The sequence below is a fragment of the Melanotaenia boesemani genome, chromosome 1 (genome assembly GCF_017639745.1).
Source record: "Melanotaenia boesemani isolate fMelBoe1 chromosome 1, fMelBoe1.pri, whole genome shotgun sequence".
In the NCBI taxonomy this organism is placed as follows: Eukaryota; Metazoa; Chordata; class Actinopteri; order Atheriniformes; family Melanotaeniidae; genus Melanotaenia; species Melanotaenia boesemani.
This window is the reverse complement of record NC_055682.1, coordinates 13354717-13426460: the sequence shown is the minus strand read 5'-3', so window position 1 is coordinate 13426460 and position 71744 is coordinate 13354717. Positions and strand designations below refer to the sequence as shown.

At 39.4% G+C, this 71744-nt stretch overlaps 3 protein-coding genes across 5 annotated transcripts; 1 reads left to right on the top strand and 2 right to left on the bottom strand.

Annotated features, from left to right (window-relative positions):
* Positions 1-7855: 7855 nt before the first annotated feature.
* On the bottom strand, positions 7856-11791 carry LOC121638095 (aromatase). The gene is made up of 9 exons (XM_041982561.1): positions 11596-11791; positions 11361-11511; positions 11120-11274; positions 10865-11029; positions 10640-10754; positions 10235-10346; positions 9982-10144; positions 8542-8783; positions 7856-8218 (listed from the first exon to the last, which is right to left on the bottom strand). Exons 1-9 carry the CDS (start codon positions 11789-11791, stop codon positions 7964-7966), a joined length of 1554 nt encoding a protein of 517 aa, XP_041838495.1. The 3' UTR covers positions 7856-7963.
* A 5081-nt stretch (positions 11792-16872) lies between these two features.
* Positions 16873-22265, top strand: gldn (gliomedin). Its single transcript, XM_041982493.1, has 10 exons — positions 16873-17590; positions 18306-18357; positions 18440-18457; positions 18577-18675; positions 19188-19289; positions 19441-19557; positions 19773-19856; positions 19944-20069; positions 20159-20309; positions 20412-22265. Exons 1-10 carry the CDS (start codon positions 17063-17065, stop codon positions 20875-20877), a joined length of 1743 nt encoding a protein of 580 aa, XP_041838427.1. The 5' UTR covers positions 16873-17062; the 3' UTR covers positions 20878-22265.
* A 186-nt stretch (positions 22266-22451) lies between these two features.
* Positions 22452-65323, bottom strand: dmxl2 (Dmx-like 2). 3 transcript variants are annotated; one of them, XM_041981966.1, is made up of 56 exons: positions 64970-65323; positions 58117-58242; positions 56599-56670; positions 56397-56475; positions 56051-56195; positions 55455-55521; positions 55165-55337; positions 53355-53535; positions 53066-53246; positions 52713-52931; positions 52350-52621; positions 50992-51261; positions 50544-50773; positions 49913-50115; positions 49221-49342; positions 48642-48731; positions 48413-48521; positions 48181-48300; positions 47832-48059; positions 47335-47621; positions 46568-46740; positions 45834-46482; positions 45312-45641; positions 45099-45218; positions 44657-44792; positions 42555-42665; positions 42252-42421; positions 41092-41189; positions 40808-40973; positions 40136-40400; positions 39836-40038; positions 39297-39689; positions 38727-38909; positions 38325-38621; positions 38048-38239; positions 37436-37512; positions 37178-37308; positions 36434-36679; positions 35941-36123; positions 35556-35639; positions 33564-33751; positions 33302-33435; positions 33126-33211; positions 32817-33018; positions 31283-31400; positions 30156-30221; positions 29179-29265; positions 28812-28933; positions 28563-28701; positions 27135-27195; positions 26855-26982; positions 26688-26765; positions 26497-26588; positions 26355-26407; positions 26031-26248; positions 22452-24147 (listed from the first exon to the last, which is right to left on the bottom strand). In XM_041981966.1, exons 1-56 carry the CDS (start codon positions 65054-65056, stop codon positions 23938-23940), a joined length of 9450 nt encoding a protein of 3149 aa, XP_041837900.1. In that variant the 5' UTR covers positions 65057-65323; the 3' UTR covers positions 22452-23937. The 3 variants fall into 3 exon arrangements, with proteins under 3 accessions (XP_041837900.1, XP_041837885.1, XP_041837893.1); XM_041981951.1 differs by lacking the exons at positions 35556-35639; positions 35941-36123 and having other exon boundaries at positions 64970-65322; XM_041981959.1 differs by lacking the exons at positions 30156-30221; positions 35556-35639; positions 35941-36123 and having other exon boundaries at positions 64970-65322.
* Positions 65324-71744: the final 6421 nt, after the last annotated feature.

The following is a 71744-nucleotide window of genomic DNA, read 5'->3' as shown; positions in this document are numbered from 1 at the left end:
TAGCTTTTAGTAAACTTTAATACACACGTGTGTCACATCAAGGGAAAAGTTCAAATATAACATTATTTTATGAAAAGTTTGATATTTCAACAAGATATTCTCTAATTATCACTGCCCATAAACTTATATTGTTATCTCTTAACATAATTTAATATTTTTACACAAAATGCTTCATGCTGTAGTTTCTTTGGTGTCTTCACCAGTATTTTTTCAGACTGGAGACTTTTATAATGTGGTAGGAATTATTCAGTTCAGCTTTATTTTTATAGCAACAGTTAATCTCAGCAGTCATCTCAAGGTACTTTTACAGGAACAATGTAAATCCAATTCTGCGTAGTACAGTTATAATTCAATGAAAACTAATTTATTATATGGTCAACACTAGTCCAGTATGTAGTGGAGAGGAATAACCTCCCTTTGAAAAGGAAGAAAAACCTCCAGCAGAAGCACCAGAGTCAGGAAGGGCAGTTATCTGCTCAGGTTGGTTGGGGGTGGAGAGGACAGGAAAGAGGGGTCAACAGCACCATAATTCTAAGCAAAAGGTAGCTGCTGAAAAAGTAAAAGAGTAACACAAGTTAAAATCTTATTTGAGTAGTAATGTCTTATATTTATGCATGGAGGAAAAAAAGAGTAAAAGGGAAGAGGAGGGAAGAGCTCAGTGTATCATAGGACAACACTCAGCAGCCTGAACCTACTGTAATATAACTAAAAGGATGGCTTAGGCTTACCTAAGCCAGCCCTAACTATAAGATTTATCAAAAAGTAAAGTTTTAAGCCTAATGTTAAAGGTAGAGATGGTGTCTGTTTCCTAAACCCAAACTGGGAGCTGATGTTTTACAAGAGAGGGGTCTGACAACTGAAAGCTTCCCATAGTACTTAGAAACTCTAGGAAGCAAAAGTCAAGAAATTACAATAGCACTATCATATATCTTTAATCTGAAAGATTTAGAGTCTAATGCCTGAACCTTATCTAAGAGCGACCAAAATGGTTCATTGAAAAACAAAAAAAAAAAATTGTAGAAAGAATTTGTGTTAGGGTCTGAACAAACATCTGCTACCGCACTTTGTTAGAGCTTTGCTATCACAAGGCGACGTGTCATAGCAGACAACAGCTACTCCGTAATGAAAGTTTATATATTATTATAGCATTAAGATATGTTTTGACAACAATATTTTTTCAGGCTGTATGGGATGCACATGTGTCTTTCTTTCCATATGTATTATCTTAATGGGTACAATAAAGTGGCTCAAATGGTAGAGTGTGTTGTCCAATAATTGGAAGGTTGGCGGTTTTAGTCATATTCTCCCATAGTCTTCTGTTGTTGTGTCCCAGGGCAATATACTTCACCTTCCTTGCGTCCAGTGTTGGCATCGCTGGTGAATGAATGTGGATGAATGTTTGGTGGTGGTCGGAGAGGCGGTAGACAAGGATTGGCTGCCATGTTTCCGCCTGTCTGGCCCAGGGCAGCTGTGGCTACACATGTAGCTTACCATCACCAAGTATGAATGAGGAGTGAATAGGTATAATTTAAAGCACTTTGGGTCCCTTGAAAAGAGCTATAAAAAAGTATTACTGTAACTTTTTTGACAGAATGCAAAAGTTGTGCCCATAGCTTTACAGTGTTATACATCTGTGCTTTCCATGAGCTCCACATCTTTCAACTTTTTAGTTTCTGTTGTACTTCAACAGTCAGTAGTTTTTTTTAAGGACCTGATAAAGCTAGTTTATGACATGGATTATCAAGGTTTTCAGCATGTTTCACCCTGTGCAATTTAGGAAAGACATTACATTAAACACATAGAATACTAACATTCTAAGATATATTACTGTAAATGATCTCATTAAGATAAACATGATTATATATTGCTGACATAACAGTGTGTAAAATGATTCCAGGATGGATTTTAGTTTTAATGAATTTTTTGTTAGATGAAGGCTGTGTGGTGTGTAGAGGCAGGTGGGTGTGCAGTCGGTGGTCCGACAACAGTTGCAGGCGTTACCATCGTCCCAGGTGTGGAGCTCACTGTTGCTCAGCAGGAACACCGGGCACCAGATGGCATTGGCCTTCCTTCCCAGTGCCCAAGGCTCACTTATCTTTGACACTGTGTGCAATTGTTGCAAGACTGACTGCCATGATGACTTCCTTCTGCAATAATGCAGAGGCAAAATAAAAAAAGAGATATGCCAGTAATAACAACAAGCTGAGCTTCTTTGATCCTCCCAATAAAGCTGTATTTTTCTTTGACCTGATGAGAAACGGAGAGTGAGTGTGTGGGCTGTGTGGGCATGAATAGAAGCACAGAGCTATTTTCCCTGAGACAGAGAGCATAATATTAGTCTACAGCACCTTTGTTTGAAAGAGTGTCAGCCTGTTACAAAAACCAAAAATATGAAACTGAAACAGAACTAATATTGCTGAGAAATAGACAGTTCACTCAGTCCATTTCTTTAGTCAATGCAACCACTATCAGCAACACCTTAGAAGTTACTGATAACTGTGTCCTTGCTGGGGGGGTCAAAGCAACTACAGTACTTTTAAAAGAGGGAGTCCCGTCTATTTACACTATGTAAAAATGTGCCCTTACTATTTAGAAATCTGGCAAGTAAATAAAAACAGTGATATCATCCAACTGGATTTTACAGGTCAAGTGAAGCAAATTAGTTGATTTGCAGGGAATCTTGTTAAACATATTAAACAACATTTTATGAAAACATGTTAAAAGACAGAATAGCTTGTTTTACTGAAATGTGGCGTTGGGCTGTTAGATTCCGTTAGGTAGAGACTCTGCACAAAATCAATCCACTGAATGTACGATGACCTAGTCACTGCTCCAGCTTTGCTTCTGTAACTGCTTACGTAGCCCTCCAACTTCAGACCCAATTAAATTACAGAACAGAAAAGAGATCAAAGAGAGTTGAGGATTACCATCAACATCCGGCTCATTTTGAACTTGGTAATATACAATTTTCACTAGAGATACCTGGAAGTTATCATGCGCTGCTGTAAATTTTTTTTAATCATAGTAGGATATATATATATATATATATATATATATATATATATATATATATATATATATATATATATATATATATATATATATATATTAGCTTAATCTAGTTTATATACACTAGCTTAATCTAGTTAATCTAGTTTGTTAATCTAAGCAATCTGATCCAAGCAGGGTAAATTTGAACTGGATGTGTTACTGAAACTTTCTCATGTGATAGATTTTATCTTTAGATCATGTGAGGAGACCAAATGAGCAAGTAATTGATCTTTTATGTAGTGTCATTATTTTTGAATTATGCAAGTTTTTCTGTTTGTTACCTGAATAAAAACACTACTATTACTATGATAATATTATAATATAGTAGACTTCTAGAGTATTAACTCTCTAGCTTTTTGCAGTCTAGCTTTTTTGACTCAAACCCAACTGTGGTTTCACAGAGCTCTGTGTTGATTACCTGCTGTCAAAACCTCCAGACTGGCTTGTTTTGAAAGCAAGCAGATAAGGGGGACTGAAATAATAATAATAGGAACAAGCAGAAGCGCTTCCTGCAATGATGAGTGCCATCGCTCTCTTCTGATGTTCAATGGGAAACAAATGAGCTGACTTTGCAAAGTAAGCTGCATGAAAGAGCTGTGAAGTGAAAGTTTGCCTTTGATCCACTGGCACAGAGCCTTCCAGACTGGGCTCCTTCAGACATGACGGCCTCATGAGAGAGATCTTCTATATGGGATCTGGTTGATTTATTTTTATTTTTTTTTAACTTTTCTTGTGACTATTAAAAGACCTGGCATATGCAGTGAAAGGTATGCACACTATGAGGCAGAGAAACACGCAAAAAAAAAAAAAAAAAGAGGCAAATGTCTTCCATCATCATGGAAAACAGTGTCATTGCAAACTGTGGGAGGTGTAATCCACACTGACACTGTTCCACAATGTAGAGAGATGAGTACTTTGCCAGTTTTCCCTTTCTGGTAGATGTTTCTATGACAACCAATGGTCTCTTAATGATGCACTAATCCAGCAGGGGACTTAAAGAGACACAGTATGGCCACTGGCATTTGAGAATTTTAGCACCACATAACATGCAAGTGTGTATGCATATGTGTGTGTGGTAAAAAAAAAATATTTAATCAATCAGATTGTCAATCAGGACAGTATAACTTTTTGCTGCAGGGCTCTTATGTTGGGTTATTTTAAAAAGCTGTCTGGCATCCTGCCTCTATAAATCTGTCATGCTAAAGTCAAATTAGATGAATGGAGATGGGAAATATTCAACATGTGAGTGACAAAAACTACAAATGAAGAAAAATGGAAGCCCTTAAAAAAAAAAAAAAAAATAGAAAAAGGAGACAAGAAGGTAGGAACCATAACCACATTTATATTATAAAACCTTATAAGAATTCCAAGTAAAATATAGTTTTGTGCAACTGATGTTTTTAGTGAGAAAACTTACTTTAAAGCACATATGATGACACAGTGTGTTAAGTTTTTATGCTACTAGCATGCTCATCTGTGAACTTTAAAGCTGGAAGTATGTTTCAATTCCTCCTTAAAAGTTTTTCCCAAATGACTTTATACACAAAAGCTTGCACGGCTATTTCTGTCAACACGTGACCCTAAACCCGATCTAAATTATTAAGAGACTGAAAAAAATAAAACATAGATGCACACACATACAGTTAAAGTCACCTTTAATTGTGGATTGATGACTTCAGAGGTCATTGACTTAATTAACTTAATGTAATTGGTACTATCATTCTAAATATAACTTTCTCCTCTTTTCTTTCTTCGTTTTCTTTTATTAGACAATTTAAATCTGTTTCATTTAAAATGTGCCATATCAATGAGCGTAAACTGATCCCGCAATATAAACCAAATCTGATCCTTAGCCTCAGCTTAGATATAACTTCATCTTGAAATTTTATGATCCACATCATGGGGATGTTTTTTGTCTTATTGCGGAAGACAAGTCCCTGTTGCGTGACTGTGCCAACAGATTTGTGTCGCCACAACATGAGTAATATCTTCCCACACATGCACACACACATGCACTACAGCCCCCAGTTATACACACAAATTGAATGTAAGCCCAGATCTATTCAGCAGATGCCTGGCATCCCTTAGTTAGGAGCCACATATTTTCTATTATTTTTCTCTGTGAAGATGATCGGGAAACTTTTCAGCCTTAATATCTTTTGTGTAAAGGAATTTCAGCTCCTTGGTTGATCATTAAGTCATCATAGTCTGGCACTTTGGACCAGAATTAAGGAGTCTCAGCTCAGTCTCACAGGGCACTTATCTGTTTAAATTACCCTCTGTTAGAGAGAGAGGATAGGTTAGATAGATATATAGATATATAGACAGACAGACAAACAGACAGACAGACAGACAGACAGACAGACAGACAGACAAACAGATAGATAGATAGATAGATAGATAGATAGATAGATAGATAGATAGATAGATAGATAGATAGATAGATAGATAGATAGATAGATAGATAGATAGATAGCTAGATAGATAGATAGATAGATAGATAGATAGATAGATAGATAGATAGATAGACAGATAGATAGATAGATAATACTGATGATGACTGACGGTGACAGTGTTAAGGCCCTTAAATGAGGACGTGATAATTACAGTCTCCTTCACCCTGAAGCTAGTCCTGTACCCGACAGTAAGTGTTAACACGCTTGTCAGCTGTTATTGGGAAATAGCACGTCAACTACTACAAATATGCTATTAATTTACTTCTTAAATCACCACCTCATGCTTGTCTTTAATGTGGGCTGTTCAGACTTCAGTCATTCTCTACTTAATGATTCCATTCATTTTGAAGCACAAATATACTACCAAACTAACTAACTATAAACTAGCTGCTTGGCAGATAAGCAAATAGCAGGAACTCATCAGTGGACTCAAACGTCAAGAGTGAACAAGTTGAAAATACACAATTTGTGTATTTTAAACGGGCTGCTTCTTCATCAGTAGCTCATATCAACAAACTATTTTATTAATTCATGGGTGTATCTGATAAATAGACAGTAACTTCATCGACTAGTCTATTTCTCAGAGTGGGCGATGAATTTGCTGTTAATTAATTAAATAATTTAATTAAGTCATTAATAATAATGGATTATTAATGACTTGATTCTTCCTAACAGAGGTGATGGAGCTTTTTAAAGGATGAATGTTTCCCTGGTTAAGCTTCAAGATAAAGCTAACAAAGTGCCTTCAGAGCTGCTGCAATGCTTGTGAGGTTTTTACATCCTCAAGGAGATCCAAGGTCAATCAGAATTCATTTGGTTTCAAGGCACCTAAAAAGAGTGCTTATTTGCACACAAACAATGAAAAAAAAAAAAAACAAAACAAACAAAAAAACAAACAAAAAACAAAACAAAAAGAGAAAACACATTCACAATACCAATTTCTGCACACGAGCAGAGATAACACTTACAGAGCAGGAACAGTCTCACTGCAGACACAGTTTTAAACAGTCTGTACAGTTGTTGCTGAAGTGGTGAAAGCACGCCAAGCACTTGTGTCTCAGTTTAATCAGCACAAGCAGGTCCCAGGTGGCTTTGTGTCAGTAGAACTGAGACTGAGCAGTTTTGTTCTGGATGTTTCACTGTCTCGCATCTCAGATGGCTGACATCTCTGGACAAATGCACTGCACAACCAAAACATGCATAGTAACCCTGTTTGATCTCATTTTTATTTAAAACTCCCATATTTTATATACTCATTTTTCAAAAGTATTACCAATGAATCATATTTGTAAGAGGAGGCTCTGCAATTCTTTTACACTACCCATTAAGTGATTGAGGTGTTTTTGAGAGTGGAAATAACAGATTCTGGCATCTGTGTGTGAAGTGTGTTTTGTTTTTGCCAGATGGAGGAGCAACTAATCAGGTTGGTTACTTTATTTAGGTTGTGCTGAAGAATAACACTGCAACCTTGTGTTATGTGCTGTAGTGCCCTCTCCTGACCAATATTTGCAAATACAAAAAACTCCTTTATATGTGGATTTTAGTTGTTTGAGTTGACTAAAGGTTTTACTAGATTAACACCTTTTTTTAAATTGTTTTTGTTTAATTTGTTCTCGGTTGTATCCTATTACACTGATTTGATCCAAGTGTTATGCACTTTTATTAATTTGCATCCTCTTACAAAGATTTTATTTGACTTTTCTGTTTTCTTTTCATTTATTCTTTTTTTTTTTTTTTTTAATAAAAAGCCCAGCTTCATCTCCTTAAGTATGTCTGTCCACATTGATTGTCCATATTACAACACGTTAACCTTTTAAAGCCCAACCCTCGAGATAATAGGTAGATTTTCTTTTAAATCTGAGGCCCCTTTCAATATATATATATATATATATGTATATATATATTAATTTCAATAATTTGAATATATCTGTGGTTTATTACATTGTGATAAAATCTGAATTATTGTAGTGCAAAAGGTATCCACTAGGGGACAGAAGGCAAGTATCAGATTGTATACATCAAGGTTCTGAGCTAAATCTTTACCATGAGGTGATATCATAGGTATAAAACTGAATGCATCAAAATATGGTACGCACAGTATTAAATGGTCAAGTTGACTTGACTTATTCCTAATAGACAATTTCTCTATTAACAAGACTTTGTTCAAATGATATAAAGAAACGGGTGGTTTTCAAAGTTTGGAAAACACACACCATTCAGCTTAAATATTTTTCAAAACTAGAGAAGAAAGAAACAACCCATAATTTTGTCATAATAATTTACATTTACTTTGTCAAGAGTATGTAGAAACTTTCATTTTACATAATGCACAAGTCAATAGAAACAGGCTTAATGTACAACAAAACTAAACGATACGGCTTTGTACAAACATTAGATCATATAAATGAAATAATGAAGAGAATATGTATATAATCTGTTTAAAAGCATAAGTACTGCTAAGTTTGCCAGCATCCTCTCTGTCTGGGTAAGAATGTCATGCTGAGGTGTTCAGAGTCTGGATGATGCTCTACAGGCTGCTGGGAAAGGTTGTTGGTCTGTGGGAGGCAGTCCAGGGTCAAGCCCTCATGGGGGCAGACAGAGTACTGCGAGAGCAGCGTCACCAAAATGGATTTCATCATCACCATGGCGATGTGCTTGCCTACGCAGGCGCGAGGGCCTGAACCAAACGGCTGGAAATAACGGCGAGGAGCCTGGAAGGGGGTGGCAGCATGCAGAGGGAGTGCAGAAGAAAGAGGTAGTTAGATTGCCTGAAAAACACATTTTTTACCATCTAAAAGAAGTATAATGCACTCAAATTTATTACATTAGCACAATTTAAGTGTGTCTCTAGATTCAAAGAGTGCAGCTGGTTCAAAGAGGGACATTTTGGAGCCAAGAAACACCCACTTAAAACCAAAGAGGAAAGCAAAAATTATTAAGCCTATATATTTGTAACCTTGTCCAAAATTGCTCACACTTCACTTACTTAGAAAAATAGACCTTTTACTACGTTTTCATGCTTTTAACTACTCACATTTTTCTGGAAGTTCTCCAGACTAAATTCGTTGGCTTTGTGGAAAAACTCTGTCCGGTGCATGCGACCAGTGTTCAGTATGATATTTGTGCCCTTCGGTACCCTGTAGCCATCTATGATGTCATCAGAAAGGGCTCGACGCATGGTGAAGTCCACCACTGGGTGGAAGCGCAGGCATTCATTGATGAAGCTCTCCAGTACCTGCAACTTTTGAAGGTCCTCGTTCTGAAGCTGCCTCTCACCTGCAGGGAGATAACACTCTGTTTTCTGCTGTCACTTTGTTTGAGGCATCAAATAAAATGCTAAATCAATGATTCTGAAATAAATCTTATATCCTAGAAAATGGTAAGCTTTGTTGTTTTTGTTTTGGTAAACAGAATGCTCTCTTTCCTTAACAAACTGCAGTAAACAGCAGTGACAAAATATTACCACCTGTCATAGTAATTGCAGAACACTTCTGAAATTATTTCCATACATGTTGCTTTAATACCACTACCTTATAAACCGGAAAGGTATGACAGATTTCTACTATTTTTACTTACATGTCATGCTGCTGACACAGTATACCGAAAATGCAGCTTCAATGTGCAGCAAATAGAGTACGGAAGCGTAGAGCTGTCACCCTTACTATGGATCTAGTTATACTGTAAAAACGTGACCCATATCACATTATAATAAATTTTATTGTAAGGACATTAAATAAAAAGTACCTCCTGTATGCAGGTGATGTGACTTAGAAATATTGGAGTAAGATAAATTTTATGGAAAGCAAAAATATTTCAGTTCTTTTTTATCAAGAATGAATTCTTCTATTTTGATTTATCATTGTACACACAGCAAGTGGCACATATAAGTTGTGGTGTGTGTGTCTGCGTGTGTTGCTCTTTGTTAACATGTACCAGTGGTTACGCCTTTGGCCTAGTTGTCTTCTGAAAACTAAAATATGGAATTATGTAGTGCTGTCTGGTTTAAGGGTGCAATGTCTATAGCGAGTGGAAGGTGCCACGGTGTCCTCCATGCTTCACCATTGTTCAATCCCACCTGGTCTCAGCCTAGTTTGAAGTACAACTTTGTCCCATTTGGTAAGTGAGACATTTCTCTGATCTATTGCATGCACAGTTTACTCATTCAAAGACGAATATGGTTTATATTCCACATTTTCATCACAAAATGTATCACTGTATAACATAAGTTTCACATTTTCACTATCATGTTATAACGTGATAAGGTCTCCTTTTTCAGAGTTGTATTTATTAACAGAAATTTATTAACATTTAAAATGCAGGAATAAGGTCTTTTGTTTTCATTTGAGTGACATCTACGCTTCCATAGGTGATAGCTGCCTTGGCTTCATCTTAAATGCAAGACATGCAACATTGGCAGACACAACTTGACCTCGTCTGTGTTTGACCAGTGTTTTGAATTCACCAAGCTGCTTACCTACGACAGTGTCTATTTCCTGTAGCAGCTGAAGCTCCACGTGCGGATTTTGTTTAAGGAGTAGCAGCATGAAGAAGAGGCTAATGGACAGAGTGTCGGGTGCTGCGATCACCATCTCCAGCACGGACTGCCTCACGTTCTCAGCAGAAAGCTCGCCATGGCTCTGAAAACACACAAAGACACATCAACACACTGCCTGGTTTTACACTGCTGGAGAATAAAGGTTAAGACATCCTGGCATTACAAGACTTACCTGTGCAAATATGAGCTCTGCTGTGAAGTTGATGCTGTCCAGCTTATCTGCCTGCTCCATATCTCTCCTTTTCTGTTCTACAAGACTTCCTATGGCATCTTGCAGCTCCTGGCTATAAGGCAGAGATAAGTAACACCTCTTCTTCTTACTCTTGCCATTTTATGTTAATTGATTTACATCTTTTATTTATTGATTGATTTTAAAAGGATTTGTGTTTTCACAGACTTTGGGATGATTATATGTATCTTTGTTTTTTTTGTATTTTCCTTTTCTCTTTACTGGGACCTCTTGGAAAAATAAAGATAAAATAAATAAAAAAAATTATACAAACAAAAAGGAAAGGATCCCTTAAAAGAAAGCTTATAAGGAAGCATAACATCAAAGCAAAATGATGGATTCACTCACGCTGCTGTCTTGTGCCTCTGGTGGATCCAGCCAAACTTGAAGTAGATGTCAGGTTTGATCAGCACCGTCTGCCATGTATCAAAATACTTCTGAATCTTCTGCAGCAGCTCTTTCTCTGCTCACAGTATATATAAAAAACCCAATACAGCAGTCAGATTAATTTACAGTGTTTATGGATCCCTCACTTGAGTTTAGAAAATCTTTATTTACAATGTGCATATTCACCATTAACGGGCACACCCAGGAAGAGTCTGTTAGAGATGTCGACCACCGTGCAGCGCAGCAAACTGAGGACGTCTACATGAACCAAACTGTCCAGGCTGTCCAGGTGAGTCTGTGTGGAAGAGACACAGACTTCCACTGTCTGCTGTAAATTTGGACCTGTTAGGGCTGACACAGAGCGGGGTTTGTGATTTATGCTGATATCATCATATTTAAGTCTTTTAATTTTTCAACATGGTTTAAGGTTTAAGATGTTACCTTTGGTGAAATAGGCACGAATCTTTTTCCACAGAGCTACGTTGTTGTTGAATATGATGCCTTTCTCATTCATGCCAATACAGCAGAGTCCCTGCTTGCTCCCAAAACGAGAGGTATATTTCCCATTTTTGAGAACATGATGCACAGCAGATGCCCTGATGAAAAAAGATGCAGATCTTTTTACACTTTGACTGACTTGTTTGATGTTTGCTTATAATGTCAGCATGAAGATATAACAAACCCGCTGAGGATGAGGGTCTCCTCTCCATTTATCCAGACTCTGACAATGTCTCCATACTTGGTGTTGTAGTAATTACTTGCTGTGCCAATCCCAGTCCAGATAAATCTCAAATATGTCAGAAGTGGCCCCAAACCCAGACAGAAAGAAGGACCTGTTGTGATCAATGTCAATAAATAAATAAATTTTAGTTTGTTTTAAAATCAATGCAAAACTTATAATTAAACACTGAATCTACCTGGTACAGCTTTCTTGTCTCTGTGACTCCAGGCTACCAGCAGCAAACAGATAAGCAGTACGAGGGTTCTTGTCGCCATGGGGATTCCAGGTGATGAGCCAGCGGTAGCATTTGAGGACATGGAGACCAGCTCTGCCACCACAGCATCCAGATCTACAGGAGTCATCGTCCGTACGCAAGCAGAGATCAGTTCCATAAGAAGGAAAAACAACCTGAGTGCAGCCGCTCACACCTGATGGGTGTTAATGATAAAAAGCTGCCTAGACTTTCTCTTTATAGGCGGTCTGAGTTGGTTATGTGCCAGGTCAGGGTAATACAAAAGCCACAACATAGTAGGGAAATGGTAAACAATACACTCCAGACCTTGAGGAGTTGGATTTGTGCCAGTGCCCTTGAGTGTACAGGACTTAGTTGAACGTGTGCATGTTGGTCTAAGCTTGTATTTGACATTTTGATGATAAGAAACATTGCACCTCCTTTGAACATCAAAAGAATTTAGTCGAAAATCTCACAAGTAACAGCTGGGCTGTGCTAATATGGAAACACCTGCATTATTTCTGTCAAGATGATAGAGTTATCCATGTAGCCTGTTTGATTGCTGACCTTGTGTTATTTTTATTATATTTTTTATTTAATTACTTTTTTTTTTTCAAATAACTATATATCAGTTCAGTTTGTTATGTTATATATTTTTTTTCAAACAAGGGCTTCCCACAGGTTCTTCCACATGTAATTGGGGTAAAAGAAAAGAGTAACTTTCATTACAGTGTCACTTAGTCAGCCTGACTCTGATATCTTAGATGTGCCCCACCACTGAAACAAGGAGTTGCATCATTTGAAATATGAATGAAAGCTTTGAAAAACACAATTATCATTCTATTATTTGACCAGCTGATGCCAGACATCCCATCCTGTTTTACACAGTCTCCTTCTAAGTACCTGCATGTTGTACACCATTGGAAAGCTGACCAGTACAATTTATCTTTGAAGCCATACTGTACTCTAGTAGCAGATCATACTGAAACAAAAATGGTCCTGTTGCATCAGCAAAGGTCCAGTAAAATAGTTAGTCCACAAGTCATTTATCCATAACATCTGCTAAAATTAAAGGAAGAAGAACGGTGGTTTTGACTTAGTCAGTAGGAAGGATTTTTTCTTCTCTGATAGAACATTTTATACTCTTGTTGGGTCTTTGCTTGCTGCATGACCCAGTTTCTTTTAAGACTCAACAGTCCTGACATTTTCCTTTAAAATCTGTGGTATTATTCAAGAGTGAAATGAGTGGCCCAAATATAGGGAAACAGGCCCAAATCATAATTCTACCCGGAATAGATTCTTATCAGGGATGCACAGATATATTGACTTCATTCGAGGGTAAATTTCAGTGTGTTGAGTTGAGGGCTAATATCGGTTGATTTAATCGGCCTGCCGATTAATCAGTCATTACAAAGAAAAAAAAAAAGTATTTTTTCTCCCAGAGAAAAGAAAGACTTTATATATGATAGTAAACACACAGCAGTTCTTGTAGCTGCTGGCATCTACTGTCTTAAGTGTGGAACTGTTTTTACAGCAAACAGATCGTTACCCACCTAACTCTTAAATCCCACATCCGCCCATATTTCGCACACTAGTTAAGCCAGTGGTTCCCAAATCTTTTCTGCAGTGCCCCCTTTTCATTGACAAAAATCATGTCAATCCAAGGAAAGCAGCCATTGGCTTTGGCTGTCCTAAAAGTTGCTTGAAGTCATTAAATACATCATTTCAATTGCATAATCAGCTAGGTACATTTAAATGGACGCTGCACTGGAGAGGAATAATGTCATGGGAAAAGCAAAAAGTGAAGAAAAGACACCCTAAATTTGTTTAGAACAGCAAAAACAACAAATGAACAATAAATAAATAAAACAACTTTCTCTGTCAACATTTTCTTTGTTTTTAGCTTTTTTTTTTATAAAGACAAATTTTTTATTTTTATTTTTTTTAAATGTCTACATGTTACAGTAATTTTAACATTTTATATATTTTTTCATTAATAGGCATTCATATGTGATGGTAAGCCTGGTTGTGATCAGCCAGTGGCAGCTTTGCACGTTTTGTTTTCTGTCTGGTCATGGAGCAGAGCTGAACATCTTCTGCTCTGACAGCAGCTGGGAGCTGGGACTGCAGCTGTGTGAGGACCGAGCCTCTAATAAGTGCTTTTGGACAGTGGGCGGGGCTTGCAGCAGCAAGGCTGCTCACTGAGAAGAGTAACATGTACTTTCATGTCAGTAACCAAAAGCACCTGGAAAAGTCACTAGATTTGTCACTAGTCCCTTTTTTCACTAGAGAGGTTTGAAACCTCACTAAATACAGCAACAAAGTTGCTAAATTGGCACTGCTGCACAGAGTAGTGGCTGCTTACTCCTCCACACAAAGATATAGGTCTGTCTTGTCATTTGTTCCAATCCAGACATTAGCGCTTGTGCCATTGTCATGTCATGAAATGTAGCCATGTTCTGGATCGCCTCGTCCGACAACAAACAGACTTACATGTCTGTTTAATTGTATTCAGTGAGTTGGCCAGCACCTCTCGGCACAGATAGAGAGCATTGATAAGCCCAGAAGTGCGATTCTGGTGCCCTGGAAAGTTTATTACCAGTTTCAGAGTTGAACTGGGTTTCAATTCCCATCCCCATTGACCATTACTTAATAAATAAATAAAAACATATGAAAGATGAAAGATTTATGATTATTAAAGCAAGTTGCAAATAATAATGACCTATAATATAGATGTGAGAAGAGCAAGAAACTAGGTTTACTTTGTTTACGTTAATAAACTCAACAAGCTACCAATCACAAAAAAAAAAAAAAAAAGACAAGAAAAGGGCCCCTGTTTTGGAGGAGAAGAAAAGTCTTGATTTTTCTTTATTTAAGTCTTTTCCAGCCTGATGAGCATCAGCAGTTCTTCCCAAGGCCCTTGGAAATCACCTTTATCTTGCACTGATACTCTTATTTGATTGTTTTCCAGTGCTTTAGGCCACTATTATTACTAAATGGTAAAACTAAAGAAATAACTTAATGATATATGAAAAATTATATTATCTTTTTTTCACATTTCTGTTCAGACGTAAAGCACATCTGCCATGTCTCTACATAAATGTACTTTTTTGTAGTTTGTGACAAACCCTACACTGTCTGGCTCTCTCTCTGCCTTTGCCATACTTGCTCATTCTGCATAAAGGACTGTGTGAATTCATTCACCTCCCACATTCGGGTCCAAGAATGTGCACGGTTCAAATGGCCAACTGTGTGCTGAGGCCCTGCCTCGATAACAATGCCTTGTACGATTACTTAGACCAAGATTGTGCTGCATGATTAAGCAGCAGCAACCCTTCGGTAACCTTGTCTCTGGGCCCAGTGTTGCGGTCAACCACATCTTTGTCTTCACTACATGTGAAAATAGAAGTGAACAAACAAGATTAACATAAAACTGAAAAAGAGGATGAAGATATATAATGAAATGTGTTAAGTCCTCTTTAACATTTTGTACTTTCATTATTATCCAGCAAATACTCCTTTAGGGCTTGATAAAACATAGATAAGCTATAAGATCAACCACCAGGCAAAATCATTTGTTGGGTGTGGATCTAAAACATATGTGGTCAAACCAGAAATGGAAAAAAAAAAATATATATATATTTATGGGGGTATTACATGCAGTAAAAGTAAGTCAACATGTGTTGAGATCATATGCTTTGTGACTTGCCAGAGTAACCTTGAGAAATTTATCTCACACTTCAAATTTCAAAGGGCATTGCAGGGTTGGCAAAGAGATATGATAATAGCTTGAGGATGAACTCACTCCCCAAATGTTCTTTCCCAAAACAATGGGAAATCCACAGAGTGCAGCTTTACCGTTCGGGTTCTACACTTATGTAATAAATTCTACTTATATACAAAACTTTATTGTAAATCAGAGTCAACCTTAATTGTAAGAGTCTGTCATTTCAGTTCCTTCAAATCCAAACAAACAAACTGTTTTCTCAGTAGCTGTACTTCAGGAAGGAGGAAACAGAAACAAAAAAAAGTTTAGTGAAAGACCACAACAGTGAAAATTTTGAAGGCATGAATCATCTTGAATTACGTTATAAAGCTTGCCAAATTATTCTACTGTCATCTTTCTCTTGCGTTTTCTTCTGTGTGTGGGCTGAGCTCAAATAAATGAAGGAGACACAACAAAAGAACAGCTGCTGTGTTCTTAAGATTATATTTACACACATCTACACATCTGCAGGCTGCCGGAGTAATTCAAGCTGCCCAACAACTGGCTGTCAGTGACCTACAGCCTCAGGCAGGAGCCGACACACTGCAGACTCAGCTCAGGACCTGAATCTGGCAGTATTGTTGCGTGGCTTCTTTCTTTCTACCTCTGTGTGGAGCCTGTGTGTCTGTGTGCACACAATTTGTACAAAGGGCAAGCATGGCTGCTAGAGCATGTAGGTCAGCAACATGGATCCAGTACTGCTTCATATCACCTAATAGGCCAATTAACTGACTCATTAAAAAAAATACAGTACAACCCTAAAGTGTACAAGTCGAAGAAGCGCCAACACCAACAGTGGAAAAAGCTTTGACCAGTTAGAGCTGGCCTTCTTCCTCCTTCTACTTCTTTTTCTTTCTCATGAACTGTCACTTTTTACATGAAATGTCACCGTTCTGGTCCAAATCGAAGCAACAGAAATGGGTCATTGTTACTTCTCGGATGTGACTATATAAGAGCCAGGGGAGAAGTTCAGGGAGGACACAGGACTTGAGACAAAGAATGAGATGAACCAACTTAGTGGATCTATGGTGACACTGATGCACTTCCATGTAACATGTTTTCATTTAATTCCAAATGTGAACGACAGCAATAATGATGACGATGCCAATGAAAGTCACTTTGTTTGATGTATTGCAAGCTAGCATGTGTTATGTATGTGAGCGCTTTTGTGTGTACATCATCATACATGTGTGTGTGCGTGTGTGTGATGTCAGTCTGCCCACGGCAGTGCTGTTGAATGGCTTGTGATGAATATAAATCAGGTGACTGAACAGGCAGGGGTTTCTTCCCAGACAAGCCCAGAAGATTGTGTAATGCCCACTTCTACATTACTGGTTTGGGTGCACACACACACACACACACGCACACACACACACACACACACCCACACACACACACACACACACGCTACCCCTTCTACACTTGGTGAACAACACAATAACCACTGCATTTACCAGTCAGCCATCAGATAGACCACCCGGGTGGAGCACAGACAGAAGCTGACGGAATTATTGGGAACTTTTAAATAATCTGGAGAGGAAAACAAAGATCTTCCTACTTGTTGGATTAGTATGACTGTAGTTGGTTTGAGTTTTATTGACAGTATCTAAAATAAATCCAACCTGTCTTGTTTGAGCTTACTACTAGAATTGTATTTCTCTGTGAATGTTGAGGTTAGAGGGCGACCCTCAGAAGAGAGGAGCTGAAGTGGTGACCATGTGGATCCCGACACCCAGCATGACTACCCCACAGCGCATGGTGCTGTATGGGACCTGTGTTGTGGCGTTGATGAACTCTGTAGGCCTTCTGGTGCTCCTGGTCCAGCAGAACCAGCAATGTGTCAGGCTGGATCAGACAGAGGCAAGGCTGATGGAGGTGGAGCAGAGCTCGGTGGTGGAGTTCCTCCAGGAGGTGCCAAGAGGACCAGCAGGACTACGGGCGAGTGAGGGGGAACATCCACAATATCAGTACACTAGGAATAAAAGGAGCGAAGAATTGCAGAAGGAGCTGCAGCATGAGCATTATCAAGATGAAGTAAAGGGGATTCATCTCCAGGAGGCGAGTCAGGAGGTCGGAGAAGAAAAGGAGAGGATGAAACACGAGCTCAAGCACAAGCACCGACATGGCCATCGTTACCACAAGGAACAGATGGAGGATGACATGATGATAATGATGACTTACTCCATGGTTCCGGTGAGATGAGAAGTCTGTGTGACAGAGTAAAAATAAACTTATCTTGAAATGAACTATCTTTAACTGTAACTGCTGACTGGTGCTGGATTTCCATCTGATTGAAACTGAAATGATCCTGAGGTGTGTGACCATCAGGGGCATGAATACTGCAGATCTATTTGTTAATAATTTGTCTAAGGACAAATTTCCTCAGCACCAAATACAAAATAATCCTGATTCTGATTTAAACAGATCCTGTTTTAGGGCCTTATTGCTGCATATTTCCAATGACAGACTACTTTTACAAAGCATTAATGTTATCCAGGGGCATTGATGAACCACTTCTGTTAGTAATTCCATTTTACTCCCAATAAATTTCAGAAGAAAATTACTATGCAAACCCATTGCACACATATATTTAATTTGATAACTTAATTAATTTGAAATGTCATGCAAATCCTGTTCAGCTTGTGCAGCGTAACAGATTAAACTATTAGTCACAAGAATGTTGCAACAAAATATACTGTAAACAAAGTATACTACATGAGCATACTGCTACAGAAACACATTGACTTTTGGTTCTTTAAATATTGTAAATAAATTTGTATTTTTACTTGAATAGCATTTCAAATGCAGGTATTTTACTGGTGACAGAGTATTTTTAAAATGCTGCATTGTTTGCTAGAATTTAATCTATCAGGATATTGTTATATGTTGATATGATCTTTGTCTCCAGATCAAATTATTGATTGACATTTGCAACAGTACTAAAGGAGTCTGCATAGCCGGTACGTCTTACTCACATAAGCCACTTTTAAACATTAAAAATATACCATTTTTACTCTAACATTGCTAAACTGTCCATTGCAGGACCTCCAGGACTACCAGGTGAGTGAGCACATAAACCTTCCTCACTCTATGTAAGGGCGATGAAATTCAGTGACCCATATCTTTGGTGGATGTTTTTTCCACTCAGCTCTTGGTGAGGACTTTTTGTATTTTTGTAGGTTTGCCTGGTGCAGACGGTTTGCCCGGCCACAATGGAACTGATGGTATTCCTGGACTGAATGGATCGCCTGGGGCTGATGGAAAAAGAGGGAAAAAAGGTACAGAAAGAGTGAGGTTCTATCCCATTCTCTCTTCTATCTTTGTTTATGAGAGCTTCAAGCAATGAAGCCATTTTAGTGGAAAACTGCTGGTAAAATGTAACAATCACAGGGTTGAGTATAACCTGGAGGAAGAAATATCCAAATACCAAGAGGCGCACAACCACTTAAAGTCACATGCTCAGAGTTGTTTCCTGTTCATGCTTGGAATTGAATTGAATCAGATTCATGCTGCTTTCTACTTGTTACTTATGTATAAAAGAGGAGGAAGAAACTGCTGGTTTTTTGTCAGATTCTCAGCAAATATTATTCATGTCTGTGGTTTTGGGCCTCAGCCAAATGAACAAGAAAACTGTCCCCTTATTCTCCCACTTAATTCTGCCCTCCTTCACAGTTAACTGCATGATTCATACTAGGGGGTCAATGGAGTAATTCATGTTTTTAACAAAGAGGAAGACTGTCTCATGGTTTTGAAAACATCTCTTATCAACATTACACAATGTGCTTGGCAGGACCACTGGGTGAAAAAGGTGAACGAGGAGAAAGGGGAGAGCAAGGAGAGCCTGGCCCACCTGGAGAGAATGCTCAACCATCCAATGATATCATTGTTGAAGGCAAGAAGAGCTTTACTCCCTTAAACTTTAATAACTGAATTGAAAACAAATACAATCGAAAGAAGGAAACAGCTTTAAAAATATCCAAGGGTAGGACATGATTTTGGACAGAAAATATTTTGTTCCTGCACTCAGTTTGTTTCATACTCAGGTCCGCCTGGTCCTCCAGGACCTCCTGGGCCCATTGGGCCTCCTGGGCCTCCAGGACCTCAGGGGCCTCCCAGAACAAGGCACCACAGAGCCCACCTTCAGGCAGCCCATACTCTGGGTAAGAACACTTACCATACTCTGTGGCTCACAAAACAGTTTTGCCTCTTGCTTGATTCAAACAATCCTCTGAATTGAACATGTTCAGTTAATTTTTCTGAGTACTTTGTCAAAACATTTAATAAAAAGTTTGTGCACAGCTGAAATTTGCACTAAAATCAGCTCATATGAACCTTGTAACATATAGTAGTCAAACACAGAGCCTGTCTTTAACAGGATTGTTACATGCTGTTCCAAATGATGAGACCTTGCCTGTGAAGCAGGTTGTGAAACTACACAAGAAGCCTGCTGAGAAGAACGGTGTGTTTCCAGATAAGTGTTTCTGTACAGCAGTACAATGTAATGTGAGGAGTTAAACATCTCAGCATGTCGTTTTGTTCCCCTCAGAATGCCTGATTAAGTCTCTGATCAATCCCAGAACTGTGGCAAAGATGGAGACCACATTTGGCACATGGATGAAAGATACTGCTCAGCTCACTGATGAGAGAATATGGGTGGCAGAACATTTTTCTGGTCAGCATGGACACCTCATTCCACTCTATTGGCAAGTCTTATAAGGTCTGTAGTAGACTATATTTTGACATTTGCTTGCTCTTCCCCAGGTCGTGTGGTGAAGGAGTATAGAAATATTGCTGCCTTCCAGGACAACAGCAGTGACACCGTGGATGTCAGAAAGTACTATCAAGGCTGTGGCCATACTGTCCACAATGGCTCCTTATATTATCATGTTGCTAGTACCTCCAGTATTGCCAGGTTAGCCATTAAAAGGGTGCAGCAGACTTATGTGGTTTAGTTTTTATTAGACATGCTCATTTATATCCAGATTAAAACTTTATGAGTTTTGTTGGTTCACAGATTTGACTTCAAAACCAAGAAGCTTCACACTCTCACCATAGCGAACGCCTTGTATCACAACCTTGCCTACCTGCTCCCAAACTCCAAGACCTACTTCAAACTGGCAGTGGATGAAAATGGCTTGTGGCTGATCTTTGCATCTAGTTTGGATGAGAGCATCATGGTGGCCCAACTGGACCAGAAGACCTTTTCGGTGACATCGTATATAAACACCACCTACCCCCGAACAAAGGCCGGCAACACCTTCATCGCCTGCGGTGTCCTGTATGTCACCGACACCAAGGATACCAGAGTCACCTTTGCTTTTGACCTGCTGAAGGGAAGGGCTGTAAATATGACCTTTGATTTGAGGTCACCTGGTGGAGTTCTGGCAATGCTCTCCTATAGCCCAAAGGACAGACACCTGTACGTGTGGGACCAGAGCTTTGTCAAGCTCTACGTGGTCCATTTCATCTCTGATGAGTAAAAAAAAAAACCTGCTGCCGAACATTACAGACTACATTACAAGCTATACTGTTACAATACAGCACAAAATGCTTGTATAATTCTGCAGAAAATGATCAGGTATCTGTCCCATTCTAGCAGTTATCCCAAAAATACACCCATATTCCTCAAAACTCAAATCTACATTTTTAGTTTTTGGCATAAAGTGGCTTGGGACCTTTTTCCACAGTCAGTAAATGGAGATCTAGGAATATGCTAACCTGGCCGTGCTCATATCTTTGGCCACTATGAAATGATAAACTAAATTTACGTGGAGAAGTTAGCTAGTGGTTATTATTAGGCACTCTCTTGAAGCCGAGGCCTGGCTTCTAATGGCTCTTCATGTGACCCTGGGCTGGGTCCTGGCAGTTTGGTTCTGGTAGGAAGTAATTTGCTACTGTTCATTTGGGCTGGAGAGCAAGCACTAGCGCCTGGATAATGTCTTATTTGTCTATCAAAGCACATGCAAAATGACAGTAAAGCCTAAACTTGCAGGCAGGATTAATTTCATGTTCTATGTATATGAGGTGCCGCACCTTAACTTCCTGAGACTGTAGATGAAGCTCTGCTGATGTCAAGCCAATACGCCAAGCCACTGTGGTGAGGGTCAGTTTTGTTTATGTTTTGTATCATTTAAAAATAATAATAAAAAAAAATGTTATGGACATGTTAAGTGTAAAAATGTGACTATGAACACAGTGGGGATTTTCATGTTAAGTATTTGTTAAGTCCTGTGGTTTGTTTAATTCTTATGAGTCAATCAGCATGTTTTTATCGCCAGTTTCCCTTCCAGGACAACAGGTATTGGTCGAGTTATTTCATGTTTGCAAAGGATGTTTTAGAGCAACTAACGGTGTGAAAACTCACCAATTTGTATCAGCTGACAGAAGACCTTTTTCATGGCAGAAATTTTGACTTGTCATACTAAGGAAATAAAATAATTAGCTTCTTACAAAGTTCTTAATGAGAACTCAGGTCCATTAAGGGTCCAACTAAAGAAGTGAAAGTAAACAGACTGCAGAACACGAGGATCTCTCAGCTTAACTTTCCCGAATGCATGAAAGATTGCAACCGTTAATAAAATTACCTGTTTTATCCAAGTTGATAAGCCAAAATGTCCTCTGTTAAAAAGGTCTATTTTTACAAGATGAACCTATAACTCAACTTTTGTGGCTGTTGTGCTAGTTAATATTTGCATGTCAGTCTCATTTAATGCATTTTTTTATAAAGATGTATGCCTCCTTCCCTCCATTTTTCTGTACATATAGTCCACCTGACTATTTGGTGAAGCAGCATGAGCACCTTTTTTATTACTCTCCTTAAAAGAAAACAGATATAAATAAATAAAACTTTGCCAAATCACCTTGATGAAATAAAAAGAATTTATTCACTTTACAAAGGTAAAACTGACCATGACCTGTTCTCTCACACATCCTCAGGTTTAACTGCCCTGATAAGCATTTACCCGTGATATTGGTTTCTTTTGCATGCAACACACATATACACACCAGACACCAGTAAAACCATAAGATACACACAATACACAGTGAGCAGAAAGAGGGAGAGAAACACAAATATCTTTAATAAATACCATACATACACTTAACAAAAGTTACAACTAATCAAACTGGTATGATACAAACCAAAAATAAAGAAATGCTTTCATGTTTGTACAAGCTGTTGTGGTAGTTCATATATATATATATTTATATTTATATAATTTATATATTAAAACTATTTCAAACGCTTTACTATTAGGCCAAATAAAGCCAGACATTCATTTGTATATAACAGTTTCTTCTTTGATAACTTATATATTTGAAATAAACTTTTAGTGTCTCCAGAATTTGAGTGCAAATATCTATTCCTTATGGATAAGACAGTAAAAACAACTAGCGAGGTAACACACACTTACATACAGTAGACTGTGTTGCACATCTCCCAGTCAGATACAGTAAAACCCCTTACATTCCTAAAATAAAAGGCAATAAGTTAAGTTGTTTATAAAGAAATGGTCAATCAATCGAACAAACACAAACATAAATAATTTAAATAATAAAATCAATTTAATAAAAAAGAAACAAACAAACAAGAATTTAGAGATTTTCTTGTGCAAAAACCAGAAGTGAACTTTTGTGTTTCTGCTCTGAGTGGATGGGTGGGTGTTTAGCTTTGGACCAGACAGATGAAACATTAAAATCACAGTCACAGGAGTAAAACACATCATCTTCCCGACAGGAATGTTCTAGCAGTGAGTCTGCCACACAAACAGGCATTTGAGGGCAGGCAGGTGGGCAGGCGTACAGACGGCAGACACAGCAGAGTGAACACACACTCCAGGGCCAAACGTGTCCGGGTCGAACCCAAACCAGGAGAGGCCACAGTGAGCAATGGGCAGCCAGTAAAACAGTAGGTTTTGGGGGGGGGTGTCACTATTAGGGGCAATGAACCATCACCTCTTCCATAAGGGCTGAGAAAAGCCGGGCAGGGGAGGGGGCAAAACCATTGAAACAAAATGCAGATTCCAACAACTTGATTCACACTGGAAACCACTGACTTAATTACAAACCACAGTGCTGGTTACAGTAGATGCTAAGAGATTTCAGCTGTGGGCACAAAATGACGACAGTTACACACTTTTAAAATTTTTGCTTGAGCACTTTTACAGAGCACTATCAATAGACCTGTGATTGCACTGCGTAACGAGAACAGGACATGCATAGCTTCCCTATGGACACACTCTATGAAGAGATTCTTCAATAAAATTACAATAAATCTAGCTTTAAAATCAAGTATGATACCTTTGTTTTCAGCCTTTGGGAAAAAAAAATGTTTGCAGCTCTGTTTGTTGTTATGATATGACTTACATCAGCAGTAAACCCATGAACACTGCACACTCAAAAATGCCAAAAGCATAGTGATCCTTTGACTTAACTCTGTACCCATCAATTAGACTATCAGCACCTAAAGAGTGTTACATACGTATTAGTGATTTTTTTTTCCTTCTCTTTTTTCTTTGAACCCTCAGAAGTTGAAACAGGCTTTACAAGATGTCTACCAAGCTGCTGGGGATATTGTAGCGGTCCGGGAGGACCCTCATCTTTAGGGTGCCGTCTGCTCCACAGGTAAAGATTCGGTTTCCAGGACGCGTTTCCACCTGCATGACACCTGCACCAATGTTGCGGAAGATGGACTGCTTAGCATGTTCATTGCTAAAAGCGTGCATGAGCCCATGGCCGGCTAGCTTCCAAACCTGGAGGAAAAAAAAAAAAAAAAAGAAGTGAAGTGAAAATGAAAACAGTTTTATTTTTTAATCTCTTTTTTTATCTACTTATTTGTGATGTTAATAATGTGTAGCCTGCCAATCCAAAAGTCAAGAACCTCATCTGAATGTGGGCTATGATGTGCACCATCATTTCTTATCACTGTAAGACTCAATCCAATAAGTAAAAAAAGACACTAAAGTTAACAAATATCTCCATAACCAGCATGAAATGAGCAGCACTGCCCGCAAAGAAGAGGAGGTATTAAATGACATAATTCATTTAGATATGTAATCATTGCGCCCTCAAAAATGTGTGTTTTACAATGTTTGATTAGAGTAAAAATGGAAAATTGTGCTTTATATAACATATCATTTCTTGGCCTGGAGTCTTGTTGTCCCTGTTACGTTGCCAGGCAACCAGAAAAGTAATTTCACAGGAACATTTTCTGATTCCAGTTTATAAACTCAGACACATTTAGATTTAGATTTTTCTCAGCTTATTAGCAAAAGCACTGTTTTAACAACAAAATCTGTAGATTTAATAATGATATAAATAGAAAACCCATTTGCATTTTATAAACTGAATTCCATTTATATTCCATACTAGCAGTTAATGTTTCTAACAACTGACCGATCAGTTGTTTGCTCACTGTGAGGCAGCTTCACATTGGTTGTTTGAGGAGTATAAAAGTATCCAAAATCCTTAGATTTTGAAAGTGTATCACAGAGGATTACAGATAATTAACAAGGTGTTGCAGGCACTTCAACGTATTCTGCAGAAGAGAAAACCATCTTTAAGTGTCCACTATGGACGTTGTAACTTTAATATGAAGTCAAAATCCTAAAGACTTTTTATTTTATGTATTTATTTGCTTATGTATTTTTTTAACATGAAGACTAAGGGCTTCTCTTAGAGGATGGTGCAGCCCCCACAGTCCTGATCACCTTGTCATACAGTGATAATGACACTTAAAGCAACAGAGAGACAATGTTAGAGGAACTATGACAAAATGTTTTCACAATCTCAAATACCTAGAATTACTGTGCATATGCAGGTACTGTCTGAAAGGTAAACACACATTAAATCTGACTGACATTTTAGAGTTAAAACTTTGCATGGTCCTGCATGAACTCTATGTCATTGATATTAGGGGGGGTTGTGGATGACTTTAAAATATTCTCTTCACTATTTGTACTTGAGACAAAAATACATAATAAAATACATTTTGACTATGTGCCATTTCTTAACGCATGCATTCTCAACAGCCAACAATAACAACAGAAAAGCAGGTCAAGTTGCCTCTGGGAAATATTCTTGGCTCAGTGGTTTCTGCTTGAGACTGATTAGTTTCAGCATCCCAACAAACTAAGTGTACCTGGTCTTTCCTGATATGAAACGCCAGCACTTCTAATTTCTACTGGTGCACTTTCTGTGTACTAGGTAATGGTACAAAATGAGGAAGATATTTATCTTGCTGCTTCTTTTATTTCTGATAGGCTTCTTATAAGAGTCACAGGCGGTGGCCTGTTAAGTCAGATCTCGCAAAGCGGTGGTACGAAGGCTTCCTTTGTTTGGAGTTATTTCAATGTTTTCAGCGGCTGCAGATCCCACTGTTCAAGTTTGGTGTTAAGAAGCTAAGCTAAGCATCTGAGCTACTGTTCTAACTACAGATAACTACGGGTGCTGGTCTGTAAATGACATAGCAAGAATCACAAATTTGAAATTTTTTTCCCCCACACAGGTCAAAATGGCTTGACTAAAGGTCTGTGAGGAGGAGGTTTATCTGAATACCAACCATGTGGCTTCAGTGTATGATCAAAATGAAATGTGTTTTTTCAAGTCAGTGAGTAAGCAATAAAGCATGCGCTACCTTCATGTTGCCCTCCGCAGAGCCAGTGACAAAGAAGTCCTCGAAGGCATCCAGTGCGAGGGCTTTAATGGCTGAGTCATGGGCCTGGAAAGTGTGTAGCAGCTGCCTCTGGCGGATGTCGAACACACACACAAAGCCCTTCCTGCCTCCTGTGATCAGCAGCTGCTGTTTGGGAGCATACTGAAGCACAGTGGCCCCGTTCTCATGGCAGGGGAAGGCTGAAGGGGTGGGAAGGGAAGAAATGTGAAAAGCAGATCATCGAGATGCTTCATATTAGACAACATCATCACTAACAGGCTTAATTTGAGATTTCAGGTTTCCTACCATGGACCATCGTGTTGCCAGGTGAAATGAGAGTATCCCACAGGCAAACATTTCTATGGATAACAATACATAAATTAAGAGTTAAAAACTGAAAAAGAACAAGGATGATTTAAAAACTGTGAGCCTCAGTGCAGATGCTGACCTGTTATCATTGGACTGTCCAGCTGTGGCGATCAGGCTGGAGGATGTGATGAAAGCAAAATCACCACAGGTCTTAGAGTGGCACTGCCAACTCTGGAAGAGCAAATAAGAAAAAATTGACTCCACATTTAGATTCAATTATTGCCTTTTTTTCTACTGCAAAGGTAAATAAGGACGTGGAGGTGACCTTACCAGGTAGGGTTTGGGGTTGGAGGATGTCTGATTGACCTGCCAGAGACTGAGGAAGCCCTCTCCATCAGCTACTCCACACTACAAGAATCATCCAGATGAATCAGAATAATCCCAGCAAAAAGACTAAACACATCTATAATTGAAAGTGTGTGTGTGTGTGTGTATACCTTATTGCCTTGAGAGTTAAAATAGAGGCGGGTGACCCTAGCGTTGCCTGCTTGCCTGAAGCAAATGAGCTGCTGAGGTCTGTTCCATTCAAACATTCTCACACTGCCATCCTGAGCTCCCGTCATGTCTGAAGTGCAGCCACAAACACACACACAGACATAAACACACACACACAAATAGAGCAAAGAAAGGAAGAAAATGGGGGGAGAGAAGCAACAGATTAAAAAAAGATGAAAGTTTTTTTCTTTGCTTTTAATTAAATTAAATATAGTCACTTACAATACTGATATATGGGATGTGATGTCATTCTCTTCACATTATTTAGATTCCTCTTCATAATCTGCAAAACATACATGAAAATAAATTCATGTCATGTGTAATAGCAGGGCTTCTGTGCACTTAGCAACATTATTGCTCTTACAACAACAATCAGAAGCTATAGGATGTGATTTTATATTAACTTGCTTATTTTAATGCATCGTTTCAGCATGAAGCTTCAAGTTCTTTCATCACTTATGTGAACATATTAGACTGGTGATGTTTTAGATAACATCCTTTTTTTCCATGAAACTGAGGTGATTGTATGTTTCCTCTCATTTTCTCTTTTGGACCAACTGTTGCTACCTTTTGACAGCCCAGCAAGTGTGAGGATTTGTTTTTCACGTTTGTCTATGCTGCTCAGTCAGGGGAAGCTAACCACAATCAAAACCACAGCTGTAGTCTTGACTGGTGATTTTATCAGAAGTTTTATCAATCATAAAATCAGTGACTGATGGTTAGCGTATAATATTTTTTTGGAGGGCCAACATGCATAAACTGAAAACTTGGCCAGTTTAACTCAATTAATTTTCCTTTTGTGATGTATCAATTATTTTGAATTAATTTAATTAAAATAAAAAAAAAGATATGGTATTTAGCTAGTTTTCAACAGAATACTTATATTTCTCTGTATTTAACTGATCGTTACTCTTCAGTTTTACATTGCAATAATCTAACACATCTCTCATTTTTTCCACTTCAATTCAAAACTTTATAACTTGATACAAATCTAAAAAAAGGTGGGGGATCTAGAAGGAAACTTACTTGTTACTAGCATGCATGCACGCATAAAATGACTAAAATAAACTGACCACCCACTCTGCCCTAAACAAACTCCCAGTATAAGCTGCTGTGACACCATCTGTCCCATCTTCTTCAGTGTATCACTCTTAACATTTATCAGTGTGGCTGGGACATGGAGAACCCTGGCTGTATGTTAGTGTGACGCAGATCTGTACCTTGGGTAGTCAGCTGTGAGATCTGCTGCTATCTGTGTTTATATGGGGCCATCTCTGTCATGCAAGCATGCCCTCTCTCTGTATCAGCATCTATAGACTCAGCAGGATAGCTGTTTAGTCGGCATGGCTTGACATCGATAAGGATTAAAAATATAAACTTTGTCTGAACATGTATGGATAACAGAGTGAAGAGACTATATTATTTTCTGAATCTGAAATTTTTCTTGTGTTTACATTTAATGTTAGTATATTAATTATTTTATTAATACAAGCTAAAAACATAATATTTTGCAATGAGAAGACGACTGGCACTGTTTCATATGCAGTCAGCAGGAAAGAATTTGGTTTCCCCCTACAGGTTGTTACTATGAACCGCACACAAATCAGTGTGGTTTTGTTGTGCATGCTTTTGTGGAGAATTAGCTCGTACCACACTGGCCCCCATGCTGGTCTGACCGCTACCGAGCCACGGCATGGATGCAGAGACTGGCACCTGTGGTGGTGTAAAGGAGACAGAGCTAGCTTGGGCGATATTGGTATGAGAGGAGCGGTGATCGATGTCATCAGAGCTGAAATAAAACACACAATCATAACCCATCATCACTCAGATCACTTCAATTTTCTGGTTGTATTGTAAGGACAGAAAATAAGTAATCTATAAATGTCTTGCAAGTCAGACCTGCGGGACTCCTTATCAAAGTCCTCCCCTATCCATGTGTAAGGTTGAACAGCCACTAGAGTAGAGACATCCACTTCCTGCACATCATGAGTGGAGGCCAGTACAATCTCATTGGAATTAGCCTGTGAAAGAAAGTAAGCAGGGAAAAGTCTCAGTAAAATCCTGCTTCTAATTTACCAAAGATAAATTGACATTAAGTTATATTTCAAGGGGAAAGCTGCTTCTTTGTCAAATTTTCCAGGGTGAATGCTAACAAAACTGAGACACTGCTGCAGATATTCCCCAGAATAATTACAGCAAATTATTAAAAATAACAGTCTATGGAGTGCTTCTTTTTTCTTTTCTTAATTTCACAGAGACAACCGACCTTGTTGATGGTGAACGCCATGATTATATCAGACTCTTTGTGAATGATTTTAGCCTTTCCTCCTGGGTAGCCTAGATCTGCCTCCACCTGGGAAAGCAAAAAAAAAAAAAAAAAAAAAAATCAACGGATTAAAGCTAAGGGGAGAAATTCAAGTTAACAGTCAGGGATCTGTGGCTGTTGTGTAAAACATTTTGTAAGATTATTGCTTAAAGGCCTGTTCTTTAAAAACAATGTCATTATAATTTTAAGTTAAATTCCCTCCATAAAGAGTAGGGCAGAAAAAAAGAAGATATTTTTATTGCTTTTGGTCATGAAGTTACTTTAAAAATGATTGATAAAATAAAAACATGTGCAGCCACATTCAAAGGAGGAGAGGAGTAATCGTCACGTGTAGGAGCATACAGTTACTGTAAATATTGACAATTTTGCCTGTTGATTTGGGTTTCCGCTGTGACAACACACTGCACAATTAGCAAGCCTCACACAGCCCTGACAGTGAGCATGCAAGTTAGTACATTTACTCTATGTGCCGACCCTCTTTAACATTTGCTTTTAAATCCAGCAGAATCAGTCCGGCTAGAGAAGAGAAAGGAGTGTGATACACAGGGAGACGTGTTATTTTTAGGGATCAGACGTGAGTTCATGTGAGTGGATGTCATAAGTGTCCCAGTGAGAGGAAAAGATTAAACATTAGATCTAATCCTCAAGAGCCTGGAGGAGATTTCAAGTCAGAAAAATAGCCAGAGCAGTCATGTAGAGGCCAAGCTGGAGAGGAGAAAACTACTGTTTCACCCAATTTGGTGCAACCTCCTAACCGTAACCTGCAAACTCCCAAACCTCCATGCATCTGGACTTCCTTTTTTTTTTTTTTTTTACATTTAATAGGTTTGCTCCCTCAAGCTTGGCTTTGCTGTGACTCTCTGAGACAGACAAACAAACAGAGCCAGGGCCTAGACTGGTACAGTGAATTATACTACCTTATAGGGACTGCTAGCTCCAGCTATGCAGTTTGGATTTATACGGTCCACATGGTTCTCTAAAGACTACACAACACACAGAGGCAATATAGACAGAAGACACCAACACGACACAACACAAAACACATGCACAAACACAGAAAAATAAACCATGAAATGAAAAGAAAATGTTGAGGACTGACAAGATCTTGTTACAATACTTGGTGATTAAATGAGAATAACTTGAAACTCCTCGTCATAACTCCTTGTTAAAACGGAGATAAGAACAGTGGATCTTACAGTTTTATTTTTATAAAGTCATCTGGTTTAACCTGCTCACTACCCCTATTCAAGTAACAAGAATCATGACTATACATCAGAACAATAACTCCTGGAACTTTCTGTACATTGTCACTGGCAGCTACGGAGGCAGTAGGTCATGACAGCGATTGTATAATAACGAATAACTCCAGACATCACAGAGGGCAGCGATCTGCCCTGTGCTTGATATAAGATGTCCCAGGAGTCAAAGCAAAGATAATCACACCAACAAAAACATAGACAACAGAGATAAATGCTCATTGGGCACATCTCAGTGTATTAAAGCCACGTTATGAAATGGATACGTGGTTAAAATCTAGCGTTTAAAATGCTCCACAGCCTCAAATTTAATTCCGTTTAAGATCTCAGGGCAAAACTACATAAATTGTGTGTAGATTCTGTCTTCTATTGTGAAGGCCAGCCCACTGAAGACATGCTGTCCAATAAGAACTAAAGAATCCAAAAAGCTGGGTTAAATAAATGGTGATATTTAAACAGTCTTTTTTTGGCTTCATTTGGCATAAATGATCACATTAATGAATATTGGGTGGTTAATTTTTCCTATATTTTTAAACTGTGGTCACATAGTTTTGTCATTGGTCGACCTTGCCACTGCAGATGTTTGATCACAAAGTGAGGAAGCTGAAATAAGTAACAAAAACAAACCCAGATGACTTCTAAAATTCTAATAGTTAAATGCGACAGATCCACATTAAAAATATGATTTCCAAGACAACGTGGTTTTTATTACAGTATTGAAAGATGTGCTCAAAACCATGGAAGAAAAAAAAATCAAAAACAATTATTAATGTATGTAGGTTGCCGACCTCACACTGCTTCCTTTTCTTAGTAAAGATGTAACGGATAAAGGTTTCCTGGAGAACATCCTGTTTGACCAGGAAATGCCAAAGACGTCGGGCTGGGAAGGACTGATGATTCTTTGTCCTGGAAGAAAAAAAAAAATCTTGTAACTCTTCATTAAATGTACTAAACATACAGGCTCCAACACAGCCTGTGCTACTGAAATATATTTTCTACACTGTGTGACATGATTATAAACATTTTAACACATGTAGAAGCCATACAGGTATGTTGGAATATTTATGAGGTGGCACAGATGATCTGTGTGCTGTGTGTCACAAAGTTTAAAGTTTAAAAGTATTCACTGGCGTTGGGAATGAATGGATGAGGACGTTATAGTTGTTGGTGATTAAACCCACAGCACGACACAGTGACTGTGTCAGCATGCAGGGTAGTAATGTGGGGGCAAAATATCAGGAATGAATAGTAATCGTGCAAATGCTACCAGGCCACCACAAAGATCAGAATCAGCTAAGGGTGCCACGGGACCAAGGAGACTAGTCGCCACCCCAGATCGTGTGTAAGCCAGCCGGCCACATGGACGACCATGCAACCGCTCAGCAGGCGACAGAGGAAGGCCTCAGAGCATCCCTCAGCCACAGAGCACAGGCCTCAGGAGGCCAGGGACGGAATTCTTAGAGGAGTGCATCTACAATTCAGTACAAACAGCCAACTCGTTTCCAATTAAAACGCTATTCCCCATAAAACAATCTACAAATTTAAGATGGAATCCAGAGGGTCAGGCCTGCACATTTTACTGCCTTAAGGCAGGAGAAAGTGTCCTTGCGTGACAGGCTCTCAGAAACCTTCAACCTACCCATCTTGTCTTTGACTAAAGGCTGGCAGCGTCAGAGTTTGTTTTTTTTTTCTTTAATCAAACTTTAAGTGTGACTTAACGCTCTGGAAAGGGGTGGCGATAAAGTTTTGGATTAGTTTCGGTGAGTTAATGCACCCACAGGATTTTATACAAATGCTATACCAAGTCCATTTAAATAACTTGGGATGTTACTAAACACTATGCAATGAAAAACAATGAAATCATTTGTAGTAATATTTGAACAAGGGATAAAATCATAATGCAACTTACTGCTGACTTTTTATTTTATCTCTTTTTTTTTTATCTCAACTGTAATTTGATATTTGCTGTTGTTGGCTCAAGGGAGATTACAGTTACTAAACAATGTCCTCCTCTACTCCTGATAGCTCCAAAATAAAATTGTTACATGGATGACTTATTACAAAAGATTAAATACTCTTTGAAATGTGGAAGAATCATCAACATAATTTTTTAGCTATTTTGGGGCCGGTCAGTCCAATCGATTTAATCAAAGCTGGAGTACAAGCCATAAAATAAATATCTCTGGACCAGATTTTTCTGAATCTGGAAACAAAAATAACAAATGTACAAGTTTTTATATGTTTAATGCTTCTCTAACCCTGAGTCCCAGTGTTTTATTAGTGTGTCTATATTTTTATAACTGCATATGATTCAGTGCTCACTTGAAGGGTGTGTTGTCAGGCTCCAGCATGGCCTTGTGCCGCAGTATAGCTGGGCCAGCTCCTGCACTGAGGTCAGTGGGGTAAGTGTTGATGTAATTAGGAGGTGGACCATCAAACTTGTTCATTCGTTCCAGCAGAAGCTGTTCCCAGTTCTCTAAAGTCTTCAACACGGCATTACTAAGAGGGGACGTGACGGGCAGGTCTGTGATAGAAAAGCATACAAAGAATAAACAGAGAGCAGTCAGCAATGATGACTTTTCTTTGTGTTGGGGGATGATGTTGTTTATCAATGAAGAAGTAAGCATTTACCTGTGAAGTCAAGACCAGTGAGAGGGATGAAGTTCTTGACGTTGTGATGAGCCAGTTTCACTGTGGCCAGGCGAATCAAAGCCCAGCTATAAGTCCCAACAGACAAAAAAAACATCAGAACATCTGAACCAAAGCCTCCAGAACTGGATTAAATAATATGAGAGGATGTGACCTACCTATAGGAGGTGGGATCAGAGTGTTCTGTCATCTGTGTATCAGAGAGGAAGGCATCATCATCGTCTTCGTCATCTTCTGCGCCGCTTTCATCTGAGTCATACAAAGCACTGCTGTCTGAGAGCGGCAGGAAGGGCTGAGAGGGAGGAAAAAATGACAACTGAGAAAAGAAAAGCCAAAAGTAAGAGCACCAGAGGTATAACTTGAAACAACCTAGAAACTGTGAGTCACAGAATTAATTTGTTAATTCATTCATTTTCTTACTTTAGCAACAAAGTAGTCCCACATGCTCAGCTCTGGGGGAATGAATTTCTCTTTGTAGGTAGGTCTCTCTGTTGGCACAGGAGGTGGGGTGGCAGGTGTCTCCTTTACAGGGCGACCGGGAACCAGCATCCTCATGTTAAATCTACGTCTGTATCGGTCTACATCCTCTGCCGGGGCCTGAGGAGCTGCTGGGTGGGTGGGGGGGGGGGGGGGGGGGGGGCACAGACACAACATCTTTTACTGTGAACTCTGATGAGGTAAATTAGCAAACTGTAGCTTGAATCACGATGAGCTGAGATTCAGCCTCATTTTCATTCTAAAAGAAGGTAAATAAAAATAAAGCGGGGGAAAGAATACTGCATCCGCACCTTAACAAGAGCCGAGAATAATCTACAGCAACAAATGGAGTGTACAGTAAACAATAACCTTGATCCTGTTGAAGTGCCTGCATAAAACGTCAATTCTGTGACTTTATCCAGTCAAAACACACAAATGATAACTAACACAACTGGGAAAGAGAGAGAGAGAGAGAGAGAGAGATACAAAGACACGCATACAAACATTTAGGATGGAGACACAGGGCAAGACACACTAGGTTGTGCACAAACCTGCACCATTATCCTGGACGTCTATCTCTGGCATCGCACCAGACATAACAAGACAAGACACAAACCAGAGTAGACGGTGCAGTTAGACACACAGATACTACACAGTCCATTACATAATTCAATCAGTAAATATTTGATGTAGTGTGGCACAAAATACACAAAGAAAACACACTGAACACAGAAGGCAAATGTGATGAGTTCCTACGCACTGAATATTTTTTCCTGTGTCCACAGCACCTTAAAAAAGCCCTCTGATTTAAGTGGCAACTATAATATAATTATCTTAATATGGCTTTTAATTTGAACATGATAGAGAAGATAGGGAAGCATCAGCGTGGATCATCTCCACATAGCTGTGTGTCTGTGACATTCATGTAAGATAGCAGCAGCCCTTGAAAGGGCAGAGTTTTAACAAGTGATCCCTATCAACAGCCTGACATTTAAGATTGCCTCTGCTAGAAAAGTGTTTCTCAAAAAGGCTCTTGGTCTTATTGAGAGTTACCTCAGACTCCACACAGATGTGCCAGCTCCTATCTTCCTGTCTCACAGATAAAACCAGAGCACAGAATACTCTGGCCCCATCACTATGAATGAATAGGGCTGTCACGAGTTTTAAAAATTTAGACACTGTCACCTTTGTTGGAAAGATTTGGCAATAGCCAGCTACAGCTTTTATTCCAAGGTCACTGAATTGGGTGGGGTGCTGGATGCAAAGTTAATTTTTCAGATTAGCGCTTTTGATCAATACCTTTATGGTACAAATCCATCAAATCAGCTCTTCAAAGTTAATGGGATCCCCCTTTTTCATTTGGCTTAAAAAATGTTCCCACACTGCTGTGCTGTTAGGCTTCTAAATGAAATCCATAACGTTAATGTTAATGGTTACTGGAATGCAGTCACTAACGCAGGTGAGGGACCTTTAAATAAACATTTGTGGCAGTAAAACTCTTGTGCTGCAGAGGACTGGTGCACAGAGATGAAAGACTGCTGCTCTTTTAAATGGTAAAAAAACAAAGCGGATATATGAAATTTATGACAGAGGTCATTTTTCCACATACAGGTGAATCAAGACATTTGACAATTACAAAAACTCATAGTTATCAATCACAATCAGAAGATTATGTAATAAGTGACAGCCCTACAGATGAACAGTGTCAAATTAAAACAGTCTTTCATGGTAGAGATATTTAGGACATGACTTAATTTCTACAAATCTAATAACACTGATCTACGCCACACACAAGAGAAACAATCAGCTACAAGCTACTTGATGTAAAGAAACTCATCTCCAGTTTAAACATCTTTTAAACACTACAAACTGGATTAAACACAGTTTGAAATCTACAGTAAATATTAATTGGTCTTAAAACCTCTCAAGATGTACCTGGTTTAGTCTCAGATTCAGAATTAGTCTGAGAGGGTTGCTCAGCCTTGGCCTCTGAACATTCCTTGCTAGGCCCAGCTGTTGCTTCAGTGACACGACAAGATGAATACAGAGGATGTTACAACACAAACGTGCAATGCAATGCACACACAAACGCAGACTCCCACGCAAACATACACACACATTTGCTGGCTAATCAAAACACTGAGCACAAATGTTTTCATAGCACTTCATTGTTGTTGGCCATGGGCATACAGTGGTAGCTTCACAAAAGAGAGAGAGACAGAGGAGTAGGTCAAGCATCTGCCACAACGCAAACCTGTACAATTACCATGCACTGCAATCCTGCAAACCAGCACTGCAATCCACCAGCCTAGTTACTCACAGCTGGCCTTAGTTGCAGGTGACACAGCCCCCAGCCCCTCACCCATAAAGACAGGAGGAGGGGGTCGTTTAGGGCGCTGGGTTTCAGAAGGGATGGGAGTGGGATTTGGGGTGGGGTTGCTCTGTTCTGGTCTTCCTGTCTCTTGAGACTCCTCTGGCCTGGCTGCCTCAAAATCAGCTGGCACTGGGACAGAGGGCAGAGGGCACACTCACACAACACACTACGCACCAGTACCAGCAGCATCTTTGGAACATCAACAGGAAAGGACTAGGTGAATATCTATTATGTAGACAGCTTCCAGAAGGATGGAACTATTGGGCTGGATCCATGTGATTAAAGATAGTTTGGGATGTAAGAAGCCAACAGATGACTAAGAGGAAGACGGTCAGTGGAGCAGAGTGATAAAAGCAGATAATGAAGACCCTGAGAGAGGATTTTTTTATGACATAAGAAAAGTAAAACATATTGGCAAACTACAAAATAATCATTTTACCTGGTGGGAGCTCAGGTCTCTTTGGCTTAATAATGACTTTTGCCCCTCCTCCAAACACAGCAGCCCACATGCGGTTATTGAGAGGATGAGCTGCTAGGCGGAAGAGTTCATTGCTGTTGTGAGTGCCCAGGCCGTGGATGAGCAGCGAAAGATAAACAGCCACGACCGCTTCACACAGCAGCACACTGAGCCTCGGCTGGTCCTCCTCCCTTGCAGACGTCAATAGAGAGATCAGGGACGACACACCTGCAGAGAGGACGTGGTGTTTGTATAACAGATTGACTGGCAATTTACAAAAATAACTTCCACAGCTGAATAAAAAAGGACATCTTTCCACAATGAGGAATTCATTTATGGAACGTTTGCATGATGCCGTGATAAGTCTCTGTCTTTCCATTTCCTTCCCAGAGGCCACGGAGCTCCTATTATAGAACACCATCTGCCTCTCTGCATAAACACAGATTGCCTGCTTTGCTCTGCTCTTCCTCCCACTCTGCTATTCATATTCTCCTTCAGTCATGCTTTTGATCCTCACATTTGTGCCATTTCCCCATCCACTACACCCAGCGAGGATTCTGGAAAATTATTAACTCATTTCCATTTAAAACAACCCTATTAAGTGCATTATGACAAGAAACATTTATAAATAGAAAACCCCTTAATAGCAGAGTGCCCCAATTTTAATATAAGTTTTCTTATGAATCTACAAAATGCCAGCAGCTAGTGAAGCATAAGCTTAGCTACCTGGCCACTGTGCAGGAGCAGAGTTGGGAGTTACATGTTCTTCAATGCTTTCAGTGCGCAGTCGTTTCCTTTCACTAAGCAGCAGGCCCTGGTACACCATCCCCGTAAACTGGTTGGCCTCTGTTTGGCCGCTAAAAAGCCAACAAAAGAAGAGGTTTGAGACAGTTAGTTGGGACTATGCAAGGCTGTTTTTCAGGAAATCCAAATCTTGTATAAAGCTGTTGGACCTGTGGAGCTGTACTGATGGCACACAATTACCTGTAGCTATGGCTGTCACACAGTGCTTGATAGATGCAAGCAGACAAAGATGCTGCTAATGTGTGGAGAGAATTCACCTGAGGAGAATAGAAACACTTCATTACCCAACATCGCAATGAACAATCAGATGAAATGGTGCAGGCTCTATAATAAGGGTGTGTGTGTCCATATTGCACTTTTCACACCGTTTCTCACTGAAAACGTCTACTAAGCATGCAAAGCTTGACAAGTTTGTCAATCAAAGTGATTAAAGAAGAAATGTTATCAGCAAACATTCAGTATCAGTGTGCTGATCTGCTGTCACATTTCTAAGATATCATCCAAGTTGAGCTCCGGAAGAAAAGAGTAACAGCTTGAGCTCTCCTCCCTCATTTTTATTCTGCCTACATGATTATTTGGCTGAAAAGCAGACGCAGAAACAACACCTACAACCCAATGCCTTTCTGAAATATTCCAAGATTTTCAACGCAAAATGCTGGCTTAAAAAAAACTAAGACAAGCCCTCTGAGAAGAAGACACTGGGTGCAGCCATTTTCTCTTGCTAGAACCATCATGAATTCTCCATACTCATCCCTGCACTATAGAAAGTTAGATTCTTATTTATGTTCTGACCCCATCATCACTGATGTCAGGATGTGGCGCAGCCTCCATCAACGTGACGGTGTGGAGGATGTCATGAATATGGTTGCTGAGGTGGAGAACAGGATTGGCTATGACTGTCTTGGTGGGGGCAATGCAAGCTGATAGCAGAGGCAGAGTGGTGGGCAGAGGCAGAGGAGATTGCAGCTGCTTCACTGTGGTCTCCTACACAGTAAGAGAGGACAATGTCATTTTTATTTTACAGGAGACACACATATGTATGTTTATGTGTATGGACACGTATGCATACCTGTTGACTCTCCTGCAGAAGGAAGAGAAGCTCCATGCGTACAGAGGTGACCCCACCTCCCTTGGCTCCATGAAGGCTGCAGTAGGATAGAAACACCCTCAGCAGGGCCTGGTTCTTCCTCAGCCACGCCTTGCGCCTCTCAGAGTGCTGCTGTTTGGCTTGAAGGCGACGTCGTTCCATCTGGTGACGCTCGTAGGCCCCTGCCTCTATACCCTCTAGAGCCTCATCTGATATGTCCACAGATGCTGTCCGATCTCCCCAACGCTCTACCTCTGATCCTTCCTCCTTCCCTTCCACCTATGTGTTAACAATATTAAAATTCAACCGTCATGGCTAAACAGATAAAAAAAATAGCACATTTGAAAAGACCAAGAATGAAAAATCTAATGTCTGAAAGTGTACCTTGTAGTTGCAGATCTTGTGCATCGCTGCTATCTCCTTCTCCAGCCAGTTGTAGAGCTGAAAGCGTAGCTTCCCTCCATCCACCTCAAAGCCTGTGGCTAGCGTGCGCAGCTCCGTCATCAGGATCTTCAGACAGGCTCTGAACTTTAGCTGCTCTGCTATCACATCCACCTCTGACTCACCCTGAAACACATGAGAGATGCTTAATGAAGCAGGCCTCCTACTGCCAACATGCTGACTTTAAAGGAGCATTATTGTGATTTTTTTTTATTTTTAGAGCCATCCTAATATATAATTCAAATTAACAAAAGGTCTCAGATACACTTGCTTCAGGCTCTCGGAGGATATTTTGGTTGACAAGTTTGTACAACTTTTTCTTCTTACATAATCAGTTTTAAGAACTCCCGAGCAATTCCTAGCACAGAACCAGCCTTCTTTAAAGTCTTGTTTAGTCTTCTAAAGAAATACGCGTATTAGTTTACTAATGTTTCGGGTGTAAAATCAAAGCAAATAGGAGTTTAATATATGATTCATGTATTTTCTGCCAGATGCCAGATTTGTTATGGTTACCTGTGAGTCCTCTCTTTGTAGTTTGGGTCCATCGCTCTTGGAGCCTTCATCTGCTTTGGTCTCAAGCTCTTGTTTCTTCATGGTTAGACCATCGTCCTCTTCATCTTCTTCATCTTCCTTGTTATCTCCCCAGTCAAGTTTGAGCTCATCTTCCTCCACCTGGACTACAGGCTGGCTCCAGTCCAACCCACCAGTAGAATCATTTCCTCCCCAGGCGTGGGTAGGTGGTGCTGGGGAGCCCCAGTCAACACCTCCCTGAGTGCCGTTTTCCAAGGGTTGGCTTGAGTTTACATTTATCTTGGATGAAGCTTTGCTGAGACAGGAGGAGCTGGATTTCTTGCTAACTTTGGGAATTTTTGAGAGCACTTCCAGAGCCAAAACCGGGCAGCCCACCTATAAAAGATACCAATATTATAAACTAGATGTGAACACTTTATATTAAAACAGAATTTGTTGAATCTCAGTTCATCAGCCCAACACAGAATTAACTGTATAATAAAAACTGAGTAGTGGAGTAGCAATTTAACTAACGAGCTCACCTTGAAGTGTGCGTTGGCAGTAGTGAAGAACAGTTTGCGTTCTATAAGGTTGATCTCGTCTGCGCTGCTCTTCTCAGCAGTGAGGCCCACAGTTGTTGCTGTGCCCTCTGGGTTTGCAAAGTGGCGACGAATGATCAAAGGATGTGTTCTTAAGTAGTTATAAAAACTAAACACCACTGGGTTGCAAGATTTCACCATCACATCTACACAAAAGGAAGGATAAGAAAGGTAAAGGAGGAAAAAACAGTAAAAAATATTGAACACAACAAGTCTCAGGAGGTCTTAATGTGTTATACAGACCAGGATTCTCATCATCATCTTTGGGAATACGCTCCAGCAGCGTATCCAGAGCTCGTGTGTAATCTTTCATGATCCAGTAGGCTATGCTGCGAAGGAAAGGGTCAGGGTGCAGTCTGGAGCAGTGGTAGCCACTACCGTCCCTGTTACAACCCAGAACCTTCTCATGAAGTAGGCCTTGGCAGGTGGATGAGTTCTCAAAGTCGGCCTCATACAGTCTTGCTACAATCATGGCTAACTGGAGGTCTTCCATCTTTTCCATCAACACCTGAACATCACAAAGGAGAAGGGTTAACACTGAAGTTAGAAGGTTAAGTAAGCATGAAATAGCAGAAGTTTTAGGAAATGTTGGGGGATTCTTTAGTCACTGTAGCCAATACAAGCAGCTGAAACATAAAGGGCTCATTCTTTTTTTGCCTATCTGTATATTTTGTCTGAGTAGATGGAAACCCCAGGCCAAGGAAAACGATGCAAGATTATTATGCATTTTATCAGTGTAATTTAGACTTCTCTGCAGAGAAGAACTAGCTTCTCTTTGCAACAGATATCTGTATCACTGATGCGGAGGTTTAGCTTTCATATACACACTTTCATTATCTACACTGTATTGCCTCTGTAGAAAAATGAAAATGGAGTGAAGAAGAATAAACTGTATTTTTGTGTGTGTGTTCACACCTCGATGGCATCTTTAAGGGAACCAGCTAATAAGAAAAATGCAGCAGACTGTTCGAAGCGCTGCTTTCCCAGCAGGGAGAAAGCATTTTTTAGAGCTGCCTTTCGCCAGCGATCCTCACTGAAGTTGTTCTTGAAGAACTGAGTCATTTTCTCATCATGCTGAGACCTGAAAGGAAATAAGACAGCTCCATATCATTTTGGTATAGAAGGAAAGTTCACTAACATTGAACTGCAAGACGCCAAAAAAAACAAAACACAAATTTATACAAAATGTTCAACTGCACCTGAAGAGTCCCCACAGCACAGCCTTCTTCTTCATAGCCAAGTAGAAGAGAGCAGCATCTAAAGGGTCGTTGTGCCTCTGGAAAGCAGCTTTACCTAACTGAAAACACACAGACATTACAGTCACTAAAAACAAGGTTTTACACATAAAATGTACTTTGAGCAGAACAGAACATGCCCAATATTCAACTTCACATATTAGAAATGATATAATAATTAATAAGGATCATATAATCCAATAAACTGTTCCCCACAATTACTGTTAAAAGAGCTACATAAGCGTTTTTCCTTTGTTTACTACACCCTTTACTTCAATAATTTAAACTGATAGTCCATCTTCTTTTAATACCCTGTATGCACAAAGTACAGGTTTACCTGCATCAGTGTTGCTACTGATAGTACATCTACCACCACCGTAAAGATTACAATTTACTGTCCTAATTACCACACATCACTTTAAGAACTGTAATAGCAAAACAAATGTAACCATATGACTTGTATGACCATTGACATTGGCTATGATTGTACAGATGTGACATTAATGAGATTAAAGATTATTTTGTGAAAAAAATAATAAATTGTCCACTGTAGTTTTTTTTTTCTACATTGCATTATAGTTATGCCAAATGGTTCCTTCCCAATTGGCTCTAATTTCTGTCTTTCAATGGACAGAGACAGAATAGAAGCGATATTTGTCTCTGTGAGACAAGGCTACGAAGGACGAGACATTGGACAATTTAGAGAGTTAAAGAATTGGAAAATGATTGCAGAGCAAAATCTGCATTGTCTGTGCAGCAGCTGCCTTTTCAGTGCTAGCTTTCTTCAGTAACTTTAGCTGATAGCCCATCATTTTAAATGAATACTTTCTATATGAAATGGACTGGAGTACAGAGCAGAATACATAGTGAAGATGAAGAAACCTAAATCTGAAGATTAATATACCTTTTGCAAAGGAAAATGAAAAACTATTTGAACATGATCTACTGTAATATTTTGGTCGGATTCCCCGATTTACTTCCTAGTCAGCTGCCACTGATTTCATCGCCGTCCTAAAACTAGAAACAGCAGCCAGCCAACAAAGTACACAGAATGATGCCTTGTTCTTGCATCTTCAGTTGTTTAAATTTCAGCTTTCATTTTAATTAGCATGTCTGTGTGGTACCTTTTCAACCATTTTTCGCAGAGTGTTGATGTTCCGTATCCACCATCCCACTCCAACGGCTCGGAGCTCAGACCACTGTGGGTCTCCTCGCTGCATGGCAGGGATCATATTCAACAGCTCTTCCTCTGCTTCTGAGTGGAAGGCCCATGCAAAGTGGCACGTTGAAAGGCCTAATACAGAGACGGACCAAGTGTCAGGGTGGGGAAAGACAAAAAAGATTAAGTCAACTATGAATCATATCGTTCAAAACTAGAATTATTTATACTTGTCACTGCAGTAGTATAATGAATACTGCCTTTTTACCCTGGTGGAGAAGCTGCATTCGGTAGAGTGGGGGCAGAGAGGTGAGCAGGCAGGTATGAAGACGCATGGCGAGCAGGTACCTCAGTCCACACTCATCAAGGGCCTCGCCACCTACACAAACACCAGGAGGCTGTCAGGTTTTTCACTAGCTTTCAACAGATCACCCAATAAAAAAAGACTACCGGAAGGAAAAAGTCACTTTAAACTCCAGCACCATTTCAGCTTGTGCAATCCTGTCAAATATTTCTATTGTCCTTGAACCTTCTTACCCTCTCTGTGCTTACGTAGCCCTGGAACAACCTGCTTATGTCCTCCTTTCCAAAGACTAAATAAATAGGATGGAAAATTAGAGAAAAAAGACAGTGATAATGAAAGGGAGCAGAGGAACAGTGTATGCACTGTTGTTTATGTTAATAAAAATGTGAGATTAACAAGATGCAGGAACACACAATCAAGAAAAAAATATGCTTGGCTTTTCTTTTATAACATTTATAACTCATGTTCAATATTATCGCTTTCAAAGAATAAAAGCTAATGGGCAGGAAAGCACAGAGGGAAACTGGTATACTAAAGGATGATAGGCCATTATATTCTACATATATGTGGCAGTGATTTACTCATCTACAATGGAAAAATTCTACAAAAACATGCCAATACTCAAATTACTGTGGTAATGGTGGGTCTTGATCAAACAGAGAGGAGTGGAAGGACTCAAGTACCTTAAGTTTTCCATAAAACCCTCTTGTTTTAGAAGCAGGTTGTAATGTGTTTTCTGATAAAGAAATGTACAAATCAAACAGCATGTTGTGTAACAACACGATATCTGACCATGATTATCAGCTGTCAAATTTCTCTGTCTCTGTTTAAAGAAGTAAAATAAAAAGAGTACAGGAAAAGAGGTGCAGACAAGACTGAAGATTTTACTTAAAATAACATGAAGATGATAATTGGAAAGTGAGAGCAGACATGTATGCAGAAATTAGGGCTGTGAAAATCAGTGTTCTTTATAACATGCTGAGAAAAGCAGCTAAATGTCCTTAATGAATACTGCATGTATATAAATGTATCCTCACTGGCAGGGAGTTAGCATCAGCAAAAAGGACAAACTCCCAGCCACACACACACACACACACTACCTTCATACATTATCTCATTAATGATGAGGAGATTTTACCTTGGGTGGAAAATGCTAAATTCCCACTTGTTAAATCTAAGAGTTTAAGTTATAGTAACACAATAATGAATGCAAATGTATGCTGGGTTTTAAAAATAATTCACGGTACTGCACCCCCACCTCTTAAGTCATTTGTGTGTCTGACCTGTAAACAAACAATCAGACAAGACAACGAGGCTCATCTCCAGTTGGCAATGTTGCATCTCATTAAGCAAAACTGCTTTCGGACAATCAACCTTTTTCATACAAAGCCATTTAACAATGAAACAAGATCCCCACTGAACCAAAGACGAATGGAAATTTTAGAGACTACAGGAGAGACAGGAAAATTGATTTTTAGAAATCATGCCTGCCAGAACTAATTCCTTCCATTTATTTTTCTTATGCTTTTAATTTACTTTTTACAAAGTTTTTTTTTTTTTTGGTGTTTGTGTATAATGTTTTTGCACATGGTCCCTGACAAAAAATAAGGAGGAGAAAAAAATCTCTGCAGAAAGTTGAGAATGAAACTTGTAAATATTTGTGGTTTTACATGTCTGGCCACATCTCAGGGACATCTCTAAAACATGTCAGAAATCCAGTGCACGTGCAAAAGTGTTGTTGTATATAACATAGCCACTACAGTTACAACAGCAAGCTCAGACACAGGGGAGAGGTGACTTTGACTGAAAAGTTTTACTCTGTTTAGTTCAAAGACTTGTGGACTGTTAAATTCAAGTAAAATTTTATATTATGCCGTTGTGGTACAGTTTTGTTTGTACACTGATTGTTTTTATTTTCAAGGTGTTAACAGGAGAGAGCTGTGTTAATTTTAACAAGCAACCAAGCAGGACTGAGAGTTCTCCAACAATGACTTGTATGGTCGTTGTGGTGTGCCTAGCTTTAAGATTTATTACATGACTAGTAGCTTCAGTAACAAGGCAATTACCTGTGTACTGTTGATCTGTGGAACTTGTGACTTCAGCACTGGTAGTGGCAACAGTATCTGCCAAAGCCACCAAGAACATCTGCTCTAGCCTGGTCAGTCCTGGTAGGCTGGAGTGCATGAGGTGACTGGATAATACCTGGACACAGACAAGAAAGCAACTTAAACAGAGCAATGACAAACTAATATTACGGTTTGGTTTTATTTATTAGAAGAGTAGCCTATACTAATAAAAATTCCTCTGGTTCCAATAATTGTCCTGACAGGATTCAAACCAAAACATTACCACAATGTTGTCACAGTCATTAGCAATTTGTTGATATTCCTGTAATAATAACTCCTCATTTCTTAAGTAACCATTTTCTTTTGACACAACTGAGGTTTATAGTGTAAATGTTTTTGATAAATTTCTTAAAAGCGCTAGTTATAAGGTCAAGCACAATACCTGAGCATGCTCTGGTCCAAAATAAGTTGGTCCGTACTGAGAGAGGTTGATAACTCGAGATTTCTTCTCTGGCTTATCAGTGGCAAAGTTCACAAAGTCATCCGTGGTAACTGTTGGCACCTGTTAAGACAGGTGAGGAACAGTTAAATGCTTCATCAGACTGGACTGGATCATAATGTCACAATTTGTTCAAGTTCTGTGAACTCTTCCTACCTGGAAGAGGTCAGCATACTGATCCTCACTGGACTTCTGAGATACTTCACCATCAGCCACCTTAGCTCCCTTAGCAGTCTCCTCTGCTGCCTTGTATGAAGTGTCCAGGTCAGCCAACATGAGAGAGTAGAGCGGCAAGGGAGGGATGGAATTGATTTCTGTGTAGTCCCTGCCTCCCTCACGGCCGGCCACTATGGTGTCTTTTGCTGTGCTGCCGGTCACACTGATTGTGCGAGAAAGATGTCTCCTAGATCCACCCTCTCCTGCTTCTACATCCCGCACCACAGCAACTTCACCTGCAATGCACTTCACCAGGTGTGCGAGGATGGCCTGGACACATGAAACATCCGTGGTTTACAAAAAAATCCAGGATAATCAGTTACCTGTATACAAATTAATCCATTTTTTTAGGTGGGGGGTTATGTAATCCAGTGATGCATGGACATGATTAGAGAATCTGAATTCAATGTTCCAATTTTACATTTTTTTTGTAATCACTGAATCAGGCAGAAATAGACTCACCTTGGCACGGCGAACCTTGCCCAAGTCCATGAGTTCCAGTAGTTGGGTTGGATGGTACTGTGGCAGAGTTGGAGACAGGGAGTGAGCTGCCTCAAACAGTCCCCCTTCCTGTAGTCCTGCTGGGGCACGGAGGGCCTCATCCACTCCAGCACTCCCGTCAAACACACTCTTAGATCTGGTTCTCCCTTCGAAGACTGAGGAACCTGTGGTTTGACCTCCAGCGATGTCTGCAGATGACAGGTTGCCCTCTTCTCCCTCACCCGGCTTCTTGTCCTGATGCCACTGGGCATACACGTGCATCTCACAGTCCATACCCACCACCAGGATGCCATCCCTCACCCAAGATAAGGAGACTGGTAGTGAAGGTGTGCCATCCACAGAAGATACAAGGTCCACGGACCGAAGAAGGATCCAGCGTGAGCGGATACCCTGTTTGATACTGCCCCCTAGGGGAAGGGTGATGACAGCCACTCCCTCCTTACTGCTGGTCTGCTCGTTGACCATGCCAGAAATCCGGCCATACATGAGAATGTTGGAGCCAACCCCGATAGTGAGGATGTGAGACCCGTCTTCCTTTGACAGCCAGTCCAGGTGCACAAAGTGCTTAATATTGGGTGAGCTGTGGTCTCTGCTCATGTACAGATCAGACCTGAGATAGAGAGAAAATTTGACTTATTCGGCACCTTTCCAATTTCATATGAAATAACTGACAGAAAATGCAGCAGTATTCTGACCTGCTGTAGACAAAGAGGTTGGAATCCACACTGACTCTTGGATCCAAAGTTGATGAGGGTCTGACAAAATCATCAAGGTGAACAGTTTGCTCTAAAACCCACTCTGAACCACCAGTGGATTCACACTCATAGATGGACACATGCATAGAGAAATCTTCTACAGAACCTTGTAGCTGAGGAGAAGAGAAGCACTTTTTTATTATCATTTCTGAGAAAACGATCATTTTTAACAAACTATACAGTGTTGATGACTCAGCTAAGTGTACTTGGAATAAAGGACATAAAAAGATGTGAGCTCATGTTAATACCTCACTAGTGTCCACAATGATCATTAGACTGTACATCTTCTTGAAGTACACTAAAAACCCACATTTACAAGCATGATCATGGATCATAAGCTTAAAATTAAATTACTGGACCAAATCATTTTATAATGAATGATTGTGAACCGTTTTATGAGTGGCTAGTGACCATACAGCTTCTAATGCACTGCTGTGTATAATCGGGAAGATTTTTGAGTATCTCTAATCTATTTCCTCCCTCACCTCATTTTTTTGCTTTACATAAATGTGCATTTAAATTCTGGTAGATAACACTGTAATCAACTTCGGAGAGTCCAGGAGATGCAACCAAATGATTTGGATTTGCTGAATTTACATTGTTATTGCAGTTTTCCCACCTCAGAGGGATTGCTTCAAATCTATTGATTTTCTTTTTTGGGTTTTTGGTGAGAAAGTCAGAAGAAATTTCATATTTTAATGTCCTACCTGTCCTTGTCGTGGCTGTTTAAAGGCCACAGCTAGTCTGCCGATGTAGGAGCAGGACACAGCTACAGGTCGTCCTGACACACACACAGAGCTGTTGTTGTCCTCCTCTTCATTCATGAGGGCCCAGGGTTCCCAGTTGTACACCTTGTTGTCGTGGTTGCCTTCATTAGATGCATCATCGCCCTCCACAGCACAGTGCCAGAACCGCACCCGCGAATCAGAGCAGGTGGTAACAATCAGGTAGGGAGCCAGGCACACAGGATAGATAGAGGAGGAACTCAGATGACCTAACGGAAAGAGGAGGCAGAAGAAAATCTGAGAAATGCTCAAACATGTTACAGCAGAAATTCTAAACCTGTTCTGTTCTTTCCAGCATCAACCTAAAGTCTGATGTTGTGCTGCAGCATTTAAAATGTAAAAAATAGATTCTAAATATAATGTCTTAGTAGTTCTTTGACAGGACTGAGTCATATATAAACAAATATTTATAATCAAACCTGCAGAGGGGGTAGCCCTGGTAACCTCCACCCCATGGGGTAGGTCAAGCCGCTTGCTGTACACCAGTTTGGAGCTGAGGATGAGTTTGCTGGCTGATTGTAAGTTGGCTGTAGAAGCTGACCGCGGCAGGGGTCGGATAGGAGAGGTCTCTGGAGATGAGTCGGCATTCATAACTTGGTTGGGAACCATAAGCTGGCTCTGAAAACCATAATCTGGGCTTGGCTCATCTGGACACGAAGACAAATTTTTTGGGATAAAGAAAATTTTATGTTGTCACTTGCTTTCATGTGTAAAAACATCCAGATAATTTTCATTATAGCTGCTTAACTGTGTGCACCCTGGACATACCAACACAGGCCTGCATAGACTTGAGGTGCAGGTGCCACATCTGCAGGACAGAGTTCCTGTTCAGATCCTTTTCTATCACCACCAGAAAGAACTTCTCAGAAAATGGAGCAGGTTGGTAATCTGCAGAGTAAAATAATCAACTTAATCTAATAGCAATTAGATTTGAAAAAGGAAAAACAAATAGAAAAAAAAAACAGACTCAAAAAGAATTTAATTTAACAGTTTACAATACCTTCGCCAGTTGGAAACACAGGTGTGTATGCCTCTTGTTCTGTCTGAGGTTTGTAACCTAGAATGAAGTCCTCTTGGAAGACATGAAGCAGCTGGGTGTTGGCGCCACACTGGAAGCACATCAATCAATTTACTGCATCCGAGCATCAGAGGGTTTCAGGAATTCAGACTAAAATTCCTCAACACAACTGAATTAATGTGCACCTGGAAAACCCAGAAGAGCCACTAACCTGGTTTGTAATGACGTCCAACTCTATGATACATCCAGGTCTGGCAGTGGACTGCTGGCTAACAATGTTGAACACCTCACCCACCAGTTTCTTTGTCCAACAGACATACACAAAAAAATAGTAAAGATCCCATTTAATTCGTTTTATATAACATCTCATGTTTGGAAGTACAGTAAAGGGTATCATACGCTTGGTAATCTCTCACTTTATAAAAAAAACCTAGCCTTATGTAATGAGTTGCATGAAGTAGTTGGTTTGTAGGGGGGTTAACATTCATAAATAAAAACAGCATCAAATAGTAGATGATGAAGAGCTGACTGAAAAAACTTTATATCTGTGAATGATGTAGTTTTACAGAATTTGTAATGTTTCATGTTAAACTTGCTACCTTTAAATAAAGCAGCTTCTAACTCTGTTTCAAACAAAGTTTCTGGGTCTTTCTGATAAAAACTTTAGCCGTACTGTAAGAGACCCAGATATATTAAAATTCACTGAACAGAGACTCTAGAGAAACCATCACATCTCAGTGAGCAATAACACTTTCAATGTGCTGCTGGGACTGTGTGTATGTTCACTCACAGATGTCTCAGGATCTGACAGCTCATCTAGTAGTTTTCTGGCATCGACGACAGCCTGATAAAGACGCAGGTTTTTACCATCTGATGCCACAAAGCAGGCGCTGGCACTGTTGCAGTAGGTTCCTGATGGACACAACACAAAGTTTGTATGAAGGTTTCTAGACTGAAAGATTGCATTAGGACCATTTGGTCTACAGTACACATTTACAAGGCTACTGTGAAGCAGATACCAATAACTACCTGTGAAAGATGAAAGACATCCAGCAAATTTTTAAAAATAACTGGAATGATTCAACTTTTTTTTTTTTGAGTAGCAGAAATGATAGAGTGAAAACAGATGGAGATGCTGCCAAGCAACAATCTAGTAAGCAGCGATGAAGCATGCCTTGTTACTAAAAGTTTGGAAGGATGTTCCCCTTCCAAACTTTTAAAGCAAATCTGACAGATACATTTAAATTAGTTTGCAAATAACAACACTGAAGGCCCCAATTCCCTTATATTCAGCACACATTTATCATTGTTTTGTCCTGACATATGGGCACATCTCTGTCTCTATGGGCAAAAACAGTTGCTCAGATGATTCAGCAAAATTCTACTTCCATTTAAACCTTTATGGTTATTAAAGCAAAGATATTTCACCATTAACTCCCATTATACTTTACATTAGTACAATAAAAAGTGCAGTGTACTTACCAAGTACTGAGCTGGGCACTAATGTAGGCAGCCATGCAACATTACTGAAGGCAGAGGTGTGCAGAGAGTTTATGCGAGCCAGTTCAGAGACCCCTCCAGTGCAGGACAGGGGTCCAATGTGGTCGACTCGCCACAAAATCAGCTCGCTGTAAATGGCGTTGGGGTCATGGAAGGTCCTTGTAGCTGCATTACGAAGCTGCTTCCTAATTATGCAAAAGAAGGACATAGCCTAAAGTCACATTTCATGCAAAGCAGAGGTGTCCCACTAAGGTCCTTGAGGGCTGCAGTCCTGCAGGTTTTAGAGGTTTCCTCTTCCAACACACCTGATCCAAATTAAATAACTCTCCTCAACAGCTTGTTGCCAAGTTCTGCCCAAGCATGCTGACCCATTAACCTGATTCAGGGCGTGATGCAGCAACAAACATCCAAGACCTGCATGACAGAGGCCCCCGAGGACAGACTTTGGACACCGCTAATGTAGAGGATTAGAGGTTTATCATTATGAACCCATCACATTATTCTATTGCTAAGTTTGCCTCCCTGATTGAAAAGTGGATTTTATTTCCTTTTTTCAGACCTCTACATTGGCTACCTTTAAACAAAGATTCACCACCTCCTTGCTGCTCAATACCTGGGAAGTCCCTTGGGAAGGGGAAGAATTGGAGGATGTTCCCCTTCCAAACTTCCAGGGGCTGAAGGAGGGGTGAGCAGGGCATTATGGTGAGAGGAGGTCAGCAGCAGTGGCAGCACAGTGTGACAGGCTTGGTCATTCAGATGGAAACGATGGCCACAGTACCGAACCTTGTGAGATACCGTCAGTACGTTGGAGAAGGCAGAACGCTCAGCAAATGTTACTGCCCACTGCAAACAAAGGGAATCAAATATTTAGTGAATAAAAAGCAGAATACACACACACACACACACACACACACACACACACACACACAAAAACTAAAACAAAACAATTAATATATCTGTTTGGATTGTAATACGAACAGTATCAAGTGTATTGTGAACTTTAAGAGGTCTAAAGAAATGCCTCAAATTTTAGGTAGCATTTTGATTTCTCAATCTTATACCTGGTTAAGAGATCCATCGACGTGCTTGGAAACCATCATGACAGCAGGACTAATGCCAGGGCGAAGTTTGGGGGAAGAGGACACAGCAGATGAACCCAATGCACCGGAGACTGAAGCTGAGCGGGAGATGCGTTGGACCATTCTTCCTTGCTCGCCTGTTCCCGCGCTCTCACCCTCAGTCAAAGTGCAGGCGTACATCAGGATATTTTTACTAAGCGAATTAGCGTCACCTGTAGGGAACGCTACCGGAATGCGAGAGGAGAAGGACACCTGGTGGAAGAATTAGAGGAAAATGAATAAATAAATGTTGTAAACAGCATAGAATATTACATAGAATATAAATACTACCTTATTTACAGAACTCATTTCCAAGCATATTACAAGACCAAAAATATCCAATTACAACATGTTTCTGTGTTCTTTTATTACAGCAATAAAGACAGACTTGTGTCTACAAACAGTCCTGACTTACGGTGGTCCACACAGCGCAAACACACTAAATGAGAACCAGTAAAATTATATATAAACTTTTTATAATAACGTCTCCAACTGATCTAGCTGAGAATGATTTAAGTTTATTTTTTGGTTATTGGTATCCTTTCTTTCCTGTATTTGGCTGCGTTTTGAAGTTCACAGCCCTGTTCTTCTTCGGAGCAGCCCGACCCCCACCGTGAGCTTCAAAGTGTGTGTGTGTGTGTGATTATGCATGAGTTATTCTGGTTAATCAGTAGTGACATTCATGTCATCTGCACATTTCTTTATATTATGCTCTCATTTTCTAATAAGAAACACAGAGTTTAACTTGTTTATTATCACAGCTTGGCTGGATTAATGCACCTCAATAACTTTATGAGTTTTAAGCATTAAAAACTTTTTGTTGGGTTTAGGAAAAACTCAAATAACATAAAACTTCATGTAGTAACAGAAGAGTAGGACTTTCAGCTCTGAATGTCCTAAAATGTTTGTGTTTGTACAATGCACCTGATATAAATCTGTCCAGAGTTTCCAGCTATCAGCGATTGACTCATACTGCCCTGACTGAAGCCCCCTTACTGAGTAGAGATCAGCAAAACATTTACAAAACATTCACATAGTAGCTTCTTATTTTTGAGCTGGTGCTAACCATCACGTTCCCTGGTAAAAAATGAGGAGCATTGCCCACAGCAGATTGTGTCAGCAGTTGATAAATAATTGCATATGCAACTCAACAGAGATTGCCATGGTTCAAGTGTCAAGCCACAGCTTCATAACTACCCCTGTCTCCACATTTAATTTAGCAAAATAACTGTCTCTTAGAAAAATATTATATTCTTGTGGAAATTAAACGTTTTTCTTTAACCTTCTTTAATTTTGCTTACCTGAACCTGTCTGAAGATGCCCTGGTTGTATTCATCCAAGTACTTTACATGCCAAACCAGGAAAGATCCATCGGTGGGATGGATGGTAAACAGCATATCTGGGCTTTTGTTCCACTCAGTTGTCAGAGTCTCCATCTTCCTTTCTAGCAGCATGGAGGGTAAAGGCATGCTGGAGCTGGATCCAGGGGAGGAGGCTTTAGTACTTCCTTGCTCTCCTGAATCAGCTTCTTCCCCATGCTCCGAGGACGTTTTGTCAGACATCTCATCCAGCTCTAGAAAGCCAGAAACCCAGACGTTTTTACTTCAAGATGCAGCTTTTGACTTGCTTAAGTAATCATATGTCGGTTTGGCTGTGAATCATACCAAAGTCAAACTTCAGAGGAGATCCTTCAGGGTCTATGGGGTCCTCAGCAGCCTGGTCCAGCTGCTGTTCAGAGAACTTACGGAGCTGCAGCATAAAGAGGTCCATGGAAGAAGTGAAGCTGAGGTCCTTATTGTTGAGCCAATGAACCATGAAGCCTCCACCACCGGTGCCATCCTCTGGACTGAAGATGGTAGAATCAGCTAGTGCTGATGGGATATCTTACAGAAGAAGGAGACCAGGAGAGATACAAAGACCAAAAAAAAAAAAAAAAAAAGGGTAAAAACACAAAACACCACTAAAGCTAAGGAAAAGTTGTTAACTGATGTGATCCATTTATTTTCAAACAACTTACCTGTGTTTGGGTTAATACTGGCTGAGATATGAAAGTGACACAGGGCGTTGGCATGATGAGCGATGTGGCGATGAGTGTGTGTGTCCTGTGTGCCAAGCTGAGAAGGCAGCAGCTCACTGTGTGCCACCAGAGCAGAGGACCGTCGCCGGCCCCGCCGCAGTTGTTTAAGGTGATGAATTGACTAAACAAGCAAAGCACAGGAATAAAGGCAACCGAATATTTGCAATACACTTCCATTACTACTTTATTTTCTTTATTGCTTTTAATGCCACATTTATGGTCAGTATACCTCCAAAGCATGCTGGATCTTGTCCTTATTGCCCGCCAGGCCTGGCAGGCTGGAGCTGAAGGAGTGTGTGTTTTCAGAGATCTGCCCACCAAGCAGACTATCCTCTGGTAACAGGGTTTCCGACCATAACCTACACACACCATCTTCACAGGATGTCAGCAAAACATTGCACACGGAACCCCTTAAAAACATCAGGAGAGGGTAAATAATCAATTAAAAAAAAATTTTTTTCTTGTTTTTTATTTTGCATTTATGTTCAAATTGTCAGCTATAAAAAAATCACAACAAGCTATTTTTATTTTAAAAGAAAACTACAATGTTAACATAGAAAAAAAAAATCATATTTATTGGTCATTTTTAATGTTAAAAAACAAACAAACAAACAAAAAAACAAATAAAAAAATGGGTTGGGGGGGGGGATAGCCTTGGAGACTATTGTCAGGACAGGACAGTCGCAAAAAAAAGGAAGAAATTTAACATCACTTGTTTCAAGATATTCCCACCAGATCTGCGTCACATTTGTTCTGGAAATGTTATTGCTTTTTATGCTGCACTGGATGAAAGGTCAAACAATTTGATTCAGTATTTTAATTACAATCTTCCTGTGCATTAAGATTTCATTAATAATGGTCAATGCCCACTTCAGCAGTAACATGAGCTCACATCTCAGGCTGATGAGACCATCCCCACTGGTGAAGTGGCTGTTCTCAGATCACAATCTTATATTTTCTCTCTGTGGTCAGGAAACACTGGAATTGTACTAGAAAAATAGGCTACCGTTTTTAACATTAGTGAAACGATGCCTTACTGCAGTCTCTCACATTTGTGTTGATCTGTACTAACAGTTTGTTTACCAGACAAGCTAAACTCATACATACAGTGGAATGACTTCATCAAAGTACATTTCTATATCTTAGGCCAGCTTCATAGAAACCAGTGGTGTTGGTTCTCAGAGGTTTGGAATGTGAAGATGTGAGGAAGATTTAATCTTGTAATACTTGTAAAACTTGGGTCAATAGCTTCGTCAGCTAGCTTTAAGAGTACACACTGCTAATCTTTTGATAAAGCAAAAGGTTGTTTTCTGTTGCAAGTCAGTGGACTTCTCCAAATGACCAGGAAAAAAACTTCCAAAAGTGCACCATGGGGATGATATACTGAACAGCTTGAGTACTGTATGTATCTTATGTACATACATACATATACATGATGCTAGTGTACTGCTACACCAGTGTTATAAGGAATGACTATTTACTGAGGGCAGCTGCTGCACATCTACCAATCAGAAAATCAGGAGTTTGATCTGTAGTTCTTTCATGTGTCAAAGTGTCCTCGGATAAGAAACAGAACCCCACTTTACCATTGTGAGTGGGTGTGTGGGTGTGTGTGTGTGTGGTAGTGATAGTGTGTGAACTCCAGCAACATTAGATCAAGAGTAACCTCCCAAGTCTGCCAAATGTATATGTCAGACTGAAGTACTCATGGTAATCAATGTGCAGTAGTACTCTTTTGCAAATGAAAAACAAAACAAAACAAAAATAAAATAAAATAAAATAAAATAAAATAAAATAAAATAAAATAAAATAAAAAAATAAACAGAAAAAGTGATATATGTTTTGAATAGGAAACCCTATGAACCTGTGGGAACAGGTGAAATAGAAACATTTTAAATTTCTGAGCAGAACCAACATTACACTGTATAAATAAAGTCTGTTAAACACAAGTCCAGGCATTAAGTCACACTCTAGGAGACAACAACCATGTACAACAGGGTGTGAAACCACATGTTTCTGGCCATCATGGGCATTCTTACTTGGGCATGTACTTGCTGGTCTTCCTCCAGGACATACCGGTGACCGAGCGAGGGTGGGCCAGGTAAACAAAGGAGAAGTGAACAAGAGGGGTCTTTTTATCAGATGGGTCTTGGACCACCACTGCAGAGCGCCAGCCGGTGGTGGGATACCACACCTTGAGTAAACAGTCATCCTGTGCATGCACACACACAGCAACATGTATTATATGTACAAACATTGCAAAATTATGAAAAATGTCCAACAGTCGTTTGCATTTTTAATATGTATTTTTTTTCCACAAATCTGGTACCTTCCCAACTGTTGCAAAGTACTCCCCATCAGGAGACCACTTGGCAATGTGGACAGATGCAGCAGTCCTAAAGAAAAATACAAGTTAAAGTAACAGTATCACCTGCTTTCCCTGATAGACACACACACACACACACACAAACAGACTGTCAGCTGTGAATGTGGGTGAGCAAATACTGCTTATTTCTGAACTTGCACTTCCTTGTTCTAGTAGCCCATGTGTCATCACATGACAATTACTAACATGGTATCATGTTCATGTCTGTTTACACAGCTTTAAACACAAGCTGCTGACTCAAGACTGACTTGTTTCTCTTTGTACAAGTATTTTCCATTTGGTCAGACACAGCTGAATAATCAGTAACTGTCTGTAAGTTTTTACAAGCAAAAGTGAAAGTTAAACTCAACTTGAGCTTGAAAATATCAGATATCAGGGAAACACTGAAATATTTTACTCCTGTTTTACTTTCAGATACCAAGCAAATCAAATCACTATATCAATCCTTCAATAATCACTTTAATCTTTATTACACTTTCAGCAAATGTTTGCAACTCATGTCAGATCCTTTCATAGTATTTGCAGAGGCCAAAACATACTTGCACTGCCAGATGCAGTTCCAGTCATTGAGGACGGGGTGGGGCTTGTCCTCAATAATCTGCCCATCCTCTTCTTCTATAAGGGCGTCTGTCTGTGGCGGCGCCCACAGCTGGAGTCGCTCAGTTGCTGCTAGGATACGGTTCCCTAAGGTCACAAAAGCACTTCATTACACACTTCATGTCCCACAATCACTTCTACAGTTTGTAAAGCCGCATGCATACAGTGATGCGTACATAATGCGAGTGTCGTTCCAGACTAATCATACGGGGGCAAGGGGTGGGAGAAGTTTGTAATTAGATTAATTTTTTTCAGAGAAAGGTTAAACACAGAAAGCACAGGATATACCTTGTGGGTCCCAGGCCAGGTTGTAGGTGATGGCATCAAGGAAGAACTGTCCTGTCTTTTGCCACTGATAGTTAAGCTGCTGTTAGTGATAGGAGAGCAACACACACCATGCAATGTTATTTACACACAGGTGTGACTAAACCCACCAGATACAGACTGAAATCACTACAAAAGTCTAAAAAAAACTGACATTTATACTCACCTTGTGCCGTTTATTTGGGTTGGTAGAAAGAGGTTCAAAGATGCAGACTGTGTTTCCGTAAGATGCAGCAATCTAGAAATAAAGATTTTCCTTCATCATCACAACGTTACTCAGCTCATCAGTGCTTCTGCTGAGTCATTCCCACAGGAGAAGCATGGATGAGGAGTGGAGCAGGATAGCAAGGAAAGCAGGAACAGTACAAGACAAGAGCAATTGTGGCTAAATGTTTATGTTCAGCAAGAGTGAAAATGTCCACTGGCTTTACTGGAAAACTGAGAAAATTGTGTGTTGAGCTAGGCCTGTCACGATAACAAATTTAGCTGTACGATAAATTTTCTCAGAAATTATCGCGATAAACGATAATATTGCGCAAAGCGCTAATGTGTCATTTTGAGACCATTCTCAACTAATATAATAATAATAATGCAAGTACACATTTTCAAAGATCAATAAACTAAATAAATAAAAGCGCCTTTTTCACATAAGCCGGGACGCCGGCCCAAAAGTAATGCAGCCCACTGGGAATCCTCCCAAACCTCTCGTTTAGCCGGCATTGCTCTTAATGTGTATTTTGTCAAATACGCTAGTGTTAACCATTCCCGCTTCTTATCCGCCGATAGTAGTTGGAGGACACGGGGGAGATCCGTCCTCTCCAGGGCCGAAGTGGAGTTGGCTTCGGGGTTAACTCCCAATTACTCTCTTCTCTCGCCGCTCACGGCGTGGAGCACCATAAAAAAAAGGAAACAGCGGTTGTGCTGAGAAACGGCTTTATTATAACGCACCGTTATTGTTTTTCCTGACTGTTCTGCCTAACCGCTCCGTCTCTTCTCTTCACACCTTTTCTTCTTCTGCTACTCTCGTTCCTCATAAGCTCTTCTTCTCCTCCCTCTGCGCTCACGCTCACTCTCACGCGCACTGAGCTGCTGGATCGCACACACAAAGTTAGACACATCGCACAACACTAGTATATAGGCTGACTCTATTTGCGTAATGTGCCTGCGGATTACAGGGGTTATTACGGTAGACCAGGAAGTGGGGGCTTTGTACTGATGTCGTAAGCTAGATGTGTGTGTTCTGCTTACATGTGGGGAGCAGCGAAATGATAAAAGAGGAGGTGCTTGCATCTATTATTTCTCCATTCGACTTATTTACATATTTCAGCATGAGAATCGGAGGTTTAGCGCGAGAGCGTGAGAAGCCACTTAAATACGCAAGTCTCACGGCCATTGCGTGTTGGCAGCCCTGCAAAACAAATGCGGCTTACCGGCTCGTGCTGCAACATGCTGCAGTCAAGTATGACACTAGAGAGATCACTCCGCAACAAACCAGAGCGTTGAGTCGAAATACGCCATAGTGAAACCTATTGTCATACACAGTTTATGGTAAAGGGAGGACTAATAAAAATTATCGCGGCCGGCAAACTTATCGTGCTCTTAATTTCTTATCGTTCAATTAATTGACTTATTGCTTATCGCGACAGGCCTATGTTGAGCATCTGAGTGTGTAGAGAAGACTTACCCTGCCGAGCTGGTGGGAGCACTCCACACAGCCCACCTGTATGTTTCCATTCTGGGCACCTGGGATAATCTGAACACAGTCAAAGTCACTCGCCAAGATCACCAAATCACAACCTGAACCATAGGCCTGAGAAAGACAAGGGTACAAAAAAAAACAAAAAACAAACAATCAGACTGAAAAGCAATAAATACATGGCACCAAACTCTTGAAAAACAGCATGCAAACATATCTTGAAGTACTGGAAAACATATGGGAATCATCCATGTATGTATCCATATATATTCTAGTTATTCATAACTATGTCTGGTATTACAATTAAAGATTTAAATTTCCATATTAATGCATTTAAATTAGATACACAATGTAAATGAAAGCACTTCAAGCCCAACTTTAACCACACAAGGACAAAAACAAGGGCTCCAGCTGTGTAGGTGTCTCCTGTGCACCTGTCATTGTGCCGAAGGGCTGGCAGATGTTATGGTTTTTAAATAAAAGCACAGGAATTTGCTATATTTATATATGGCATATGAGGCAAACAGATGATGTATCTGCCAACACATTGCACAGTAAACACTAAAGAGAAGAAGCTAAAGGCTCATTTTGGGAAGAAAGGTGAATGGTGCAGATCAGTAAGACCACAAGTTCAACACTTCTAAAGTAGAACTGAAGTGGATTTTTATTCATTATGCAAAATGAAATTATATGTAATATTAAACATTATTAAGCCACAATAATCTCAGTTTCATCACTTCTATTTTTAAAGTTTTAAGTGTCACACGATAAATGGAGACATCCTTAAAAGTAAAAATGCTGTGGTTCTATTTGCAGACATTTCATGAATAAATTATACAATGCTTTCTGAAAATAGGCCAAAAACAGAAGATATGAGCTGCTAAAATCCACATATAATTTAAAAATAGTGATTCATAAAAGACTGATGTGTGTAGCATTGCATGGGGGTTATTCTAATGGAAACATTTGCAACCATGCTAGTAAAAATAAGAAACAGCTGATTGTCCTGCATGACAACACGGAACAAGGGCCGCTTGATTATGGCAAAAATCTAAATAATTATTTTGTTCAATATGTAGATCATGATTTGTAAAGAAGGCATCATTTTAAAGCATAATGCAGCACATTAATCTTTAGTCTTGCTATTATGTTTTCATAATCAAAGCCAAAATTTTTCAACTGGGAGATATAAATAAACTGCACAGCCTTAACTAGAAAGGTGATATATAAGCACAGCATGGTAGGTGTTTAAAAGTCCCCTAAAATGTTCTCATGTTGTTCTTAAACAAATGAATAAATAAACCAACCAATAAATATGACACATGCTCTTTCCTGAACTCAGTGAGCAAACCTGTGTTACGATGTGGAGCATGGGCTAGAATGTAAATTGATCCACTGGTTCTTGCTGTCAGCTGGTATACAGAAGCAAACTGGCAGCAATGGCAGCAGCACCTGGGAGACAGGCAAACTGGCCTCACAGCAACAGTACAGTCAGCATGACGGCTTGTGTCTTTCATTATTCAGGAGAACAGGAGGAGAGGCTGAGAACTGCTGAGAAACACGACAGGACAACACTTTAGCCGAAGGATGAAGTTCTAATGAGAACTTTCATCAGCCGATTGATTCTATTAGATAAGATCTTGGTGACATGATTTCAAAGTAGTAAAAGGAGGTGCAGTGTGTGCTTTACTATTACTGCGACATTTGTTCCTGCACATTACAGCAGAAATTAAACGCGGTCACCGTCACGCACTGTCTAGAACTGCTTTGCACCTCTCTCTCTCATTCACACACACACACACACACACACACACACACACACACACACACACACACACACACACACACACACACACAAACACACACACACACCAAGAAACATGTGAGCTGATTCTGTTCTCCTTGTAAGCAAGATCCCTTGGGCTTGGCTGGATTTTTGGCTCGTACAGTTTAGTTTATGACAGGATGACTGTCATTACTGCTTTTTTCTTTTGCTTTGGACATTTTATTGTGTCATGTGTTTCTATCATCATCCAGAGATCCACAGGCTCGCACACAGACAATATTATGATGCTTGGGAAGGCATACTAAGGATATTTAATTTAGTAGCAATATAATACTGGTTCATGGTATCAAGGTAAACAATACAAAAGCAGAACACATACACACTAAGTCTATGATCAGTACATATAGGGAATCAAATAAATGCATTGTCACTTATGTGGAACAGACCAGGTAGTTTCCGAAGGTGTGGGGTGGGTGTGTGTGTGTGTGTGTATGTGTGTGGCATACTTAGATTTCTTACAGTAACTGTTTACTTTAGATATTTCTAAAGTAAATGAGCTCCAGAAAATCTGTTATATATTTATTTAAATCAAAGATTTGCTGGAAATCCATTCAGCTTCCATAGCTTCAGAAACGGGATTAAGGACCCACTAGTTATTTTTATCTTCTTTGGAGGTGATGCCAGGCATTGATTAGCCAAAGTTAGCTTGATGCAGCAGAGACTGACTATCACAGATTACCTAACAAAGAGAAGGTGTCAAAAAATTATAAATAGCAGCTATACAGTATGAAACTCTTCATGATTTAACACTTTAAAATCTTTGTGAACTTTGATGTCTCTCTTTTCCACAGTAAAGCAAAGGTATACCACCAGCAAGAGCACTACTAAGAGAAGACCATAGCTCAGACTGAACCATATATTTCTGAGACAAAAATTATTATGTTTAATGTACAAATAGCAACTCTAATCAACAGCCTTACTATTTCTTTTTTCTTTAGGCTAACAGGGATCCCCTTGACTCATTCTTTTAAAAGATCTGTCAGCAAACTCCAATATGAGGCTACTGAAAGATAGTAAAGGCATCTAGATGATCTTTATGTAACTGATGGAATTTACTCAAGCTAATGTACATCTTACTAGTTATGGATCATTTCTAATGTCATGCAGTGGTGTGATAGCCACCATAAGGCAGAAATAAAGCTGAGGGGGGTGTATTGTAGAGAAAAGGAGTGAATACGGTCATGTTTTGTGATAATGAAAGTAGATAAGAGGAAGAGAGTGATAGATTACTTCTGCCTTCATTCCATCAAACACCACTTCTTCCTCAAGCCTAATGCAATCATGCAAATATGTGTCACAACCACAGCTGCTACCAAGTAAAAATCCTTCAGTTTGTATTAACTAGCAGGCTGTAAGCTGATATTCTAGAATATGAATTCATCAATTATGACCTGTAGTAACCTGGTGTTCAACAACCTATAGTCTGTACTTTGACCCTCCTGTCTGCAGCCTTGTTATTCACTGCAGCATGACTACAACAAAGCAGTGGGCATTAACAACCAAGCTGCAAAAGATCTGTTTTAAATGGCTCTCCACTCTGTCAGTTGGTCATAACATATACAGTTTAAACAACCTATCCAGACAGGCTGGAGGCATTTGGACTTATGGACCTACTGTTCTGACACAATACTATATAAATATGCGTACATGTGTTATAAAGCTAATAATATCTTGGTTTTTAACTCTGATGGGATTTTTTTAACCCATCTTTGTTTAATCTAATTTCAAATGCATTTCTTACTAACTTTAACCGTTTTAAATGTTGGTTTAAACTGACTTTACTAATACGCAGGGACATTCTCAAACAGAATTTGTGTAATGTTAGAAAATCATATTTGAATAGTAAAGCAAAGTGGCCAATGGTAAATATTGGGTAAATATTGTGGCAATTTCTGTATTCTCATGTTATTAATGTCAATTATTAGCTTTTCACCCACCAACTGACCAGTTTTCCGACTATTTCGTAAAATATTTAAAAATAATAATAATAATAATAATAATAATAATTTACAAACAAACTATAGGATGATTAAGTACATATACACAGATATACACACACACAGCACACATTGTTAGTATGGAAGTTCTTCACAGAGAGCTAAAAAAAAAAACACAAAGCTCACAATTTGTTCTGGCCATATGGGCAAATTGTGCACACAAGTGTGTACAAAAAGGCAGCAGAGCAAAACAGGCTTTCTCCTGGAAGCAGTATCCTGCACCTGCTCCCACATATTCACACATTTAAACTTTCCTAATTAAAATACTCCCACAACCTGGACATAAGACATTGGCCTCTATGTGCAGATGACTGTACGCCTGCTGCAGAAGGATAGTCTAGAAATCTAAAGTCCACAGAAGAAAAACAGGCATAGAGTAGTACAAAACAGCCCTTTTAAGTCACCTGGACAGGAACATTTGTTTGAGAAAAAAAGTGTCATATAACCTGGTTAAGTTGAATTATTCAGTACTTACAGTCAAATTTTCCACTAAAGAAAAATGACAAAATCCTTGTGTATTCCATCAATTATAGCTCTTGGAAAGAAAACACATCAGAGCCTGCAAATCAGATATGCAACCTGTCTCTGACGGTAACAAAATTAAGATAAATATGGAGCTGTGGTAGGCTTTGCTCTGCCTCCCTCATCCCCTTCCTTCTTGTGCTTTTTACTCTATTTTTAGCAAATCAGACATCTGCAGCTCTGCATATCAAAGCCACAAGGCTGTTTGAAGACACAGTCACAGCATCAATAACAGGTCAATAAGCACTAAAAAAATAGGAATGATCATTCAAACTATTATTGTCTCTGTAAACACATGTAGGGAACAGCTTTTCTATATGTCCATTGAGTAGCAACAGTTTCAAACCATTTGAAAAATCCAGCTCCTAATAAATAAATAAATACCACTATGTGTACTTCCTTTTCTAGTTCTGACTTATAAATATGATTATTTTAATTAACTCTAAATAGACACCACAATCTGTTGGCCTCCTTTGGCTGGCAACAAGGGGACACCTGTAGTTCAATGTTCAACCCACCTTAAATAATCTCTTCCAATTTGTTAAGAGATCACATCCAAGCATGAACTATAGTGGATGCTAAGCTGGAGCTTGTTCACTCATGGTTACGTATATATGTGTGTATGTGGGTTTTGTCAGGGTCTGGCCTAGGAGCCCTAGGGGTCAGTGTGAGTATAAATGCATTGGACATGATGTCTCATGCTCTTCAAATACCCTCTCAGACACAGAATGAAAACACCAGGCACAGAAACTGGGGCCCTGTGGCAGCATCCAAGGCCTAGCTCCACAACCATCTCTGTCCTTTGCTGTTTAGCAGATATGACTGGGAGTACAACATCCGCCTGCTTACATATAAACTCCCCTGATCTTGAGCCAGTGTTGGGGCGAAAAAGGACAAACCCTCCCTGTAAATTTTACAGTGATTAACAGAACAATTACTTAACTATATTTTAGCAGACTGAGGAATCCAAAAAGGAGGCAGAGAGTTGTGTCTGTCTCCAAACATAATATTAATTAAAAGATAATAGAAGAATAAGCAAAATGAAATTAAAATAGAACAGCAGCACTATCTCAATAACAGGCAGCAGAAACCAACCAAACCCAGAGCTGGCAACCATTAGAGAAGCTTGCAGGGGTCTCAGCATGACAGAACGTTGCTGTGGTACAAAGCTGTTCAAGAATTTGCAAACCAGAATCAGTTAAATTTAGCTAATACTTTTAAATTGCCTTTCTTTTTTATTATTACATTTTACAACATTTGGGGACAATAAGGTTTATAATAAAGGTAAATGCTCTCTCACATAATTTTACTTTAGCGTTTGCGGAGTTTTATTACAGTATATAATTTAAAATCATATAGGTGTATGACCATGATTCATTTTCTGTTGTCAGTGAGAGAGAGCTGACTCAGAATACCATTACTTTGTTACTACCTTTAACTCTGCATTTCACTCAGACTGATTAATTTCAGGTATTAAGACTTTTGGGGAGTAATGCAGCACTGCTTTCTATGCCAGATGGTTTTTTTTGTTGTTGTTTGTTTGTTTTTTGCCATGCCTGGCTGGATTTTTTTTTTTTTTTTCTTTTTTTTTTTTTGGTAAACTGCCAGACATCTGATAGACAAATAGATTTTCAACAACCGCAAAAATATGTTTAATCAGCATTCTCACAAACACCTTAACTCTAAATGGTTGACAAACGTCAGGATACAAATAATAAAGGGACATTTAGCCCACACAGAGACAAAACGACAGTCCAGTTGTTACCGAATATTTTATTTTCAACAACAAACAGTCTTTTAGCGCATGTATCCATATAAGGCTCTCTACGTCATGGCTGGTGCAGATGATGCCAGGATGACAGCGAGCTAATGATCCGTGAGGAGGATTTAACGCCAAATGGTAGCAAGCTTAGCTAGTTCAGCTACCAGAAAAAAATCTGCGTTTTTTTCTGTATTAGTGCATAATTCGGTCAAATCTCATTCTCAAAAAACTCTAGTATGAGCCGTAAAATTTTTCCAGAACGTGTCCCACAGTAAATATTTTCCCAATAACGTTGTTGCTGCGCAAAGGGATTCCCTTGCAGTAATTCTAATGTTAAGAGATGCAGCTAAAGGTCATCGGAGTGGCTACCGTACAACGCCTTGGATCGATAAATGCTGGACTAAAAAAAATGTCTGTATAAATAACAGTTGCAGACCATGACAGGATCGTAGCTTGTCAATGACTGACTGACGGTCAAAGTAAACGAAACAGGGAGATTTTGGTAAGGATGCCCCTCGTAGTCTGGACTCAGTATGTGTGAATCTGTCGGTGCGGCAATTTGGCTAACGCACAGCCCGGTTAGCTAGTGCTTTAGCTCTCGCCAGCCTGTTTACAGTGAGTGTAATGCTACTTGGCTAACTATCCCACTAGCTAGTCAGTCGTTAGCTTCAACGGGTGTCATCTTGTGCAAATAATATTAAAATCAAACCTCACCGTAAAAGGGATGTCATTCACGCTTCCAACCGAGTAGCAGCAATCTCCAGGGTTTACAGCTCCCGTCAGCACCTGGTGCAGATGCATTTTCCTTTTATTATAGCAGCAGATGGGCTTTTTAATTATTTATAACGAGTCCACCCTTTCCGTTTCTCCATCTAGCAAAGACTGGGAATTCCATCAGTAATATTAACGTCGTCCTTGGTCAGGCAGTGTCGCCTTCCTCCACAAACGGTAGGCTGCGGACTAATTGTTTTCAATCCGTTTAAACGTAATTTCATCAGGTCCTGATATCAATTTAGACATATAAAACTGCCCGTCCGTCGCCTCTCGCTGTCAACACCATCCTCACGATTAATCGTGAGAGCCGAGGCAGCAGGAGCTCTGCAGCGATCCTGACATGCGCGTTCACGGCGCTATCAAGGCACGACTGGATAGGTCTAGATTAGTGTAATCTAGAATGGGAAATATATAAACTTCTGGATTTAACGTGATTGTTATTTTGGCATATCCCTGAATAACAAAGACACTTGCTTACTTTGTTGTATTTATGCTCCAGGCTAAGTTAAAAGGTATTTTAATATTGACCCCACTTCTTCTGCCGGGCTGCGTGGCTGTTCTAGAAGTGATTTTCTATGTTTGCGTGGTTACAATTTGTGGATTTGAGTTCATTGACATAAAACAGCATCAAAATACAACAGAATACGGAAAATTACAGAACTGGAGTTTTTTTTTATATGTGGTCTACTTTTTCACACAAGAGGTGGCCTTTTAAAGTGTATACAAGTTTAAGTTGTCATAATCATGCATATAAAACAATACTTAAGTATCAAAACAAAAAATATCAGTTTTATATGTATTTAATACATGAAATAACCGATCAAATATAATGCATATAATGCACAGGATCATGTACACCTATGAAAAAAAATAAAAATAAATAAATAAATGAATAAATAAAAAACATAAAAAAAATAAAAATTGTGCATATATATATATATATATATATATATATATATATATATATATATATATATATATATATATATATATTTGGTTGTCTTACAGTGGACAGATGTTATACTGAGTCTGTGGCTGGAATTTTTTCCACCCCAAAATGCACATTTTTATGTCATTGATGCTGTTAGGTTTCAGAGTGCCTGTAAAAAGTAAAAATCAGATAAATCAGTTGAGAACAAATTCTTCTTTACAATAATGAACTTGCAAGATGCAGCACAAGAAAATCAAAAATATATATAAACAAAGCAAACAACAAACACATACATACACACACTTCAAACAAAACATCATGATGCCAATTTAAAAATGAATTGTTAAAGTCTGCACACACACTCGCATACACAATAATATAACTAGCTAAAGCCAAAAGCAAGGAGAACAATCATGGAAAGCGTCAATTAGTCACCAGAGTTTAAAAATGTGAGAGTGGTATTTAAGAACCAAGCTTTAGCTCTGCTGCAAATGATTCCAGTCATCTGGAGCAAAAAACTGAAGATGAACAAGGGCAGGAAGAGATGGAAAGAGAGTACATGTTGGATACATGCCTACATATTCTTTTGGAGGAATGGGCAGTAGATTCCACATATGTGATACTGCCTCAGTCGTGCTTCCATTCAAGCTAAGCAAATACCAAGTTTTAACATGAAAACAACATGGGGCTTTGATTGGTCAGAAATAATCTGTATCTGTGGGCAGTGTTGAGCATGAACAAGTTCAAAAGAACACTTTCACTGAACACGTTTGTTTTTTGTTTTCTGCCTACATTTTTAGTCACTACACCTACGTCACACTATGTTACCCAAGATGCATTGTGCACTCTAGTGTAATAAACCAACACCGCTACAGAGAAGTTGCAGACACAGTATGAACATTAGATAACGTTTCTGTGCAAATTATGTCTGCCTGCGCTTATAAAAACAAGTCAGTGTCAGCTTCTAATTGAAAATACATGCAAAGGTTAAAAATTTGCCGAGTGTGAGAAGATATCTATCTATAGCATTTCTACATTTTGCATTTTTTTTTTTTTTTTGCCTGAATGTTTAGAGGAAAAGTAAGAGCTGAAAATAACTGTTTGACAATTAAGAAAACAAAAGAGAAAAAAGACATGACAAAACAACACAAACATTTTTTTGTCCTCTGCACATCCCTTCCACATGCATATCTTTTTTATGTGATAACATTTAAGGTCTAGTATAACTGATTTCATTGCAAGACACAAAACTATTATTTCTTTTCTATCTCAAGTTTAGTCTTTCATTCTACTCATCTAAAAAAAATGAAACGAAGTGAGCAACTTTAAAAATGAAATGGTGAACTTTAAAGTGAACTATTCATTTCAAGCTGTGAGAACTGACAACATCCACATCTTGGACACAGGCACAGTTCTTTAAATAATCTTTGAGAACAGATTGCAAAATGTTAGATGCAAACATGCTAAGCTATATGTGCACATAGATGGTATATTAATGGGAATAAACTATGAGTAGATATCTTTTCTTAGCAGTGCATTATTTTTAAGATCAAGCAATAATATGTTCAAACATCAAGATTTTAGATTTGTTGAGGAAAAGTATTTTTAAAAAAATCCACAGAAAGTGTCCTTCTCCTTAAGTAATTGACAATAATGTCCACAGCTCACATTTTACATTGAATAAAGGATGAGTGAGCCAGATCTCACTAGACTTCATGGGAACTGTCTCACATCCCCTTATCTGCTCCCATCCATCTCACTGATTTGATTTAGTGGCATATATAACCCTAAAACTGCATATCCTCTTTCCCTCGTGTACTCCCTTTACAGTTTAATTTTAACTCTGTCTCTTTCATTGCTTTTAGAACAGATTTTGAGAAGGATTGGGGTTATGCACCACCAACCATCACGGCAGCGGCCTAGTTATTTGAACCACATCATCAGGCAGGACCTGCCTGCCAACCACCATGACACACAGGGCAGAAAACGACAAGGCAATCACCCAGAGAGAATGTGACACATACGCATAAACAGTGTCAACAACAATGGAGAGACAAAATTACCACATAGCATGTCCATTCAGCATTTGGTGACTACTTCTTTTTGAACTGCAAGTGTCAGACTTGAAATGTCTTGTGTGATCATAGACTGTCTATGGTGACTGATGCATAGCGATGCATCTCACAAATGCAGAAATTTAATATATGGTCTGACTGTAGGTCAGTCAGTAAGTTATATAAATATGTTGTATTTTTTATGTTATAATTAGTGTAAAAAATTTGGTAGAAATGAAGACCCAAATGCAGGACAGAGAGGCAGGAGGCTGACAGAAAGCAGGTAAAAGGGTTTATTCCATGAACCAAAAAAACCCCCAGGAAACTCAGGAACCACATGACAGAGAAAAACCACAGGAGACGGGACAGATGATGTGACAAAGGACAACTGAAACCAAGGAGTATAAATACACAGAGGAACTAACACAAGTGAGATGAATGACAAATCTGACCTAACGAGCAGAAACGAAGAGCAACACAGAACTAAACATGACCATAAACAGAAAGTCAAACCAAGAACATAAACCAAAGACGTGACACAAACCATGATCATGACAATTAGAAAGTAAATTTCTACGTTGTCCAGCCAGTATTTAACAGTACTTTAAAAGCCATAATAAATCAGCAGCAAAATCCATGTTTGTCTTCATGTGACACAGAGAGCCATCCAGAAAATAGAGATTCAGTGAAATCCTGCCAGAAATCTGCTTCATTCATCTTCTTTGTCTTTGGGTAATTTTAAAGGGCAGGCTGCTGTGAGGAAAATGTGACTAAGTCTGTGAGTGCATCCCTCTAGGCTGAAGTCTTGGATGCTTCTCTTTGACTGAAAAGGTAATTTTCCTCTTTCCTCTATTTTTAGAAAGACTGAACTCCAAGCCCCTGCCATCAGCACAGAGTTGGGCAGAGGGACTATTTCATCTAGATCCCCACAAGTTTATTCATGTAGCCTGTCCACACTGATTATCATTGGCATGATGGAGGAGATCCCCTTTAGATTACAAGAGAACAGTGAATTCATCTCCTGAGTAGCAGACGTGAAGTGCAGCTAGCCAAGAGAGATCAAAGCAGAAAGAACTGAGACAACAGAGAAGTATGAGGAGAGTAATTTTGGGGAACATTGTAAAGGAAAGTCGTAGACAGAGAGGGTGGACTGGACAGTTTCAGTAATATCTCCTGTATTTCTCAATACTGCAAAAAAGGTTGGAGGAAGGTTGATCCAGTGCCACTGGGAGGCAAAGCCTTGATCTACAGAGAACAGAATTAAATGCATTATAGATTTTCTCATTTCATGGATGGCTGCTTGCTGTAGGGAGTTTCAGTCTGGGCCAGAGGTGCAAAACAGTCTGCTCCTAAGGACAAAAATGTAATGAAGCCCCTACATGCTCCCAAATGGATATGTCAGTGCTACTGATAAGATTTAATGAATCATGACTTCTCAGCAACAATATGAATGCATGAACAATTTAAAGTATAGACAGAGATAACAGTTATAGCTGAGCTGTTTGTGGACCTAAACCATCACTGTAGTATTTAGTAGATTTTACTTGTAAAGTGCTTTACAAAAAGAAATAATAAACAAACAAACAAACAAACAAATAAATAAATAACCACCTAGGGCCAAGATTAAAGGCAACAGTATAAACTGATTCAGCTCTGAATGCAATGTACTTAGAATATCCAGCTGTTTCACAGATACTGTGCTTTTGTAACCTCAGCCTGGATTCAACACTGTGGTAGTCAGGTCAGTGGAAGAGCAACTTGTTGCACAGAGAGGAACATCATTTGCATTACATGTCTCTATTATTGCCACTGAAAATTACTTACTTACTTTAGTTGATTCAGTGAACTTGAAATCAGGAGAACTGTAGAGCCAAATTTATTTATTAAGTTTGTTTAACTTGACAGTCAAACTCTAACCAATTAGTTTCTATCAAATAAACAGTATGATTTAGTCAATTTAGTGTGAAGTGTATGAAGGATAGTACAGGAAGTGACACCCACCACCATCACTAGCATTATGTCAAGAGTAGTACAAGTGGTTTCAAGCAAAGTTGTGGAATAAATCTCATAGTGGCTTAAAAGAGGCATTATGGATATACACGTTGCCACTTCGGCCCCTGTCAGTTACTCTGGGTGCATGTTACCCGAGTCCATTTTGCAACAACGTGTTGCAAAGCAGACTTATTTTGAACGCACCGTGGACTGTGTCTGTAGGATGTTTTGCCATCAGTTTAGCAGGAAAGCTTCTGATTGTCCAAGTTAAGAATGCTCTGACTGCTGAAGCTAAGACACTGACTGAGTGTAGGCAGCGTTTCACGACCCTCATTCTCTGTGCCACTTTAGCCACTTTGTGTGTGTCATGTACACATATTCAACTTTTGCCATGTCGTTTCATATTGTAAACATGCCAAAATGGTTATAGTTAGAGTAAAAGTAATAGCCAAAAAGTAGCTATTGTGAAAAATGAAGGTCTGAAACTGCAGCACAAACCCTTGACAGCTCATTAGTCTGTCTCACAACCCCACTTAAAAAACAGAGAAATATACTTTAACACTTTACATCCAGCTATTGTTACAACAGCTAGAAGTCACTTATTCTTTGAATCTGATTATATGTCATTACTAACCTGTATGAAAAAAAAACCGAAAAACAATCCAAAGGTTTGTTACTTGGAGGAAGACAGTCTTGGATGGATTGATGCTAATGTTGTTAACTTCAGGGAGTTAAGATTATGAACACTCATATTTATTGGTTTTCGTAACAGGTATATCTTTTTTAAAACATGTCTTGAGCCTAATTAATTCTCCTTCCTTCAGCCTCTGTAATATTTTCTCCTGTATGTAATATGATTTTGCTGTGAAACCTTATTAAACTGAATTAGTATCACCATACAAGTCACATTTCTATGGCATGTCTTGCTTTCTGCATTATGCTCCTCCATCGTTTCTTCACACATACTGCCATTCTCCTCTTTAACTCTCAGAGGTTTCTGTGTCTGTAGAGATACTGAAGATTAATGGCAGCTATTCCAGAGAATCGTTTTTGTTTTTGACACATTCCTCTCATCTTCCCTTCTCCGTGCTTGTGTCGCTCTCCACTTCGAAGAAGGTCAGGCTTTCTTTCTGTGGTTAAACTAGTCCATCTGTCTCTTTTGTCTTCCTGTCCTACCAGCCTTGGGCCAAACTGATGGATCTCTCACAAGTGCAGTTATTTCAGGGATGATTTACAGCCATTGCTGATATGTGTGTGTGTGTGTGTTTGCGTGTGTGTGTGTGTGTGTGTGAATTATTCCACTTAGGTGTTTAGAATTCTATTCAGGTCTGTTCCTGAACTAAGTAAAGCAATTTATTTGCGTCTGTATATGTTATTGTACTGAAGTTCCCCCATTCCTCTTTGTGCTGCAGCAGAGGCTGTTTTCCATCCACACTATTGAGCTTTAATATGTCTCTCTGTTTCATTGATGTTTGGACTGTCTGTTCTATTTTTGGCAGATCTGTGGTTGCATTGTGTGTCTTTGTGACTGTTTTCCAGGTACCTTTAGAAATGACTGACATATTATTGTTTTGTATCATTATTCGTACGTGCATACACATGAGTTCTTCTAAACAAAGCAACGTATAAAACAAAAGACCAGATGGTGAGCATGCACAGATTTCTGAGGTCACTCTAAGTGTGACAAGATCAAGGGCTTGGCACGCAAAGATTCATGCACGCACGCTAACACACAAAC

Excerpts from the sequence above, each read along its gene's own strand:
- LOC121638095 (XM_041982561.1), bottom strand. The coding sequence starts at position 11,791 with ATGGAACTGATCTCTGCTTGCGTACGGACGATGACTCCTGTAGATCTG. Across the intron at positions 10,347-10,639 it reads CAGAGGCACAAGACAGCAGC|CCAGGAGCTGCAAGATGCCA; the intron begins GTGAGTGAATCC and ends TCTGCCTTATAG. Across the intron at positions 8,219-8,541 it reads TGGAGAACTTCCAGAAAAAT|GCTCCTCGCCGTTATTTCCA; the intron begins GTGAGTAGTTAA and ends ACCCCCTTCCAG.
- gldn (XM_041982493.1), top strand. The coding sequence starts at position 17,063 with ATGTTGAGGTTAGAGGGCGACCCTCAGAAGAGAGGAGCTGAAGTGGTG. Across the intron at positions 19,857-19,943 it reads GAAGCCTGCTGAGAAGAACG|AATGCCTGATTAAGTCTCTG; the intron begins GTGTGTTTCCAG and ends TGTTCCCCTCAG. Across the intron at positions 20,070-20,158 it reads GGTGGCAGAACATTTTTCTG|GTCGTGTGGTGAAGGAGTAT; the intron begins GTCAGCATGGAC and ends GCTCTTCCCCAG.
- dmxl2 (XM_041981966.1), bottom strand. The coding sequence starts at position 65,056 with ATGCATCTGCACCAGGTGCTGACGGGAGCTGTAAACCCTGGAGATTGC. Across the intron at positions 44,793-45,098 it reads TTGGACCAGAGCATGCTCAG|GTATTATCCAGTCACCTCAT; the intron begins GTATTGTGCTTG and ends GTCTGTGTCCAG. Across the intron at positions 40,401-40,807 it reads CCCTTAAAGATGCCATCGAG|GTGTTGATGGAAAAGATGGA; the intron begins GTGTGAACACAC and ends TGTGATGTTCAG.